This window comes from Barbus barbus (assembly GCF_936440315.1).
Source record: "Barbus barbus genome assembly, chromosome: 48".
NCBI lineage: Eukaryota > Metazoa > Chordata > Actinopteri > Cypriniformes > Cyprinidae > Barbus > Barbus barbus.
Window position 1 is genome coordinate 1649732 of NC_136726.1, and position 71968 is coordinate 1721699.

General features: G+C 42.6%; 1 protein-coding gene across 1 annotated transcript; it reads left to right on the forward strand.

Annotated features, from left to right (window-relative positions):
* The first annotated feature begins 14746 nt into the window (after positions 1-14746).
* cd44b (CD44 molecule (IN blood group) b) lies at positions 14747-40839 on the forward strand. The gene is made up of 7 exons (XM_079411532.1): positions 14747-15007; positions 26994-27162; positions 27268-27407; positions 27489-27572; positions 29171-29410; positions 30935-31013; positions 37979-40839. Exons 1-7 carry the CDS (start codon positions 14941-14943, stop codon positions 38145-38147), a joined length of 948 nt encoding a protein of 315 aa, XP_079267658.1. The 5' UTR covers positions 14747-14940; the 3' UTR covers positions 38148-40839.
* The last annotated feature ends 31129 nt before the right edge of the window (positions 40840-71968 follow it).

Here is a 71968-nt window from a genome sequence, read left to right on the forward strand (position 1 = left end):
AACGGAACTCCGAGCTACAAACGAAATGAAAAGGGGAGGAAGGAAATCCTTCACATAGTGCATATTATACCTGTATACCGAATTTGTCCTTTTTATACAGTATCACTGTAAGGTGTGTACTGAGTTTAGCTTTTTAAAATTATTTCTTAATGCATTAAGACACTTTAAATTTTCATTATAATGGTTTTCTATGGGAGTAAAATGCTTAACATATTGTTTAGCATGTTTGCATATATATTCTGGTCTCAGCTGCTTGCAACATATTATATTTTATTAACAAGCTGTATACCGAATTTAGTTTTTATTTATTTATTTGGTCTTTATCACTGTCTTCCTCCATTCATTAATTGCACCATATTAAATGTTTTTATATTGCAATTAGAGAAAATTAAATTCAACATGTTGCATTCATGTTCTGGGTTCATCTGCTTACCTGTACATACATAGTAGGCCTATATATTTTTATAAACTATACCCAATTTGGCCTTTTCATATCACAGTTTTGTTTTATTGCGATAAAAAACAAATATTACAGTATGTATAAAACAAAAAGAAAATACAGTACGTACATAACATACTAAAATCCTTTCAATAATAAGCGAGTTATGGTTTAATAGTTCTTTTTCATATCAATGTCTTCATTCAATAAGCCACTTACGTTAAACTTTTCTTTATAATGTTTTTTAATGGGAGGAAAATACATAATGTGAAAACTTTGAGCGTTGCTTTCATATTCTGGGCACATCTGCTTACTTGTATATCTAGTTTGCAACATTAATAAGGTGTATACTGAGTTTTGTCTTTTAATATTACGTTCTTAATTTATTAAGCCACATTAATTATTTTTATAACTTTTCTTTGGGAGGAAAAGACTTAACATGAAACTGTTTATTGCTTTCATGTTCTGGGCTCCTCTGCCGGCAAAGTCCTTTTAGAAAGGCAAATAATATCCACGTAGCTTTAAGGTGAATATAATATTAGTCATATCAACATTAGTATTGTTAATTTTTTTAAATTGTTGTTGGTCATTTAAATTTACGTTTTTTTACCTGACAAGTATCGGAATCGGTATCGGTATCGGCGATACTGGCCCTGTATTTACTTGGTATCGGATCGATACCAAAATTTGCAGTATCGCACACCCCTAGTCAATAGTGCCTCAGCAGAGCCACAGGCTGATCGCTTCCATGCCATTCCTCACTGATGCTGGAGTTTGTGCTAAAGGAGCCCCGACCAACTATTGAGTGCAGAAATGAACATACTTTAAAGAACTTGAACTTTTCTGTTTTGCAAATCCTTTTTTTGATTGATCTTAGGAAATATTCTAATATTTTGAGATACTGATTTTTGACTTTCATGAGCTGTAAACTCTAATCAAAGTTAAAGCAAAAAAAAGTTATTATTAGTGTTTTTGAAGAGTAACTTTAAATGTGTTGAGATGAAGATGAAGGTAATCTAAATGCAAAAATAAGGTAATGCACAATTAAATATTCAATACTGGATGTTATATACACAATAACAATGATAAATAAAATAAAACCTCTAGTATTGCCCATTTGTTTCACAAAACATTTTGATATCCAACAATAAAAGCCATTTCAGCTTGAGGACCAGCAAGGTAAACTCACCTGCCAATTTTAGCCAGTTTTCATTACATACTACTTTAAGAATTATATTAAACATGAATTACCTTGGCAAAATCCCCAGGACTTTAGAAACGCCGGGTTATTAAAGTAAGGTTAACAAGCTTATAATTGCAGGTTTATCGCTTCACCATACACTCGAACTGTGAGTTTTCTCAGCATTCCTCATCATGGACCTGTAGCACAATCTGTGCCCTGATCTTTATTAGAAACTGAGAGGGGGGATGTTTAATACAATTGATAATACAATTATCACCAAAAAAAAAAAAGTCTGGATTTAAAATTGAGAAAGAAAAGCTTCTAAAATAAACATGTCGCTAACTAGCTTAGCTGCTAGATGCCAAAATAACACATTAGATTAAACTATTTGTGCATATAACTTGATATTTTGCATTTGAATTCCTTGTTTCGCTTGCGTATTGGAGCAGGGGACCAGGCATTAACGATACGATGGACATCACTGATTCTTATTTGGCAGATCTCGGAGACATCTAATAAATACTGACATTTTGGGCGATGCGAATGAAAACCGGAAACTGATATCCTGACTTCTGGCGATAGCGGAAGTTCATCGCTACGCTTGTGCACAGAGTCTATTCAAGGCTTATTCCTTACAGCGCGTCTTCTTCCAAAAACGAAAAGTAGCCGAGATGAACTTCAATCTATCTACAAAGGTGACGTGAGCGTTGGCTCAAGCTTCGCGTGGATGATTATCTTATAGCGCGCAATGTGTGTGGGCATGATCACATTATAGGATAGAGTAAAGACTGTACCTCACGTTGGTTTCATACGGATTAATTTAACAGAGAATATGTTTTTGACATGACTTACTTCATTTAATAAGACACTTCAAGCTTTCTTTAGATATACTCTTAGTAGCTCTAACTATCACCAAGAAAACTATCCTCATGAACTGGAAATCAAGGAATAGCATACATATTTCATCTTGGAAAAACTTAATAACAGACTACATCTCCATGGAAAACCTGTCAACTTCCACTCAAAATAATACAACAGAATTGAACCCCTCTTTGTTATCTCTCATAAACTTCCATCAATCATGAATCCGTTGACCCTCTCTGTCTGAAGCCACCCTCAACAACACACCATTCATCAATATCTACATAAGATTATGGGGGAGGGGGGTTAGGAAGAGGTAGCAACAAAGGCTAATATCAAACTAAATCAAAAACTTAAAATATTTTTCTATTATTAATATTATTATTATTATTTTTTTTTTTATCTTTCTCTATCCTTTCTTACGGTTGCTTTCTGCTATCTGCACTTTTTATTTATTTTTTCTTCTCTCTCTTTTCTTCTCTCTTTCTCTTTTCACGCCTCTGGGCCTCAGTTGGCTGTGGCCCTGTGTGGTTGGGTTTAGTGGTTGGTGGGTGTGCTGTGGGGCCGGGGGCCTTGTATCTCCAACCTGTACCAGCTTTGGCCTGGTTTTCTTGCCTCTGGCAGGTTCAGCACTACATGCCTTGTTTTTTTTAATGTATCACTAGACGGTATACATACATCTATTTTAAAACAAGCAAGGGAAGAGGAGAGAGGAGGAAGGAGAGGAGGGGAGGGAAAAAAAAAAAAAAAAAAAAAGGGGAAAAAGAGAGAGGGAAAAAAAATGCATACATGTATATCAGACACACACAGGGTAAGTGGGACGTGAGCATGGGGGCCTGGGCTTTGCACTGGGCTGGCTCCACACTGCACGTCACACTTTTTTAATGCATTATACACTTAACAATACATATACAGTACATATGTGAGGTAAACATGGCATGTGAGTGGCGGCCGGGGCTGAGACTTTGGTCCTTGTGCCCTGCAGCTCCTCTGCTAGATGGCTCGTCCTGGGCCTAAACTATGCCTTGCCCACGGAGGGCCCAGACGCAGCCTTACAATATCTTACTCTTTTTAGCTTTATTATTATTATTATTATTATTTTCTCTCTATTATTAATATTATTATTATTTTGTTATTAATACTATGATTACTACTATTATTATTATTATTATTACTATTTTGTCCTCTTTCTAATCCTCCAACTTTCCCCACATTTATTTATTTATTTATTTTTTAATTAATTACTATCCTCTAATTTTTGTTATTAATGTTACTATTATTATTATTATTATTACTGTTATCATTACTGTTGTACTTTTTTTTTTTTTGATTAATTTATTTAATTTTTTGATTATTTTGTTTAGTATACTTCCAAACCCAACACCCAGTCACACACACACACACACACACACACACACACACACACACACACACACACACACACTCATACTCACACAAACCATGTTGGCTGTCATGTATGTTTTGTTGACCCTGGTTACTCTGTATCTGATTTGTCACCTGTAAATAGCATGTTTGTTTGCATAATAAAAAAAAAAAAGATATACTGTATTTCTCATGTCAGTTTGGTTCATTCTAGTGACTCGTTCCAGGAAGATGCTCACAGAGACTGGGAATGCAGAAAGTGCTGTTTGGTTGATATTGGGAGTAAATCAGGATATACAAATAATAGGCCTACTTATGTATTTTTTTTCAGTCAATATGAAATTAATGAAAGAACTATGAGTTTCTCTTTGTAGTGTATTTTTCAGGTTTGAGAACTTGAAAGTAAAGCAATTAGTAATCTGATTACTTTTTAAATGCAGTAATCACTAATGTAATCAAATTACAATTTTAAAGAAGTAATTAGTAATGGATTACTGTTTTTTTGTAATTTACCCAACACTGGTGACATATATATATATATATATATATCTCAGAAAAATACAATCCTTATAGGGATTCTTCATCCTTTACACCTTCATCCCATCGCATATATGACCTTCTTTCTTCAGATGAGAACACAAATTAAGTTTTTTTTCAAGTGTAGGGAAAGATGAAGCTTCAAAAACTACACAAAGTTAACACGTGGCAACCCATACGACCCCAGATGATGAATTAATGTCTTCTGAAGTGAACTGACGTGTTTAAGAAAAGTACGAATATTTTAAACTTTACTGTTGTTTTTACTTCGTGTGGTTTTTGAAACTGTTTCACACACTTGTCTCATGTGGACTAAAAGTCTTTCTTTGCAAAGAAAGAGAGTCACGCACATCTGGTGTGGCATTAAGGCTGAGTAAATGATGAGAGGATTTTCATTTTTGGGTGGACTATCCCTTTAAAATGAAAGATGTGATGCAGAGGCCAGAAATATATTCCATACAGAAGACAAGAACATGTATTGAATTAATGATAAGTGATAGTCTAAGACTGGCATTTTCTATTCAACGCCCCTGTCTGCGACAATAATTCATATTTTAATCGTTTATTTGGGGTCTTGTAGGTTTTTCCTCAGATAATTTTATGTAATTATTTGTGATTAATTAATTAATGAAAAATAAATGCCTGAAAAATAACCAGCCCTGTTTATATTTGTCTGTGTTCATTCATTTTGATCTTCAGGTGTGACGCGGATAAAAGGAGCAGGCAGGGAATAAGGCATTAATATGTGCTTAATTAGTGCTAATACATGGCTAATATTCTAGTAATATGCACAAAGTTAGATCAAACTATGGTAAAAAAAGTTTTGGCTCTCCTGTAAAATTGGTGAAATGTCACTTACGCCCTTCTGGTTCTCACCCCTCGATATATACTGTTATGGGGCTGGCGAAACGTGAGACGTGCGGATCCATATGCAAAGCTTTATTAAAAAACATGGTCAGAAAACAGGCAGGGTCAGAGATCAGCAAACAGGTATGGTGGAGGCAAGACAGAGCAATCCGTGGAGCAAGCGTGGGTCAACGATCAGCGAACAATATCCAAAGGGGCAAGGCAGAGAGATAATCCAGAGACGAGAGCAATAATCCAAACAGGGAGCGAACAGAGTCCAAACGGCAGAGGCAAAGGGTAAATCCAGGAAACAAGAGCAGGGTCAAACACGGCAGGAAAACAAGGCAAGACTAAGACTATAGGAATGGCTCTGTAAAGTTGCTATCTCTAGATGAGTGATATACGCTAACAATACTCGGCCCTGAGCAAGAGCAATCCCAGGCTTAAATAGAGTGATGGTGATTGTGAAATGGTGATCAGGTGTGTGTGATGAGTGAATGGTGACAGCTGATCTGTGCAATGCATAGTGGGAAATGGAGTCCAATGTGTTGTGTAGTGTGAAAAGTCCATGTGGTGAACGGGTGACCTCTGGTGGTGAATGAGTGGAAGTGCATGGCCAGGATTCGTGACATAGCCCCCCCCCAAGGAGCGGCTTCCAGACACTCCTAAACAATCCAGGAGGGCGGTGGCGCGGAGGCGGAGCAGGGGGAGGGACGGAGGGCCAGGTCCCTGAGGAAGAACCGGCAGAGCAGGAAACCAGGGCGGAGCCAGAGGCCAGGTCAGGACCGACAGCGCAGAGGCCCACCAGGGCGGGGCAGACAGGACCGGAGCCCACCAGGGCGGAGCAGACGACCACCAGACCCGAGCAGAAGACCACCACGGCGGGGCAGACGACCACCAGACCAGAGCAGAGGACCACCACGGCGGAGCAGATGACCACCAGACCCGAGCAGAAGACCACCACGGTGGGGCAGACGACCACCAGACCCGGGCAGAAGACCCCCATGGCGGAGCAGACGACCACCAGACCCGAGCTAGAGCCCACCAGGGCGGAGTAGACGGACCAGGAGCCCACCAGACCGGAGTAGAAGACCACCACGGTGGAGCAGACGACCACCAGACCCGAGCAGAAGACCACCATGGCGGGGCAGAGGACCACTAGACCTGAGCAGAAGACCCTCGCCAGGAAGCAGACTGGGCAGGAAACCATGGCAGAGTCTGAGATCTGGGGGAAACAGAGACAGACAACACAGGGAGAGCAGAGACAGACAATACAGGGAGAGCATTCATGATCTCAGGGGGCGTGGCAGGGCAGGACGAGGATTCATAGACTGCGTTTATAGCCGTGACAGGACAAGGCGTGAGCTCACAGACGGCATCTTTAGCCGTGACAGGACAGGGCGAGAGCTCACAGACGGCCTCTTTAGCCGTGACAGGACAGGGCGAGAGCTCACAGACGGCCTCTTCGGCCGTGACAGGACAGACAGTGAGTTCAGGGGAGGCCTTCATGACCGTGACAGGGCAGACAGTGAGTTCAGGAACGGCCTCCATGGCCGTGACAGGGCAGACAGTGAGTTCAGGAACGGCCTCCATGGCCGTGACGGGGCAGACAGTGAGTTCAGGAACGGTCTCCATGGCCGTGACAGGGCAGACAGTGAATTCAGGAACGGCCTCCATGGCCGTGACAGGGCAGACCGTGAGTTCAGGAACGGCCTCCATGGCCGTGACAGGGCAGACCGTGAGGTCAGGAATGGCCTCCGTGGCCGTGACAAGGCAGACAGCGAGTTCATGAGTGGGCGCCACCACCTCGGGAGGTTCTGCAGCGGAAGCTGCCACCTCTGGTGGTTCTGCAGTGGACGCCGCCTCCTCTGGAGGTTCTGGGGCAGACTCGTGGACTGAAGAGGCCTCAGGAGCACAGTGTGCAGCCCACACACTCAAAATGGCAACCGCCATAACGGGAAGCACTGAGGTCAGGGGAACAGTCTCTGTAATAGCCAAGGTTGAGGCCCTGGGAATGCCAGCTACTCGCACCGACATCAGTGGTGGGTCCATCACACTGGATATCAGAACTCGAAGGACCGACCTTGAATCCTTGGGTGTGACAGACTCTGGCTGGAGCACTGTGACGTGGTGTGACTCTGGCTTGACAGTGACGACGTGAGCAGACTCTGGCTTGGCAGGCATGACGTGAGCAGACTCTGGCTTGGCAGGCATGACGTGAGCAGACTCTGGCTTGGCAGGCATGACGTGAGCAGACTCTGGCTTGGCAGGCATGACGTGAGCAGACTCTGGCTTGGCAGGCATGACGTGAGCAGACTCTGGCTTGGCAGCGACGACGTGAAGGGGTGTTGTTGTTGCCGCCATTTTGTGAGTGAGTGCGGTGTTGCATTCCTCCGCGACACCCACAGTGAACGGAGAGCCCACACACAGCAAAGCATAGTCCATAAATTTACTGAGAGATGAACGGCGACCCTCGCGGATTAACTGAGACTTGAGCGGCTGATTAATGCCCTCACAAAAAAAATCTATAAGTGCATAGTCCGGCAGATCAGAAACATGGGCGAGGTCTAAATACTCTTGTATATACTCCTCGAGCGGTCTCGAACCCTGCTCGAGGGTTAACAACAGTAGTGCAGTGTCCATACCTGGCCAATGTCTGTTAGAAAAGCCGCTGGATCCTCTTTTGGCCGAGTATTCTGTTACGGGGCTGGCGAAACGTGAGACGTGCGGATCCATATGCAAAGCTTTATTAAAAAACATGGTCAGAAAACAGGCAGGGTCAGAGATCAGCAAACAGGTATGGTGGAGGCAAGACAGAGCAATCCGTGGAGCAAGCGTGGGTCAACGATCAGCGAACAATATCCAAAGGGGCAAGGCAGAGAGATAATCCAGAGACGAGAGCAATAATCCAAACAGGGAGCGAACAGAGTCCAAACGGCAGAGGCAAAGGGTAAATCCAGGAAACAAGAGCAGGGTCAAACACGGCAGGAAAACAAGGCAAGACTAAGACTATAGGAATGGCTCTGTAAAGTTGCTATCTCTAGATGAGTGATATACGCTAACAATACTCGGCCCTGAGCAAGAGCAATCCCAGGCTTAAATAGAGTGATGGTGATTGTGAAATGGTGATCAGGTGTGTGTGATGAGTGAATGGTGACAGCTGATCTGTGCAATGCATAGTGGGAAATGGAGTCCAATGTGTTGTGTAGTGTGAAAAGTCCATGTGGTGAACGGGTGACCTCTGCTGGTGAATGAGTGGAAGTGCATGGCCAGGATTCGTGACATATACAAGCTTAACAGGATAACGAGGGGGCTAATGAACTGTCATTAATGAGAGTGACTATGACCACTAACAAGGGCAAGACACACAGGGAGTAAACACACAGGAATGTGACAGCAGGTTAGGTGAAATAACCTAAAATCTATGGAGCTTATAATATGACAAAACTATTTGAATTTGAATTGTGTCAATTTGAATTATTGACAGGTGTCATTTAACTGAATATAATGTGGCATTTAACATAGTTCTGAATTTAAATTATTTTAAACTTGAATAATGAACATTTGAAATTAAACAACTGAATTTTTTATGGCAGTTTTTTTAATAGACGTATTTTCAAACAGCAGATTTTTGTTCTGAATTCTTTTAATGCAAATATCCAGTTTTAAAAAATACAGCTTCAAGATTTCAAGATGAAGAAGAAATTCGGAACATTAAATTCAATATTTAAAATTCAAAGCGCAGAAATTCAGATCGTAAAGAAAGTAGGTCAGAGGTCATCCACAGGGAAGAGTAGATGATCTCCGAAAAGTCGAACGAAGCGCCGACTCTACAAAAAACTTCTGGCTGACAGACGGCTCTTTCTATCTGGGCCGATCTCGGCTGAAAGCTGTTGTACGCGTGACAGGTCCACACTCGGTGTAGTTGTGTGTATCTGCCTCTGGCCCAAGTTAGTTTAGTGTATCTGCTTCTGGCCCGAATTAGTTTAGTGTCTCTATCTCTGGCCCGAGTTAGTTTAGTGTCTCTATCTCTGGCCCGAGTTAGTTTAGTGTCTCTATCTCTGGCCCGACTTAGTTTAGTGTCTCTATCTCTGGCCCGAGTTAGTTTAGTGTCTCTATCTCTGGCCCGAGTTAGTTTAGTGTTTCTATCTCTGGCCCGACTTAGTTTAGTGTCTCTATCTCTGGCCCGAGTTAGTTTAGTGTCTCTATCTCTGGCCCGAGTTAGTTTGGTTGGCCCGAGCTAGTTTAGTGTTTCTATCTCTGGCCCGAGTTAGTATAGTGTATCTGCCTCTGGCCCGAATTAGGTTAGTGTCTCTATCTCTGGCCCGAGTTAGTTTAGTGTCTCTATCTATGGCCCGAGTTAGTTTAGTGTCTCTATCTCTGGCCCGAGTTAGTTTATTGTCTCTATATCTGGTCTGAGTTAGTTTAGTGTATCTGCCTCTGGTCCGAGTTAGTTTAGTGTCTCTATCTCTGGCCCGAGTTAGTTTAGTGTCTCTATCTCTGCCCCGAGTTAGTTTAGTTGGCCCGAGTTAGTTTAGTGTCTCTATCTCTGGCCCGAGTTAGTTTAGTGTCTCTATCTCTGGGCCGAGTTAGTTTAGTGTCTCTATCTCTGGCCCGAGTTAGTTGTGTCTCTATCTCTGGCCCGAGTTAGTTTAGTGTCTCTATCTCTGGCCCAAGTTAGTTTAGTGTCTCTATCTCTGGCCCGAGTTAGTTTAGTGTCTCTATCTCTGGCCCGAGTTAGTTTAGTTGACCCGAGTTAGTTTAGTGTCTCTATCTCTGGCCCGAGTTAGTTTAGGGTCTCTATCTCTGGGCCGAGTTAGTTTAGTGTCTCTATCTCTGGCCCGAGTTAGTTGTGTCTCTATCTCTGGCCCGAGTTAGTTTAGTGTCTCTATCTCTGGCCCGAGTTAGTTTAGTGTTTCTATCTCTGGCCCGAGTTAGTTTAGTGTCTCTATCTCTGGCCCAAGTTAGTTTAGTGTCTCTATCTCTGGCCCGAGTTAGTTGTGTCTCTATCTCTGGCCCGGGTTAGTTTAGTGTCTCTATCTCTGGGCCGAGTTAGTTTAGTGTCTCTATCTCTGGCCCGAGTTAGTTTAGTGTCTCTATCTCTGGCCCGAGTTAGTTTAGTGTCTCTATCTCTGGCCCGAGTTAGTTTAGTGTCTCTATCTCTGGGCCGAGTTAGTTTAGTGTCTCTATCTCTGGCCCGAGTTAGTTGTGTCTCTATCTCTGGCCCGAGTTAGTTTAGTGTCTCTATCTCTGGCCCGAGTTAGTTTAGTGTCTCTATCTCTGGCCCAAGTTAGTTTAGTGTCTCTATCTCTGGCCCGAGTTAGTTTAGTGTCTCTATCTCTGGCCCGAGTTAGTTTAGTTGACCCGAGTTAGTTTAGTGTCTCTATCTCTGGCCCGAGTTAGTTTAGGGTCTCTATCTCTGGGCCGAGTTAGTTTAGTGTCTCTATCTCTGGCCCGAGTTAGTTGTGTCTCTATCTCTGGCCCGAGTTAGTTTAGTGTCTCTATCTCTGGCCCGAGTTAGTTTAGTGTTTCTATCTCTGGCCCGAGTTAGTTTAGTGTCTCTATCTCTGGCCCGGGTTAGTTTAGTGTTTCTATCTCTGGCCCGAGTTAGTTTAGTGTCTCTATCTCTGGCCCGGGTTAGTTTAGTGTCTCTATCTCTGGCCCGAGTTAGTTTAGTGTCTCTATCTCTGGCCCGGGTTAGTTTAGTATTTCTATCTCTGGCCCGAGTTAGTTTAGTGTCTCTATCTCTGGCCCGGGTTAGTTTAGTGTTTCTATCTCTGGCCCGAGTTAGTTTAGTGTCTCTATCTCTGGCCCGAGTTAGTTTAGTGTTTCTATCTCTGGCCCGAGTTAGTTTAGTGTCTCTATCTCTGGCCCGGGTTAGTTTAGTGTTTCTATCTCTGGCCCGAGTTAGTTTAGTGTCTCTATCTCTGGCCCGGGTTAGTTTAGTGTCTCTATCTCTGGCCCGAGTTAGTTTAGTGTCTCTATCTCTGGCCCGAGTTAGTTTAGTGTTTCTATCTCTGGCCCGGGTTAGTTTAGTGTTTCTATCTCTGGCCCGGGTTAGTTTAGTGTTTCTATCTCTGGCCCGAGTTAGTTTAGTGTCTCTATCTCTGGCCCGGGTTAGTTTAGTGTTTCTATCTCTGGCCCGAGTTAGTTTAGTGTCTCTATCTCTGGCCCGAGTTAGTTTAGTGTCTCTATCTCTGGGCCGAGTTAAATTAGTGTCTATATCTATGGCCCGGGATAGTTTAGTGTCTCTATCTCTGGCCCGAGTTAGTTGTGTCTCTATCTCTGGCCCAAGTTAGTTTAGTGTCTCTATCTCTGGCCCGAGTTAGTTTAGTTGACCCGAGTTAGTTTAGTGTCTCTATCTCTGGCCCGAGTTAGTTTAGTGTTTCTATCTCTGGCCCGAGTTAGTTTAGTGTCTCTATCTCTGGCCCGAGTTAGTTTAGTGTTTCTATCTCTGGCCCGAGTTAGTTTAGTGTCTCTATCTCTGGCCCGAGTTAGTTTAGTCTCCGGCGGGCCGCTGCTAGAATGAAGGAGATCAGCGCCTGAGAGAAAGATCTGGAGGTTAATCCTGAGGAGATTTCGACACAGTTCTCAAGAGGAATACTTCAGCTGCTAAAAGAAAGTTATTTAATATTTAGTTGCGTGTTGTTTGATGTTTTAAATGCCACGAAGAGTATTTAGATAGTTTCTATTAGGAGGTTTAAGATGATTGCATACGGATATATTGAGTGTTGATGAGTAACGTTAAGCCTAACTGTTAGGCACTTTAGAAAACAAAGTTTTTTTATATAAAATTATAATTTTAATGTTTTTAAATGGTTGTTTTTGTGTTTCACTGCTGAATTATATTTAGCAGGTTCTGGGCCACATTTGGCCTGGGGACCAAGCCGAGTCTCAGCCGGATCTGGCTTACAGTGTCTGGGCCAGACCTGGGCCACATAATATAATAGAAGTCACTCTACAGTATGCGGGACAGATCTGGGCCACGTCAATAAATAAGAGTCATTTTACAGGGTGTGGGCCACATCTGGGCCAGAGGAAATTGTTTGAGGCGGTTTTTAGTGTGTGGGCCAGTTTTGGGTCGGGGACTCAGCCAGAATTGGGTCAGAAGTGACGCAAAGTTGTGGCCCAGATGTGGGCCAGACAAATTTTGCTATCTGGGTGCCGTTTTCTCTAGTAGTGGAAGTGTTTTGTGCAGTCTCAGGGCAGACATTGCCATAGTTACATAACGTAACATAATGGAAATTTATTATAGGAGTTATTTGCTATTTCTCATTTCATGGGACTAGCTTATAGCATAGTTTTCATGTCAGACATGGTTAACGATGACATTTTACATGTAATTGTATTTTTACCTGGCAATCCAACTCGTACACGCATGCTCTAGATTTTTTTATATCTCTAAAACATTTTTGATGGATCATCCAATGTGAATTCTATTACATTTTAAATTATCTTCATGTTTTCAACACTACCTATATGAGCTCAGTGAAATGTTCTATTAGTCATTAATAATCTGCCTGGTTAAAGCCGACAAAAATAATTTTATTTTAAATAATTTTTTTAAATCTCTGGCGGCGCCGTGAAGAGCCGTGGAAGCGGCAGCTGACAGATGTCTATATCGCCCCACGACACCCCCAATATAAGTGGAAGGAAAAAGAAGAAAATACGGACAACATCACGTGTAGATATAAGGGCTACACAAATCAGCATAATATAACGTCACAAAAAAAAAAACCTTTACAGATACCTTACAACAGATTCAAGAATGTTTAATGTTTTAGAAGCCTTTGAATTCAAAGGTTTGGGCACATTCTTAAATGAAGTAAAAAGAGATTTTACATCAGATGAAAACATTCTAAAGTTAGGTTTACAATGAATAGTTCTGGCTTTATGAAGGTGAAATTTATCCAGAAGACAAAGCAATAATACAGTATGCTCAAGATTGCTGTCTTTAGAGTGAAAATCTGACAGGAATATTATAGATTCTGTCATTTCGATCATTTTGTTACAGCAGAAAGAAATTAACACTGTAACTTCTGACCACATTATACACATTAAACTCGTGGCCACAAGAAATGGATGTTGTTCCCATAGACATAGACGCCCTATAAGACCGCTCCAGGCACGTAGATGCGGCCGCCATCTTGGAACTGTATTTTTGACGTCATTAAAAAATTGAACTGTAGTTTCGCACAGAGCCGTTGAGCCGTTCTGTGTATGATTGTGGCATCTTTCAAATATTCAGTGATTACTATGGTGAATGATGTTAAGTATCCCGAATTTCTTCTTCATCTTGAAAACTTGAAGCTGTATTTTTTAAAACTGGATATTTGCATTCAAAGAATTCAGAACAAAAAATGTGTAAATAACACTACATATGCAGTGCTATGTCACTAGTTACTGACTTAGAAGTGTTTCATTAGCACGTTCTCTTGTGTTTGTGTGTTGCCATGGTGCAGGTTTCAACACTGCAACCACCATCAACCACTTCCTGTTCGACAAAACTGACATGAGCTGGAGCATGCAGAAACTGTTGACTTGACTTCCTATGATTTCATACACACTGAATTTAAATGATAGCTTTATGTGACAGACAGTATATAAGTCATTATAAAGAGTTACAGTGAAATTAGGTTTGACCAGGTCTTTACTGAATCAGGTGTTCAGGAGTTTGAGTGTACATTTGTTTGTGTGTATCACCATAGCAAACACGGAATCACAGCACTAATAAAAGCAACAGCTCTACACAGGAAGTGAGAGGAGTCTCGAAGATCTGCATGGTGTCTTGTTTACGCTGTTCATAACAACCTTAATGTTGACAACACATGACCAACAGTGAGCACAACAGCAGTGACATAAATAAAGCATTTGTCCTGTGTTCAAAAAGCAGTTTCTGTATAGGCCTAATGTCAGTGTTTGTCAGCGGTTGTTGCTTTACAAAGAAACTTTCTGTCGTGAATCTTAATCTGAAGAGTCATTTGGCTTAATTATTTCATGAAGTCACTGATGTGGCTAATGAATGCTGGTGTGGTAGATGTGAAATAAAAACAAACTGCATCATAGTTTTTTTTCACCATTATCATTTAAGAATTTGTGTAAAGCAGTCATGAGAAGTTGTGGGGAAATGTGTTGAAAATAATGTCACTAAAGAAATCTTGATCAAGCATAAATAGGCTTTATGTATTTTCTTGATTTATGCCTGGATATTTTGTGTGATTCACTTGGTGCAGGGGATCTTTGTGAGCTCGCAGTAGCTGTCACATGTAGTTCTCGGAAACTTTGATATTCAACTTGCCAAAATTATTTTATCATCTTTGCAGCTACTCACACAAAATGACCAACAAATGTTTCAAAAATGAAAAAAAAAAAAATAATAATAATTTAACTGCCAATATACATGTTAACGGTGATGAGAAGCAGTAGCAGGGTGATTTGGAGGTGGATGATTCAGGAATAATGTCAATCTCTAACCAAACAAACACACTCCCAGTGTCAGACACACGGAGACCTGAGGGACAGAGTGAAGGGAGATGTAGAAGGGTGTGGTTATACATGCACCTCCCTTTCCTCTGATCTTTAGTAGTTCTGACACTCAAATCTCACCTCCAATACTCCAAACTTACAGCAGACTCCAAGCTCTACTGTACACCATCTGGATTCTCATACAGATTCCTCACCAGCCATCGGGATGTGGATTATACTGTTGGGTCTCGCCTCTGCATTACTGGCCTCCTCGAGATCAGAAGATACCATGGGTAAGAGGAACATTATACATCTGTCTCTGTATTTTGACTATGAATTTTACAGAGTATGAATGGATCAGCGCTGAGTGTGTGTCTAAGTACAAATGAACAGCTGCTCACTTGTTTATTACAGAGGAAAGGCAGCTGTACATTTCAGCATTTCAAAAACAAAGCAGTAAAGAGCCAGATGAGTTTAAACTGTTTGAAAAGCGAGTGAAAGAAAGACTATGGTTCCAGATTTTTCCGAATATTCAGCTTGTGTTGTAGCATCTCTGTGCTTTCATAAGCAGTTACTGTGGTAACATTTAGTTCTGAAGTCTGTCACATGTAGTTCTTGGAAACTTTGAAGGTTGACTTGCCAAATCTGAGCTGGGTGGATAAATCTGATAAATCTTGCTGCTGTGGTGAATTATATTATATAATCAATCTCTTTTTCACATCTTAAATCCCGTCTGAGGTTCTTTATGTCTGAACTATTCACGAAAGCAATACCAACGAATACCTAAATGGAGAACAAAATAAAACTCGCTCAGTCCCACTGTTACCACCCACTTACACACCTCTGTTTTACTTTGACTTTACTCCTTTCACATTGTGTGGGATTTTCAGGACTTTTGTGTAGAAACTCAGCATGGAAGATGTCAGAGTGAGATGTGCTTGTGTGTTTGTTTTGAGGGAATGGTGGGAAACTCTTTATTGGCTGGAGAGACATGCTACTGGGCAGCTGTAAATTTCAGCATTTCGAAAGAAAACCAGCGAGAGTTTGAACGGTATCCAAACTTGAACGGGAGTCAAAATCAAAAATATCATATTAAACAAAACATTTATTTAGTCTAGGGGTTCCAAATAAAGATGATAAATTAATAACAACATATAAAAAAATAATGAACAAAAATGAAATTAAAATAAAGGTAATGGTAAAGGTCTAGTTCTCCAGTAGAGCACAACTTTAGGATAATCTAACAAAGGAACCGGGCTCCTCCCCAAACCAGGACAGATCAAAACCACAGCAAAACAAATCTAAAACAACCAGACCCGTAACATGAGTGAAACAGGCAAAGAAAGAAAGAAAGAAAGAAAGAAAGAAAGAAAGAAAGAAAGCATGCAAGTGCTATGACAAGTCTCGGTTAGCCTAATGCAGTGCATGTAGCTATTTATATATATATATATATATATATATATATATATATATATATATAATAAATACAAATAAAACTTAGACATAGAGAAAGCTAGTGTTAGAGGCCCTTTTTTTAAAAAGAAAACAATGAAGAGAATGCAAGAGATCAAGGTCAAGAGGTCAAGTGATTTTTTTAATTTTTAAATAAATAAGAAAACAAATAGATAAAATAGAATTAGAATAGAGAGTGCTAGAGTTAGAGGGTCAAATAAAGATGGAAGAGATATGCCTTTATTTAAGTCAGGGTTGAGCTGTTCTCCCCCAGTGTTCAGGGGATTTTAAATAGGGCGTACTGTAAATTCCCTTCAGCCTCCTTGGAATATGGTGGATGAGAGTTACTGGCAAATGGCAGCCTGCCTTTCTCTTGTTTGCCTCCCTGTCTAGGAGGTTTGGGCTCTGGTTTCACAGGGATTTAATAGGTTTTTGTTTTAGAATTAGAACTAAACCTTGTCACACCTTGTCACTTGCTCCCTCTAGGTGAACAGAGAAAGGTAGGGCAGTATATGTTCCCTTCACTTTGATTACCCCTGCTCCCCAACTACTGGTGGGTCCTGAAGTAGGGATATCGCTCCATTTTGGATGGTTAGAGCAACTTTACTTATGGTACAGTATGAGCTGCTCTCCCTCAGATACTTTGCAGTTTTGAAGTAGGGCCTATGATCCCCTTGGAGGAGTGGCAACAATTAAGGGTGTAGTTTGGAGTGCTAATTACTGAGGTTTCTACCACTTTTCATGCTCCCTTTGGTAGTCTGCTCGAGTACTACATTAGGGTAGAGCAGGGTGAATGGAATTATGATGGGAAATGCACGAGAGTCCCTCTGTTTCATTTACCTCCTTCTTTAACTGTTGTTGGCTCTTGTAGTAGGGATGTATGCTCCGCTTTGATAATACACTCCCTTTGGTAAGCTATGTCAAGGTGAAACCTTTTCCTTTAGGGTTCTGCTCTTGGGGGCTTATATAGACTTACACCAGCCCTGAAATGAAGGAAGGTTGTAAAGGCCAGGACTTTCCTTGCTATAGAGTGTAGAAGCTTGGGTATCTTTCCTTTACTATTGGAACATACTGGCTTATAGGGAGTGGTTCTGCTAAACAGTCTATGACGCATATTGGGGGGTTGACGCATCTTGACTATTCTTTACCCACTATGGTATCTACAGTTTAGTGAGGAAGGCCCTCCCTCAGCGTGGTGAGTGGGCATTGCTTCCCCATAGTGTCATAGACGCCGCGTCAAAGTTCCGCTTTGAAAAGGAACCTCTAAGTTATGACTGCAACCATGGATCCCTAAAAAAAAGGGAACGAGAAGCGGCGTCCCATTGCCATGCATTGGGCTTGCCTGCACGTCTCCTTCAGACACATTTTGCAGATGTGTTTTGCAGACACTTAAAGGGGGCTTTTGGGGCTGTAACCTATACAGCTGTAACCAGGGGCACCAGAGCATATCAGGCGCGGTTAAAAATTGAATAGAAATAATTATTTCACAAATAGTAATTTCAATCAACACATTATACCAGAAATAATACTTTAAAGGGATAGTTCACCAAAAAAAAAAATTCTGTCCTTAATTACTCGCTCATCCTCATGTTGTTCCAAACTCCTAAGACCTTTTGTTAATCTTCGGAACACAAATTAAGATATTATTGATGGAATTCAAGAGCTTTATGACCCTCAATGTTGAATGTTCCTTTCGTCTTAGGACTTTGGTATTACCGTATTGACCCGAATATAAGACAATGATTTTTTTTCTTGGAAATACATCTGAAAAAACGCGGTCGTCTTATATTCAGGGTAGGGCTGGGCGATATGGCTGAAAACTGTATCACGATATTAGTGTTTCATATCGGTCGATATCGATAATTATTGATATTTTTCGATACCAGTTTTAATAACATTACATTATCTGAAAAAACTATTTTTTTTAGCTTGTTGATATTTATACAGACTCAAAGCCTCATCTCCTGAGCCACTGCACAAAGGAACAAAATATATCCAACACAATAAATAAATAAATAATTTTAATAAAGTTCAAATAGTTTTCAGTTTACACATCTGTTAGGCTACTTTAAATTAGTGCTTGTTCATTTTAAAACACATAGCTCAGACAGAATCATCATTTCTAGGTTGTTAAAGACTTCAAGAAATTTAAAATCTTCATCCACTTTCATAAGTGGGTGTTTTATTTTCTTTCACCATATGTTTTATTTTTATTAAATTCTGGTGTAGTATGTCTAATTATTTGAATGCATAAAAACAACTTAGTTTATTTTTCCTCAGAAATTCTGTGTTCTGTATCTGGTTTTCAAATGAAGACATAAAACATTAATTTAATTTATCTTTAAATTATTGAAAATCAAAGTTTATTTATTTTGGCAAACAAAGGGGGGTTACTATTAAAATTAAAACATGGAATAACTGTTGTGTGATCATTACTAAAAAAAAAAAAAAGTTTTAATAATTTTAATAGTAGCCTAGTAGTAGCAGTATGTACTGTCTGCTGAACAATATTAATACCGTTAATATTAAAACCGAACTTTTATTTTGACGGGTTGCCTGGAATACCTTTACAGTTCTGTGTGTATATGATATGAGTTCGTTTTACTCGAATCAAACGGTAAAATGCTCATGAAGTGACTTTCAGAGCAGGTCTGGAGATGTTGTTCATGTGTTTATGTCCTCATTTAGTGAGGCGGCAGACGCTGAAATGACCGCGCGCGTCACGCGAGCTTCAGTCTGTGTGTAGTAAACTATGGCGTTCCGATCGGCTCTTTAATATGACTTTGCTACATGCACTCGTCTCAATGAACGTGACGTCTGCGTCTGCCGAACGTCTCGTCTGCGTCTGCCGAACGTCTCGTCTGCGTCTGCCACATCACTCGTTCGTGTGCCGAACGTGACGTCTGCGTCTGCCGAACGTGACGTCTGCCATAGTCTGCTGCAAGGGCGGTTTCCAGCACATTCCACTCACTCATTCTTTATTATTTTTTCCCACTGATCTTCAGTTGTATTTAATTAAGTGATTTTACCTGTATAGCTTTTATTCCAAATAGTAATGAATTTACACAAATGTTCATGTTAAAATATTTGTTTGCCATTGTTTCTTGTCAACATATGCACAGATAGCCTACTTATCAAGAAATCATGTAGCCTAGGCTACTATTCACCACTAGGAGTCTCTTGACCAACACAAAAGAGTAGTTGTAAACATTTGGGCTGATTTAACTAACATAAATAATATTTGTAATAGCCTATGTAATGTTTAATTTTAGAGTTTAGAAATATTTCGTTTTCGAGTTTCGCCGAAGTTTGATTGGCAGGCGATCTGACAGTTAACAGAATTACACTTAAAAACAGTTAGGCCTACACCTCAAAAGAGAAAGGTGAGCACAGTTTATTAGTATTAAGCTATTATTATTATTTAGCCTAAATGTCTTTGCTTGTGCATAAAAACATTTAGATTTGTATCAGGTACAGAAATATTTTGGCATAATAGTCATAAAAGCCGGAAGAGAATTAACATAGACCCAGAGTTTCTCTTTCAAGTCTCCCATGGTTTTTAACATCACACTTAAACAACATATCCTGATTTTATTTACATATCCACATTTATTATCATTAGCCTATAAACCACCTATAAATCAGCTCTCTGTATGGTTCCAGAGATGGCTCTTCTCATTCAGCACTGCGGGAAAATAATTTGGCCTTAGAAATCCAGTAAAATCAACAAAAAAAAAATCCATATTAATTTGTGAATATTTTAAATGTTTAATAAAGGGGCAGAACGTCATAAACAAAAGTCAAATAATAGTTTACAAACTATTTAAAAAAAAGTTTACAGTCGTTTTTTTTTTTCACCACAGGTGACTTATATATAAAAAAAATAGTAGCCTATTTTTCAATTCTATTCTTCTATTTAAAGGATCTACAGAAAACGCGATCAAGTTGTCTGTTTTCTAGTCTACCAAAGTCCTGTAGCCTAGGCCTTTTAAAACTATATAAAAAAACACAATAACAACCCCAACAATAAGCTATAAAAATGCAATAGCCTATATCAAGTTTGTTTCTTCATATTTCTATCTTTGTGGGGGCATTTGGCCCTCAAAATGTGGGTTAAACAACACACACACAATATCCTATATATAAATCACAGACGCAGACATCACGTTATAAGACAGACGCAAGTGTCATGTTCATTGAGACGAGTGCATGTTGCAAAGTCATATTAAAGAACCGATCGCAACCGCTGGCACACTGCACTGAGCCATGTTGAGTAGAGTGTTAAATACGTGTTAGAGAAAAAAATAATTAATAACTTCACTGCCACACGTGAATGACGCGTGACGTCTGACTCGACACTTCACTGCCACGCGTGATTTACGTGACGTCTGCGTCTTAAAATGAATGGAATAAATAGCAGAAAGAAAAAAAAAAAATAAGACGTTGAGTGAGACGTTCATTGAGACGAGTGCATGTAGCAAAGTCATATTAAAGAGCCGATCGGAACGCCATAGTAAACAAACCGCGCGATTTAAAGAGCGGACTGCTCCGTGCGCTTTAGAAACGCTCTCGCGGAGGTCAAATGATCAATCTGCACGTCGCCGTTTCTAGTCAAACACACCTAGTTTCTGCAGGATTATTGGCTCACTGACGGTGATGAGATTAACCCCTTAGGTATCGAAATTTGGTACCGAACGACAAGACGTTTTTCGATACTCGGTGGTATCGGGGCAATTCGGTCGGTGCCTAAAAAGTATCGAACTCGATACCCAGCCCTACTGGCAAGCTGACTTTCTCTTTTATTTACAATTTCCTCGCTCGCTGCGGCACTCATTTTCTGCTTATGAAGAGGAATCCAGCAGACCAGCCAGGTCTGGCTGCAGACGTGCACTCTCAGCCGCGCGTGCGCACTTAGACACGAGACAACGATATGGCGCAACCAAACATGATACTGTTACATGATTGGCTGTTAGCGTGTCACTCCCTACGTTGCTAGGTTACCAGAGAGCGAGTGCCTTTGTTAATGCAACCAAACTAGCTTCGCAACCTTTGTTTTCTTCCGATGAAGAATAAAAAATATCGAACGTTTTATCAAACATATTTTTTATTGATATCGTTCACGTGTCTATCGCGATACATATCGTTATCGTTTTATCGCCCAGCCCTAATTCAGGGTCTAGACTTTGACATGTCAATAATGCACCCACAACAATAGGTGGCGCCAAATACGCATAAAACGAGTGTGTCATGAAATATGTAATGTAATGTGTGTTGTAAAGATCGCGAGTGGAAACAAAAGAAAAAGAAAAGCTTACAGTGACATTACAGAGTCGTGACTGTCATGTTAGCCTGATGGGAACAAACTTCCTCTGTAAGTGATTCCTCTGGGTACTGTCTTATGTGAAACAGTTGAAGACTACAATAAGATTTCACTACTCGTGTTAATAAGATTTTGGTAGGCTACTATGAGATGGATAGCCTACATGTTATATAATTCAGATGGGCTACCTGTTATTTTTATGGTATATCAAAAAGTGTATATTTTTAAATGTCATTGTTGGTACACAAATTAAAATTAAAATAGGAAAAATATGCAACATGAAAATAATTTAAGAAAAAATGTAGTCAAAAATGCCAAAGACTACAAGTCTTTCTGTTTGTTTGAGTTTCTGTTCTCTTGCTCTCTGTGTTCCTGGTTATTTGTTTGTTTTGTTACTTTCATTAAAACTCCTGCAGTTCAGTCTTCGCCTCTGCCTGCCTTCTCTCCCCATAGTACCATATATTTGCCTGTCAAGCTACTACCCTTAAGAGGCCAATAATATAAAGCCAATAAATATAGTAAACTTTGAAAATTAAGCAAAATTAAACAATGACTTTAGTTGTTTTGTATATAGAAACAGTCACTAATGAAGCGTCTATGTGATACAATATATATGCGTTCCCCCTCAGTTTCAGTTGTCATTTGTTAATTCATGTTTTAACATTTGTTAAGAAGTTCTGTGTTTGCACTCTGATGGTTGGAATCAGAATCAGAATGAGCTTTTTTGGCCAAAATATGTTTACACATACAAGGAATTTGTTGTAGTGATAGAAGCTCCACAGTGCAACAGAAAGACAGCAACAGGACAGGACACAGGTAATGAAAGAATAATTTACAATTGAAATATCCAAATAGGCAATGTACAAAGCAGCAAAAACACAATATATAATATAGACAACTATGTATGTACAGGTCAAGTATGTGCAAATTAGAAATGAGAAAATAATAATAAGTGAGTGTGGTGAATGGGTAATTTATTATAGTTGTGTGTTCCACGTTTATTGTGTGGAGTGTTCATGAGATATATTGACTGAGGGAAGAAACTGTTCCTGTGTCTGGTCGTTCTGGTGCTCAGAGCTCTGTTGCGTTGACCAGACGGTAACAGTTCAAAGAGGGAGTGTGCTGGATGTGAGGGGTCCAGAGTGATTTTACCAGCCCTTTTGCTCACTCTGGATAAGTACAGTTCTTGGAGACTGAGGAGGCTTGTACCAATGATTCGCTCAGCAGTCCGGACTACCCTCCGTAGTCTTCTGAGGTCAGATTTGGTAGCTGAGCTGAACCAGACAGTTACTGAGGTGCAGAGGATGGATTCAATGATGGCGGAGTAGAACTGTTTCAGCAGCTCCTGTGGCAGGTTGAACTTCCTCAGCTGACGAGGGAGAGTACAACCTCTGCTGGGCCTTCCTGACAATGGAGTCAATGTGAATATCCCACTTCAGGTCCTGAGAGATGGTGGTGCCCAGGAATCTGAATGACTCCACTGCAGTCAAAGTGCTGTTCATGATGGTGAGTGGGGGGAGAGCAGGGGGGTTTCTCCTGAAGTCCATGATCATCTCCATAGTTCTGAGCGTGTTCAGCTCCAGGTTGTTAAGATTGCACCAGACAGCCAGCTCCTTAACCTCCTGTCTGTAAGCAGACTCGTCAACGTCCTGGATGAGGCCGATCAGTGTGGTGTCATCTGCAAACTTCAGGAGCTTGACAGAGGGGTCTTTAGAGGTGCAGTCGTTGGTGTAGAGGGAGAAGAGCAGTGGGGAGCGTACGCAGCCCTGAGGAGCTCCAGTGCTGATGGTTCGAGTGCTGGATGTGAATTTACCAAGCTTTACTAACTGCTGTCTGTCTGTCAGGAAGCTGTTGATCCACTGGCAGACGGAGGTGGGGACGGAGAGCTGGGTTTGTTTATTCTGAAGGGTTTCCGTGATGATGGTGTTAAAAGCGGAGCTGAAGTCCACAAACAGGATCCTCACATAAGTCCCTGGTCTGTCCAGATGCTGCAGGATGAAGTGCAGTCCCATGTTGACTGCATCATCCACAGACCTGTTTGCTCTGTAGGCAAACTGCAGGGGGTCCAGTAAGGGACCAGTGATGTCCTTCAGATAAGCCAAAACCAGTCTTTCAAATGATTTCATGGCTACAGACGTTAGAGCCACAGGTCTGTAGTCATTAAGTCCAGTAATTTTGGGTTTTTTTGGGACGAGGATGATGGTGGAGCGTTTGAAGCATGAGGGGACTTCACACAATTCCAGAGATCTGTTGGAGATCTGTGTGAAGATGGGGGCCTGCTGGTCAGCACAGGACTTCAGGCAGGCTGATGTCACACCGCCTGGGCCTGGTGCCTTCCTTCTCTTGTTCTTTCTGAAGACCTGGTACACGTCGTCTTCACTGAATTGAATTGTAGGTGTGGGGGAGAGGAGGGTTGCTGGAGGTGTGAATGGTTGTGTGGAGAGGTGTTCAGGGCGGGTGTGGGGTGATTTTTCAAAACGACAATAAAACTTGTTCAAGTCATCTGCCAGGTGTTGATTCTCCAGAGTGCTGGGGGATGGTGTCTTGTAACTGGTGATATCCTTCATTCCTTTCCACACTGAAGCAGGATCACTGGAAGATAATTTGTTCCTGAGCTTGTCAGAATAATTCCTCTTTGCCACTCTGATCTCCTTTTCCAGTGTGTATTTGGTCTGTTTGTACAAGACTTTATCCCCCTTTCTGTGAGCATCTTCTTTGGCCTGACGGAGCTGTCTGAGTTTTGCAGTGAACCATGGTTTGTCATTGTTGTAGATTAGATGAGTCCTGTTAGGAATGCACATATCCTCACAGAAACTGATATATGATGTTACAGTCTCTGTGAGCTCGTCCAGATCGATGGCAGTGGCTTCAAAAACAGACCAATCAGTGAGAGCGAAACAGGCTTGTAGATCCCGCTCTGTTTCATTAGTCCATCTTTTAACACATCTTAATACAGGCTTTGCAGATTTAAGTTTCTGCCTGTAGGTTGGAATAAGATGAACCAAACAGTGATCAGAGAGTCCTAAAGCTGCTCGTGGAACAGAGTGATATGCGTCCTTTATTGTTGTGTAACAGTGATCCAATATATTACTGTCTCTGGTGGGACATGTGATGTGCTGTCTGTATTTTGGCAGTTCACGTGAGAGATTTGCTTTATTAAAGTCCCCGAGAATGATTAAAACAGAGTCCGGGTGTTGTTGCTCACTCTCTGTGATCAGATCAGCGAGTTTCTGTAAAGCTGTGCTCACGTGCGCTTGCGGTGGAATGTAGACACTCACGAGAATGAACGAGCAGAACTCCCGCGGCAAATAGAATGGCTTGCAGTTAATGAAGAGCGTTTCTAGAGCTGAACAGCACATCTTTCAGCAGCAAGTTTTATTTTAGTTCCCAGAATATTCTGATAAAAGGTAGAATAACATTCTCTAAATACTTTCTAAAATGTTTAGACTTTGGGGCAGCCAAATGGCCTAATGGATAGAGAGTTGGACTTGTAACCTGAAGGTCATGGGTTCGAGTCTCAGGTCCGGCAGGGATTGTAGGTGGGGGAGTGAATAACCAACACTCTCTTCACCTTAAATACCACAACTGAGGTGAGACCCTTGAGCAAGGCACCAAACCCCCAACTGCTCCCCAGGCGCCGCAGCATTGGCTGCCCACTGCTCCGGGTGTGTGTTCACTACTGAGTGTACACTTGGATGGGTTAAATGCAGAGCACTAATTCTGAGTATGGGTCACCATACTTGGCCACACACCACTTCCCTTTCCTAAAATGTTATTGATAACATTGTTAGAACATTATCGTCAAACATTCCATCACATTAGATGTGGAATTATATTGTTCAGAAGTCAAATTGACTTCTGGTTGAAAGTGAAAACACACCCTTTGTTTGATGTCAAGCTCCAGCGTCATTAAATAAATCCAAAAACAGCATTACCCGCTTCGGTAACACTTTATAATAACTGCACACTATGAATCATTAGTTAAACATTAGTAAGTAGTCAATCCATCCTTTATAAAGCATTGTTCCAACATTAAAAGGCATTAGTAAGCAGTTTATAAATACAGCTATAAATGTTTTGTTCTTGAGCATATCTATAATGTTTAATAATTGTATTTTCATGCTTTATTAATGATCAATTTATCATTTCTAAATTATTATGTTATTAACTAACCAGTTATTTAGGAGTTGTCAGTGATTCATAAGATTATATAGAAAGTGTAAGTAAATGATTAATAAACTATTTAAATGTACATTTATAAATCTTATTATTTAGACACATGATAATAGTTGCTCAGTGTGTTAATAAATGCTTTATTAACACATATTCCTGCTGTAATTCATGATTAAGTCAGGTAGTTATAAAACATTTAGTAGTTGCCAGTCATCTATTTTTGACTATTTATACATTCTAAAGCATTTACAAAGGAGATTTAAAGGCTCATTTATTTCCCAAACAGAAAAATTAAAAACAACACAGAGGGATACAGAACACAGAAATATTTTTTCAAGATGCAAAAACTGAAACTGTACAACTGTACACTTGATAAAAAAATTAAAAATAAACTTCTGCAATTTCAATGAAAAAAAAAATCAAGTGTACAGTACAGTTTCATTTTTTGCATCTTGAAATAAATATTTCTGAGTTCTGTATCCCTTTGTGTTGTGTGACAAATGTATGACAGAAATAAAGTCAAGCTGGTTTATAATAAATGAAGCTGGATATACTGTTTTTGGAGTTATTTAATGAAGTTGTATTTTCATCAAAGAAAGGTTGGGTTTTTACTTTCAACCAAAATTTGACATCTGAGTAACATTTGAGTCCACATTCAGTGTCCAATGGGAAGCTTCCCGCTTAAATCTTTATTAGAAAGTTAGGGGATAATGTTCTAAGAATGTTATCAATAAACATTTGTAGAAAGTTTTTAGAGAATTTTATTCTAACCTTTAGGAGAATATTCTGGGAACTAAAATAAAACTTGCTACTGAAAACATAACCAGAACATATAACAATAACATTCCTAGCTGGAATGCCTCCCCTACTCCATCCTCCAAACAGCGTAACATCTAAATTTGCCAGACAGATGTGTTATTAATTGCTCTTGATCTTTATGTGTTATCAGCTTCTTTCTGTCTTTATGATTAAAGCTCAAATCTGCACTAAACCTGTAGTCCCTATTACTGTTTCCTCTCTCACACTTCTTCTGCTATGTTTTTAGAAAATCTTGCTTCTAGAGTGGCACTGCACTGTAAAAAAGAAAAGAAAAGAAAAGTTGAGCCAACTTAAAATTTTAAGGCAACCAGCTTCAGCCGATTTTTTAGTTTTCTACAACAAAGTTTATACAACAAAAAGTTGAGAATCTCCTACAAAAATAAGTTGAGAAAACTCAAAAATCTGCTGAAGCTGGTTGTCTTAAAATTTTTTGGCTCAACTTTTTTTTTTTTTTTTACAGTGTGTATGAATAATATTGACTCATTACTGTCATCAATGCCCTGTTTCTCCTGTAGTACTGCGCTCACGGAGCTGCAGCTATGCTGGAGTGTTTCACGTGGAAGGAAAACAACGCTATAGTCTGAAGTTTGATGCGGCCGAGACGTTGTGTGAGAACTTAACTTCTTCGTTAGCCAGTCTGCAGCAGGTGGAAAAAGCCTACGATAAAGGACTACAGACATGCAGGTTCTGACATTCATCTGAACATAAACAAATGACAATTAGTCTAAACATACAGGATCATTATTACCGTGAACTCCACCTAAATATAAACATACATTTTGTCTGCAGGTATGGATGGATAAACAGCTCAGAGGTGGTGATACTCCGTCAGAGGCCAAATAAAATCTGTGCTGGCAACCAAACCGGCATCATCAGGAAAACTGAGGAAAAGAAAAAAAAATTTGACGCCTTCTGTTATGATGCTAAAGGTTTGATTTGTACAATATGCTGCAAGTTTTAGTCAACACACTATCAGTCATCTTTTTAACTAAACATTGCATTTTAATCAGATACGTCAGATAAGAACTGCATCGCTTTGATTGACCCTGACAGGTTCAACAAAACAGATGGCGACTCTGTCTCAGCATTTACAGGTATGACAGTTACCAAGGAATAACATTATGAATGTATGTATTTGGAAGGCATGTTTAAATTTAATGTACACTTTTATATTTAATATTTGTTTGTTTTTTTAGGACACATTATTTTTACACTGCTCGACAGCCAAAATGCTTCTGAAATAAATGTAGTCAAACTTTACAAATTCATCAACTTTACTAATAACTTTACTAATGATGCTTAAAATGGTTGATTAGCTCTTTTTGTAGATAAGCTACAGTGTCTTTTGCATTGGCACTGCAAATTTATTTTACACCCCCCCGCCCCCCTCACTGAACCGCGTAGCAGTGAGCGATGAGCACAACGAATGATTTCACATTGAAACAATGGAGAAATGCCATCAGTGCCTGCAGACTATTGCGGAACAGTGATGAATGCAATATGTGCAGAGCAAACACTGAATAGCACTAAACTATATACATAACAGGTTTTTGTCTTTTATTATACTGTCGCCTTTGGCTTGCGTAGTTGGGGACACTTCATTTCCAGCGATATCGTCGACCTGATTGCAAAGACACTATTTAAACTGAACTGAGCTGGACGATGACATCACTGAATTCAATAATGAAATGGCTTTAACTGAAAATGTGTTTAATCTTGTCATTTTACATTATTGACACACTATTTTCCTATTTTGATATTGTGCAGTTGCTTTGGCACAATCTGCATTGTTAAAAGCACTATATAAATAAAGGTGACTTGACTTTTATTATAAATATTATACATTTTATTAATATATAACCCTTTTTGCTGATTTTTAAAGCGTTAAGGCTGGAATACACTACATGACTTTTAAAATCTGAGCAGATTTTAAAACACTGGGCTTCATACATTTACTGACTTTGTAAATTGTTACAGAAGAAAAACTGGCCATCACACACTAAACGACTGAGGATCACACACTACTCATGCAGAAACGTGCGCCTTGTTGCTAGGAGAAAACAGTATATCGGCTCAAAATATCAAACATGTTTGATCTTTCTCTGACTGGATGGAATCAGAGTCCGTGTCCATCATACACTAGAGGATTTTCATTGAAATCTGTCAACTAAAATCTGCAGACTGGCTCTGACATTCAGCATCTAGCGTCAACTTCTCCAGACTGTAAATCAGCAGACAATCATGGCACAAACTGTGTAGTGTATTCCAGACTTTACATAAACAGGAGAGGTGACAGGTTCAGTAGATGTAAAGTCTAAAAACTGAAATATCTTGGAAACAGCAGCCAATCAATTGTTGTAACTGTCATACTTGAATTCAGTACATCAAAATACATAATAAATATCACATTTTATCTCTGAAGCAGATGAGTTCTGTAGACCAGTGTTATTTTTTAGTTAATGTGTACATGCATCAGTTTTACTTAATTGTCTTATTCTAAATTGTCAGGAAAAAACCTGTCAAACTTCCCATCCCTGCACAGACTGAATTATTATTATTATTTTTTTAATGCCACATAAATGCTGAGCTGTTTTGATTGGTTAGTTTTGCCAGTAATGCTGGTTGTCTAATAAATTTATGTAAATATCTATAAGACAGCAAGTTGAACTTCTGCATAACTGTCATTTGACAGAAATCACAACACTCCAAACAAATGCTGGAGGGGAAGAGTCTGAAAACTCAACGTCTCAAGACACATTTGTGTCTGAGTCCTCTACTCCAGTTCACTCTACGCAGACCAGACCCACACAGAGCCCTGTGGAACACAACCACACCGATCAAACAGACGATCTGACAAACCCTGATACACGTGATACGGAGTTCACAACTTCCTCAGGGCTGAGTGAGAGAGTGTCTACCAGTGAAACACCAGGTGACATTTTCTGTTTAAAGTCATCATGGGAATTTTAGCCATATCTATTTTATCATCAGTTCATTCTTTACTAATTATAATAAACTGTTCTGTATATTAATTGCATGTAATCGTTACTGGAAATGACTTCTGCACTCTTCTTTAATCTGCTCTGTTACAGTCCTCTTTGTTACTTCAGAACATGGCATCCCAAACAACAGGTCTATAGTTATGGCCAGTTTAATATAAATCCTTTATTAAAAGTCATGCCCAAATCAGTTGTATTTATTCTGAGACTGCAATTTGCTTTAACAAGCCTAGATTTACAACATGTCACCAGGGTGTGAATTATAAGGCAGTCTTCCCTGTTGAAAAAAAAAAAAAACAGCATATGCTCGTTAGGTACGTTTTGAAGCATGACTGCTGGTCATGTGCTGGTCCTAAGCTGGTCCTGAGCAAGACCTAGTTGCTTAGGACCAGCTCAAGCCAACATCTATGCTTCAAAACATACCTAACGAGCATATGCTGTTTTTTTTTCAACAGGCTTAGGTCAGGGATCTTCAACAACTCCAGTCCTGGAGGGCGAGTGTCGTGCAGACTTCACTACCAATCCCAGTTTAACCCATCTGTCTAATTCGCAAGCAGTTCTAAACACCTTGCTTCGGGTAGGTTTCCAGTCCTGCTCCTGCAGAGTTCAGCTCCAACCCCACTTAAACACACCTGAACCAAAGCAGTCAACTCATACTAGGCACGAAACGTCCAGGCAGGTATGTTGAGGCAAGTTGAAGCTCAGAGTTCTGCAGGACAGCGGCCCTCCAGGACCGAGGGTAAGTGTGAAACTCAGCAGGACACGGACCCTTCAGGACTGGAGTTAAAAAGCCTTGTTTTTTGGGGTCTCTGGCAAAATGAAGGGTTGTGGCATTTTCAAAGTACATGTACAGTTGTAATGCTGCTCATTAAGTACAGCTTTGTCTGAATTAAACTTGTAATTGAATTTCACCACCCCAAAACACAATCTGTTATCGACATGAGCATGTTTAGCAACTGCATGCAAAACCAAAGGCACTGACAGAAAACAGAACAATGGGTAGAGTCTCATAATTGTGGAAGTATAATTTTTAATCCAATGAATACATTTGCGGTACAAATATAAATGCAAAACAAAGAAGTACCCTTAGTGTTGTTGAACTGAATATATGAAATAAATCTGTTAAAATAGCCTTTGTTTAAAGCAGCATATTTTTAAGTTAAACCACAAGTTTATCAGACGCTTGTGCCTAACAGCTTTTAGGATGTCTAAAAATTGCAAATATCTATTTGATTAAATGCTGACAGCAGACATCCCAGCAGATGTCCTGACATACTGGGAGAACATGAAAAGGGAAAAGCATGAAAATATATATTTTGTTTATCAAGAACACACACCACAAAACCTCTGCCATTGTGATTCTTTTTGTAATTTGCCGTCTAACTTGCACAACTGCATTGTTTTTACTTTATTTCTTTGTTTGAAATAACTTGTAATTTGTTCTAATCCTCTTATAGACTGGCTGATCATTTTACTCACCATTTTGGCAGTTCTTCTCATTCTGCTTGTCTGTGTTATTGTAGCAAACAGAAAAAGGTATGTTGTAAGTACAAAAATACCACTGCCTGTCATAATACCCACACTTGTCAATTTGTACTTGTCTACTTGTGTTATGTACTGCTGGAAATTCTGGCCACTGTGTGATCTTGAATGTGTGTAAAAGAACATTGACACAGCTATCATAAAAGCTAATTTGCTAAGACAGTTGCAATTAAGTCTTGCCAACTGGTTTTAGAAACCATGATATCATAGCTGTCGTGTAGGTGAACATATGTCAAGTCAAGTTGAGCTTTATTGTCATTCCGCTACATGTGGGGACATATAGTGGAACGAAGTGTCGTGCCTCGCAGGACCACGGTGCTACATAAATACAGACATACAACAATGAAGTAAAAAAAAACACTATAAACCTATACACTACTAACCTACTGACAGATTTAACTATAAGTATACTATATATAAGTATTTACCCTATACAAACTAAAAGAATAAAGGATAAAATATACAAACTATACGAATGCTTCACATAAATATTTACCCTATACAAACTAAAAAAATAGAAGATAAAAAATACAAACTATACGAATGCTTCACAAATACTGTACATGTGCAAAGAGAGACATTTTGAGTCAGTAGCTGGTTGGGGAACAGTGCAGGATGATTTGTAGAGCATGAGCATGTAAACATACATATATTGCTGAGTCTTTTGTGGGATTGTGTTCACGCAGCAGTGTGTGTAAAGTGTCTAGTGCACATAGAGGAGAGTGTGTTACTACAGGTGGATTGTACAGGCCCACTCACCTGTGTGTAGCACACTTCGAATTGCACAAAAAAAGTTCCATACAGTTTTTTTCTTTGGTGTGGTAAGGTTGGGGGTGTTTGGGGTGGGGGGGGGGGGGGGGGGTGGTCCATGTTTCAGGAGGTAGGGGTTTGCATGGGGTTTCAGAGGGGGGCGGGGTGATTTGAGTTCAGGGCTCTCACAGCCTGGGGGAAAAAGCTGCTGAGCAGTCTGGCGGAGCGGGCTCTGATGCTCCGGTACCGTCTTCCTGATGGTAGGAGCTGGAAGAGACTGTGGGAAGAGACTACATTTCACTGCTGGTTATACTCTGTGTAATTGTGTATGTGACAAATAAAAATAGTGAATCTTGAATCTTGAATCTTGAGGGATGGGTGGAGTCCTTCACGATGCTGTTGGTTTTGCTGGAGCATCGTGTAAGGAAAATGTCCAGGATGGATGGGAGAGCGGCACCGATGAACTTTGCAGCTGTGTTCACTGTCCGCTGGAGGGTCTTGCGGTCAGCAGCACTGCAGTTCCCGTACCAGACAGTGATGCAGCTGGTCAGCACATTCTCAATGGTGCCTCTGTAGAATGTGGTGAGGATGGGTGGAGGGAGACTTGCTCTTTTCAGCCGGTGGAGAAAGGGTAGGCTCTGTTGAGCCTTTTTGGAGACTGACATGGTGTTGGTGGTCCAGGTGAGATCCTCTGTGATGTGCACCCCCAGGAATTTAGTGCTGCTGACTCTCTCCACAGTCGAGCTGTCGATGGTCAGTGGGGGGTGGTCAACGGAGTTTCTTCTGAAGTCCATCACAACCTCCTTTGTCTTCTCCACAATGAGGGACAGATTGTTAGTGCCACACCATTCAGCCAGCTTTGCCACTTCCTCTCTGTAGTGCGTTTCATCGTTGTTGCTGATGAGACCTACCACTGTTGTGTCATCAGCAAACTTGATGATGTGGTTGGAGCTGAACTTGGCAGTGCAGTCATGGGTCAGCAGTGTGAAGAGCAGCGGGCTGAGCACACAGCCTTGTGGGGCACCTGTGCTCAGTGTGGTAGTACTCGAGGTGTTGTGGCCGATACGGACTGACTGAGGTCTTCCGGTTAGAAAGTCCAGGATCCAATTACACAGGGAATTGTTAAGGCCCAGCAGGTTTAGTTTATTTATGAGCTGTTGTGGGATTATTGTGTTGAATACCGAGCTGAAGTCAATGAACAGCATTCTAACATAGGAGTCTTTATTTTCTAGGTGGGTAAGAGCCAGGTGGAGGGTGGAGGAAATTGCATCGTCCGTAGAGCGGTTTGGACGGTATGCAAACTGGAACGGGTCGAGTGTGTTGGGGAGGCTGGTTTTGATGTTGTGCATGACTAGCCTCTCAAAGCACTTCATCATGATTGGAGTCAGTGCTATGGGATGATAGTCATTTAGACAGGACACAGGTGATTTCTTTGGTACCGGTATGATTGTTGTGGATTTGAGACATGTGGGGACGACTGCCTGGCTCAGCGAGGTGTTGAAGATATCTGTAAGCACATCTGTCAGCTGTGCAGCACAGTCTCTCAGAACACGGCCAGGTATGTTGTCAGGACCCGCAGCCTTGTGTGGGTTAATCCTAGATAGTGAAGTGAAGTACATACTGCCAAGTATGGTGACCCATACTCGGAATTCGTGCTCTGCATTTAACCCATCCATAGTGCACACACACAGCAGTGAACACACACACACACCGTGAACACACACCCGGAGCAGTGGGCAGCCATTTTTATGCTGCGGCGCCCAGGGAGCAGTTGGGGGTTCGGTGCCTTGCTCAAGGGCACCTCAGTCGTGGTATTGAGGGTGGAGAGAGCGCTGGACATTCACTCCCCCCACCTACAATTCCTGCTGGCCAGAGACTCGAACCCGCAACCTTTGGATTACGAGTCCGACTCTCTAACCATTAGGCCACGACTTCCCCACATGACCCCCACAGGGTCTTCCTTACGTCGGCTGGAGACAGACAGAGCGCCCGGTCGTTGGGAGGTGTGGGCAGTTTTTGTGCAGGTGTGTCATTCTGCATTTCAAACCGTGAATAAAAGTGGTTGAGTGCATCGGGGAGGGATGTGTCCTCATCACAGGCCTGTGGCGGGGGCTTGTAGTCAGTGATGGTTTGAATGGCTTGCCACAGGCTCCGTGTGTCTCTGCTGTCTGTGAAGTGGTTGTTGATTTTTTGAGCATATGATCGTTTTGCATTTTTGATGCCACAGGACAGACTGGCTCTTGCTGTTTTGAGGGCTGCTTTATCTCCTGATCTGAATGCTTCATCTCTGGTCTTTAGCAGCCCACGAACCTCTGCTGTCATCCATGGCTTCTGGTTGGCACGTGTGGTGATGGTCTTGGTGACTGTCACATCATCAGTACACTTTTTGATGTAAGCAGTCACAGTTTCAGTGTACACATGCAGGTCTGTGTGGTTGTTGTAGGTGGCTGCCTCTTTAAACATGTTACAGTCTGTGTCCTGTGTCCTTATATAATGTTATATAACATTAACAATGGCCGTGAACTCCCGCGCCAGATAGAACGGTCGACACTTCACAAACATAAACTCCACCAGCGATGAACAGTGTTTTGATAATACCGCAGCATTGTTACACGAGTCTTTGTTGATATACACACACAAGCCACCTCTGCGGGTCTTAGCAGATAGTGATGAATCTCTATCCGCTTGGAAGCTGGTTAGCCCGTGCTGCTGAATGGCCGAGTCCGGGATGTTGCCGTTTAGCCATGTTTCGGTGAAAACAAACACACAACAATCCCTTGCCTCATGCTGTGTAGACCGACTGAATTGCATTAAGTCCAGTTTGTTTTCCAGAGAGCGAACGTTTGAGAGCATGAGTGTTGGAAGAGCCGGTCTTGTGGGGTTAGCTCTTAGCCTAGCTCGTATACCTCCGCGCTTACCGCGCTTCCGTCCTCTCTCACACCGCTTGCGAAGCTGCCTTGTGCGGGTAGCATCAGTAGGCGAGGCTGCGGTCTCGATGTCCAGCTCCAGCAGTAAACAAAGGCCTCGTAGCTTCTCAGTAGCCGCCGGCGAGAGTTGTTGTTTGTATGCGTTGCCGATATCCAAAAGACTTTGGCGATAATAGATGAGTTTTGGGGTGATTTCCTTATGAGTTAGCGGTAAACTGACACTATTTGGAGACGAACAGACGACATTAAAAGACATTAAAGCACCGTCTTTGGGACACGGAGTAGCCGCTGCGTCTGATCGCGCCGCCATCTTGGATCAATAAAAAAAGCATATGCTTTTTTTCTCAAGAAGGAAGGCTTGTGGTTTCCTAAATGCAGAGCTTCAAAGGTGCTAGGTGTCACAAATCCGGTCTATGAACTTCCGTTCACTCACCACCAGAGGTCACTCGCTCACCACATTGACTCTTGCTCTACACTAACTGTTGCACGTCACCCGGACTACAATTCCCATCATCCATTGCACTGACGACACACACACACACACAGCTGATTGCACTAATCACACAGCTGATTCCCATCACACGCCTTAGTAAACCATGGACTCCCTCAGTTAGATGGCCGAGTGTTGTATAGCGTATATCACTCTCCTAGCAATAGCGACTCTACGGAGCCCACTTAAATGTCATAGTCTTGCATTGTCTGTTTTCTAGTGTTTTGATTCTTGCCCGTGTTTCCTGAATTAACCCTTTGCCTTGCCGTTCAGACTCTGTTTACACCTCGCTTGGACTATTGCTCATGTACCTGGAATATCTCTCGGTCTTGCCCTGTTGGATATTGTTCGCCGATCGTAGACCCACGCTTGCCCTAGGATTACTCTTTGGCTTGCCTGTGTTGTACCTGTTTGCCATTGCATGAACTTTGTTTTGTGACCACGTCCCTGAAAAAAAAGCCTTGCAAATGGATCTGGTCACCTCTCGTCTCGTCAGCTCTGTAACACGAGGGTTAGGATGTGTTAGTGTTACTGTTTTTTAGATCTGGCATCATCTTGCTTATACATCCTCTCTATGCATGCACCCTTAAGTGTGGGCATTGAACAGGCCCTAAATGTCTTTAAATCAAGTGCACTTAAACATCTGTGCTCCATAGGAATAAACAGACAGTAGTGTCAACAGCTAGATTAACTAAATAAATAATACATAAAAATAGGTAAAACTTTCTAATATGATAACAATTAATTATGCATGCAAGTAACCATAAACCAAACCCTAATCCTAAACCTAACCGTATAGTTGGACGAGGAACACGAAGACGAGGATAAACTCAAATTAATTTAGATTTAATGACATCCGACAAGGCAGGACAAAAACACCGGGAGTAACGAGTAGACCAGACAAAAACTAACTGAACAGACAGGACTTAAATACACAACATAATAATAGATAATAAGACAAACACAGCTGGACAAGAATTAACTAATAATGACACTAAACAAGGACAGGAAACAAACCAAATAAGGACACAAGAGGAGGGAACACAAGACACACACACAGAGGACTGACAATAGTAAGCACATGTAGTTAATTAATATGACTCAGGGCTGGGGAGTAATGAAATACATGTAATGGCATTACGTATTTAAAATACAAAATATGAGTAACTGTATTTTGTTATAATTACATTTTAAGTAGGTGGTAATCAAATTATAGTTACATCCGAAAAGTATTTTAGATTACCAAAGTGATTACGTTGAATTTTAATGTAATTTCTTAATTTAATATTTAAGTAAACAGTTTGGGTATTTTAACCAATAAGGCAACTGATTCTCTGTTGAAAAAAAAAACAAAAACAAAAAAACTGCGTGCAGCCACCTGTTCATTTAGTAACTCATAGTGAGAGTACGCTCATCATCATGACACAAAAATGGACAACAAAACAGAAAGCCGTTAGTGTAATGCATTTCTCTCGTGGAAATAAAAAAAATAGTTTATAAATCTGACATCAGTGCAATGCCTACCTGCAACAAAATTTCTATCAGCATCGAAGGATACAATATCTAATCTGAAAAAAAGCATCTTGAGGGAAGTTGTTCTTGATCTTTGAAAAATTTTATCCAGTAACTAATTTTTCTATTTTCTCATATTTTGAGTGTTGAATGGTTATCATTACAAATAATATTTCTAAGAACTTGAATGAAACCAAATTTTCCTAGAATTCACACTTTGCATTCAGTTAACAGATCCATACGATGCATGAAATAACAGTTTATAAAGTCAAACGATAGCTTTGTGTGCTTTTCGTATGAATAAAGACTTCAAGTCCATCTGTAATTTTCAAGAACAGATAATCTTTGGCACGGTAATGCGAGTTCATGATTCGATTCGTAAACAGATGATTCTTTTGAGTCAATCTTTTAAATGAATCATTTCTTTTGTTTAACGAAACCAGTGTGAATGGTTCACATTAAACTGGATAGATCTGGGGTATGTTTCCCAAAAGCATCATTAGCGAACTGTGGTTGTTAAATTACATTGAACTACAACGACATTACTTGCGACGTGGTTGCTTTGGGAAACGAGCCCTGTCAATTTTGACTCAGCGATTCTTTTGTGCATAGAGAGGATTATGAAGTAATCACTTAACGTTTGTTCCATTCATTAAACAAATCTATAGTATAACTTAGAGAACTGTGCCAGTTGTTTTGGCTACTTTTATGATATGTTTGGTGTGTTTGGATTCGTTTTGAAGCTTGGAATGCAGCATGAAACAACACGGAATCTCATGCGTTGTATTCAAATGGAATTTATATTGATTGGTAGATTTAAATGACATTTTTTTTGTTGTTCATAGAAATGCGGTGGAAATGACTGGTAGATGTCACTTATATTTAGAGTTGGAAAACATAAAAATAAGACATCAAGTATATGTTCCGTTGTGTTACATAGCTTAAGTATTTCAAAGTATTCTAAAGCATTTAGATTACGTTACTAAACATGAGTAATCTAACGAAATACATTACTGATTACTTTTTAAAGTATGTATTTTGTAATCTGTAGTGAAATACATTTTAAAAATAACCTTCCCAGCCCTGTGACTCAGTACTTAAATGTATAATTATACTGTAACAAGGACACCTTAAAATTAAGTGTAACCTAACAATAAGGTTTGGTTTAAACTTTCTAACTTTAAAACTATTGGATTTATAAAATAGCTTCCAGTAATTTATTGTTTAAGTTAACAGCATTTTTGGGTTTTAGTGAATGTGCACGTTTTATTTTTCCACAGATGGTGTGGCAAGAAACAGACTCTGATTATTACAAAAGAGAGCAGCAGTGAAGAAAATGGTGCAGCAGCTTCATTCGCTAAGGAGCAGGAGATGGTGAAACTCGTGAACACTGAACAGATCTCAGGGAACAACAACTCAGAGCTTATCGACATCAGCCCAGATAAGTGAACGGAGAAAACCCAGAAGAATGAGAACACCAGCAGTTTTACGCTAATGCCTTACAATGCATTAATGCATTCATATGCCTTCATTCATGTTGAACTAATGCACAGATAGTCTTAAAATAATGTATGATTTATAAAGAACTAGGCCACTCATTAACAATTACATCAGCATCTAATAAAATGTTTGATTAATAGATTAAGGCCCGGTTTCACAGACAGGCCTTAGACTAAACCAGGATTAAGCCATAGTTCAATTAGGACATTAATAAAGTCATTTTTATTAACATGCCTTAGAAAAAAACATTACTGGTGTGCATCCCGAGACAAAGAAAAGGCACTGATATGTTTTAAGATCAGTCAGTGCAAGTTTCTTTCAGTTGAAACAGCTGAAAGAACAACAACCAGGGATACACATATATGAATTGATAAGAATTAAATGTGTCATCATGCATTAATTCTCTATCAACGTCTAGCTTTAACTAATAGTGTAAATAAATGTGTCCACCACTTCCTGCTGTCCGGTTTAAAAAATCATTAACTAAGAATTTGCAAAGATAACATTGTTATGACTTGTAGAGGCACCTGACTATTAACACATTATATTAAGTAATATGCTCCCATGATTATGATTTTGATCCATTTACCTACCCTTCAAACACATTTTTTGCCATTTCATTCACAGCACAATTGCGGATCTCAGTGTGTGTGTGTGTGTGTGTTTTCCTGTGTAACTTTGTATTGTAAATATTTTTATTTACAGGGGAAGTCGTGGCCTAATGGTTAGAGAGTCGGACTCGTAATCGAAAGGTTGCGGGTTCGAGTCCCCGGCCGGCAGGAATTGTAGGTGGGGGGAGTGAATGTCCAGCGCTCTCTCCACCCTCAATACCACGACTGAGGTGCCCTTGAGCAAGACACCGAACCCCCAACTGCTCCCCGGGCGCTGCAGCATAAATGCTGCCCACTGCTCCGGGTGTGTGTGCGTGTGCGTGTGCGTGTGCGTGTGCGTGTGCGTGTGCGTGTGCGTGTGCGTGTGCGTGTGCGTGTGCGTGTGCGTGTGCGTGTGCGTGTGCGTGTGCGTGTGTGTGTGTGCATTTGTTCACTACTCACTGTGTGTGTGCACTTGGATGGGTTAAACGCAGAGCACCAATTTCGAGTATGGGTCACCATACTTGACAATACGTCACGACTTTACTTAATTAGATGAGACATGTAATTAGAAAATAAATTAAAAAAATCAAAATGCTTGAAAAAAAAAAGTTTAATAAGTTCAAACATTATTAAACACAAGTGAACAGTAGGTAATTAAGAACAAATAAATTACAAGCAATAGCACAAATAAACACAATAGAGAAAATAAATTACAAGCAATAGCACAAATAAACACAATAGAGAAAATACTAACAAAATAAGAAATTGAATAAAATAATCAAATGTAAAATAAAACTGCATATTCTTAACTGAATAAATTAAATATAGATTAAGTCTTGTGAAAGCTACAAAAGTTAAGGGCAATGAGTAATTTTGTCTTATTGTTTGATTAACGTTAACGACAGACAGCAGTAAGTGTATTAGGATGTCTGTCCCGTCACCCAATCACAACGCTCACCATCACCAGCACCTGTCATCAATCATCTCATCATCACACAGATAAAACACACATCTCAGAGACCCGCTCTGTCTGGTCTCGTTTGAGAAAGAGCTCCTTACCTGTTCCATCACATGTAACACGGTAACAAACTATACTATCATCCAAACGTTCATTCCAACTTGCTGCGTTTCTGTTTACGTCCCTGTTTTTCATATTCCACACTGCAATAAACCTGTGTTATTTCCACTGTCCATATGCCGTCAAGTCTGGTAATTTCGTAACACTGTCGCTTTAAGACCTAGTGCACAGATTCAATATAATGAAAACATCTGATTTCTCTCACCCTTTATGTTCACATGCTCAATAAGCAAAATCATAACAATATTATCTTTGCCAATTATGACAATGATTCATTAATTCAGACAGCTGGAAGCTGAAATACATGGCTTTGAAACATTTTGGTCATTCATTTACACTGTTAGTAGCCTACTAGATGCTGATAGGGAATTAATCCATGATGACACATTTAGTTAACAACAAATCATATATGAATTAATTTATTAATCAGATAAACTCTTTATTTCGTTGCTGATTGGGTAATAGTTGATGAACGGCTTAGTTAGTTGTGCATTAGTTAATCGTGAATTAATGCATGTAAGCGCACAGACTGTAAAGTGTTGCCAGTTTTACATTATAAAACATGACCAGAGAGAGTGATCTAATTACAAAAACTGAAGAAATTAGAACCGTAGAGATGGAGATGGACATAGATCTGAAACAAAATGAAAGGAGGTAATGGTTGTAAAGGTCTATTTTGAATTCTTAATAGCAATCTACTGTGTGTGTGTGTGTGTGTGTGGCATAAAGAGAGCAAACACACATCTATGTTGTACTGTACGCTGTTTAATCTCTTTCTATGTTTGATTATTTCTTAATATTAATGTTATATTAAAATATTAAATGACTAGCTTTTAATTTTATACTAGTGTAAAAGCAGTGCCTTTGCTTGGTATAACACCAGTTAAATCAGTGCTGGTCAGATAAGTCAACTGATCACTGAACAAGAAGCAAATTAGATTATTCAATAAAGTTGTTTCTATTACTTGGTCTCCTGCTGTCTGCTCCTCCTTTCATTTATCTTCTATTCTGCAAGAGTAAAGTTAAGATGATAATGTTCTCACTGCTTTGAATGCCAGATCAGAACTGAACATTTGTTCTCGGGTAAAAGTAGTTGCATTGCTGAAATGATACTCAATTACAAGTAAAAGTACTGGCGTTAAAAAGTACTTAGGTAAAAGTACAAATTACTCTTCACAAAAAAATCAGAGTACTAGTTACATTTCAGCTGTTGATATTCAATGAATTATATTTATATATGTATATATTCAATGAAGTAAGATCCAGACAACAAAACGCATTTAAAGAATACTGAAAATAATTTGTAAACTTTGTAAACACTATGAACCTGAAAACAAACCTTACTTGGACATACTAACACATCTCGAACAGTTCACCCTCTGAACCTTTTGTTCAGTTTCAGCAGAAGTTGGTTTTCAAAGTTCACAGAGTCTATCCGGCTTCGTTTGCTTGTGAATAATAGACCAGGGGCCTCATTTATAAAATGTGCAGAAACCATCCTAAATTTGATCTTACGATCATCTCTCGAATATGCATACGTGTGATTCATAGAATGAACGTACGAACAGAAAACGCACATACACGTTTTTTTATTTTAACTGTAATTGGAACACAATTACTTTATATATCTAGAAACAGTGGGACTGACTGCTGTTTTTAATTCTGTACATTTGGACATCGTGAATGATGTTGCTACACTTAGACTTAAAAGGTCTAAACCTCAGTTTCAGCCATGGTTTAACGATGAAATAAATGCTCTTAGATGGGCTTGTATGAAAGCTGAACACAAATGGAGGAAAGATAGATTACAGATTTCTTATGAATGCTAAAAGATACACTTAACCCCTACCAGCATGCAGTCAAAGTGGCAAGAACAAAATATGTTTCAGATTTAATTAATAGAACTGCTCACTGTCCGAAAGCTTTGTTTGGTACAATTAACTCTGTGCTAAACCCAGCTATCCTTCAGATTCCACTTCCCTTACTTGTGAGGGTTTCTTGAACTTCTTTTTAAGCTCTTGTACATTTGACAGTTTTGATCATGTCTCCCTACCGGTTCGAACGGACTTAGAAACGCACATGAAATCATCTTCCACTCCATTCCAGTCATTTCCCTATCCAAGGGTTGTGTTTAAGGCTGTAGTCAAGTCCACCTTTGTCGAGTCCAAGACCAGGACTATCGAGTCCGAGTCAAGACCGATTCCAAAGAGGTTCGAGTCCAAGTCAAGTCCAAGAGGTGCGAGTCCAAGTCAAGTCCAAGTCCAAATTATAGAGTCAAAACAGAGAAAGAAAAAGAAATATCTTCAAAACCACATACTTAACTATTGATCATTTATGTGATCATTTTGCATTATTATTTGTAATGATCTAAAAGCATGTGCAGCAACACTGTAGGATCAAATTAGGCTATTTAATTTAATTTAGGTTTAGCAATTTCACTAAAGTCACATTAGCTGAAGTGCAACTTCACATTTTCAGCATTTTTATTATAGTGTAACAATCACATTCTGGGCTGCCAATGGAAAATATGACAAAGAACAAGCAACATAAGTATAAAAAATAAATCAACATGTTCCCATTTTTGAACTTGTTACTTGTTCTAAAGAAGGGTGGCCAATCTCAGTCCTAGAAGGCCGGTCTCCTGCAGAGTTTAGCTCCAACTTGCCTCGACACACCTGCCTGAAAGTTTCTAGTATGCTTAGATTAGCTTTTTCAGGTGTGTTTTACAGGTCCTTTTCAAAAAATTAGCATATTGTGATAAAGTTCATTATTTTCTGTAATGTACTGATAAACATTAGACTTTCATATATTTTAGATTCATTACAACACAACTGAAGTAGTTCAAGCCTTTTATTGTTTTAATATTGATGATTTTGGCATACAGCTCATGAAAACCCCAAATTCCTATCTCAAAAAATTAGCATATTTCATCCGACCAATAAAAGAAAAGTGTTTTTAATACAAAAAAAGTCAACCTTCAAATAATTATGTTCAGTTATGCACTCAATACTTGGTCGGGAATCCTTTTGCAGAAATGACTGCTTCAATGCGGCGTGGCATGGAGGCAATCAGCCTGTGGCACTGCTGAGGTGTTATGGAGGCCCAGGATGCTTCGATAGCGGCCTTAAGCTCATCCAGAGTGTTGGGTCTTGCGTCTCTCAACTTTCTCTTCACAATATCCCACAGATTCTCTATGGGGTTCAGGTCAGGAGAGTTGGCAGGCCAATTGAGCACAGTAATACCATGGTCAGTAAACCATTTACCAGTGGTTTTGGCACTGTGAGCAGGTGCCAGGTCGTGCTGAAAAATGAAATCTTCATCTCCATAAAGCTTTTCAGCAGATGGAAGCATGAAGTGCTCCAAAATCTCCTGATAGCTAGCTGCATTGACCCTGCCCTTGATAAAACACAGTGGACCAACACCAGCATCACTGACTGTGGGTACTTGACACTGGACTTCAGGCATTTTGGCATTTCCCTCTCCCCAGTCTTCCTCCAGACTCTGGCACCTTGATTTCCGAATGACATGCAAAATTTGCTTTCATCCGAAAAAAGTACTTTGGACCACTGAGCAACAGTCCAGTGCTGCTTCTCTGTAGCCCAGGTCAGGCGCTTCTGCCGCTGTTTCTGGTTCAAAAGTGGCTTGACCTGGGGAATGCGGCACCTGTAGCCCATTTCCTGCACACGCCTGTACACGGTGGCTCTAGATGTTTCTACTCCAGACTCAGTCCACTGCTTCTGCAGGTCCCCCAAGGTCTGGAATCGGTCCTTCTCCACAATCTTCCTCAGGGTCCGGTCACCTCTCCTCGTTGTGCTGCGTTTTCTGCCACACTTTTTCCTTCCCACAGACTTCCCACTGAGGTGCCTTGATACAGCACTCTGGGAACAGCCTATTCGTTCAGAAATTTCTTTCTGTGTCTTACCCTCTTGCTTGAGGGTGTCAATGATGGCCTTCTGGACAGCAGTCAGGTCGGCAGTCTTACCCATGATTGCGGTTTTGAGTAATGAACCAGGCTGGGAGTTTTTAAAAGCCTCAGGAATCTTTTGCAGGTGTTTAGAGTTAATTAGTTGATTCAGATGATTAGGTTAATAGCTCGTTTAGAGAACCTTTTCATGATATGCTAATTTTTTGAGATAGGAATTTTGGGTTTTCATGAGCTGTATGCCAAAATCATCAATATTAAAACAATAAAAGGCTTGAACTACTTCAGTTGTGTTGTAATGAATCTAAAATATATGAAAGTCTAATGTTTATCAGTACATTACAGAAAATAATGAACTTTATCACAATATGCTAATTTTTTGAAAAGGACCTGTATAAGGGTTGGAGCTGAACTCTGCAGGACACCAGCCCTCCAGGGCCTAGTTTCGAGACCCCTGTCCTAAAGAAACCATAGTACAATGTAACCTTCCCAAGCAAGGCTGTGTAACATAACAACTGAAATGAAAGTGAAAGTAAAATGTGCATGGGCATTTATAAGCTATTTAAAAGCGAAGGAAAGTGAGAGGGAAAACTCCAACGAACTTTGTAAAATCAAACTGTATTGTGCAACTCGCCGACATTGTATCTGTGGCCAAAATAAAAATTATTTATGCCTCCCTCCACTTGGAGCCAGGCATATGATGCAGTTGTGCATTTACCAAGCGACCAATGGCAGTGCCCGTTCTAGATGGAGTTAAACCAATTACATTACCCATTTTCCGAACAAGCGAGCCAGATTAATGGTTTTGTTTTGAAAGAGAAACAAAAGCATATATGGCTGGACTCGGTCAAGACCAACTAGAACATTTGGCGAGACCAAGATGTCCGAGTCCGAGTCAAAGACAAGTCCGAGAAAAACGTCTCGAGTCCGGACTCAAGTCCGAAACCTGACTCGAGTACTACAGCCCTAGTTGTGTCCCATCTTGTTGTAAACATGCAGTGGTTTCTGCTTTAATTAAAACAAAACAACAAAAACAGCCTTGAGGTTACAGAGTTGAACATTTTCCACCTCATTTCTAATCTACCATGAATGATCTCCTGGTCAAATTCCAATCTGGTTTCAGAGTTGGTCATAGTACAGAGACCATTCTGGTAAAGGTTTTAAATGAATTATTATTAGGGGCTGATTGTGGGATGGCTGCTGTTTTAAATATGTTAGATCTCAGTGCTGCATTTGACACTGTGGATCATTCAAATCTTATAAATGGCTGGAGTGTGAGGTTGGTTCCTGTTCCAGTATCTGAGCCTGCTCTTGTTCCCAAATCCATTCCCAGAGTCTGCTCCAGAGCTCATTCCAGCCCTTGAATCTGCTCCAGAGATGGTGGCATCTGCTGTAGAACCTCCAGAGGTGGTGGCTGTGCTCGTCTCAGCTTCTCTCAAGGTGTGGACACCCACTTAATATGAAATCTTCATTTGTCCTGACGTAGCCATGGAGACCGTCTGTGAATCCCCTGTCATACCCGTCTCGGCCATAGAAGCCGTTCATGAACTCTCAGCCCTGCCAATCAGTTAAATAAAATAAAAGAAATAAAGTTATAGAAAACAAATAAAATGCATTAAGACTGTCAAAAAAACGAAAGTGGCCTATACTTGTCGCACTGTTTTTTTTTTCTTTTGTTAATCTGTTAATTAAGAGAAATATATTTACTGTAGCCATATTTATTTTATTCATTTTATAATTTCTGTTTTTCTCCATTCACAGAAGCACTGCAGGTGTGTGATTCCTCACGGTCTGTTGTTTATGCTGCTATTTGCGCATAAAGCTAAAGCCCTGAAAGGAAAAAAAAAAACTTTGTTTGTCGATTTGGGAAAATAATCTAAATGAACAAAATACTGTCATTATATAATTCTCCGAAATCCCCTATGCTTCACGCAAGTTCAGGCTAACTCAAAACCTTGCGTACACGAGCTCAGACCTGACGTGAGATTTGATCGTAGCCACCACTCGTGTCCATATTGATAAATTACAAGTTTTGCGTAGAAACGACCGTAAGCACAATTTTCGGTCGTACGTTCGTTTCATAAATGAGGCCCAGTGTCACTAACTGAATGTAACTTGTGTGCACGCAGAAGAAAACTGACTGCTGTGGCTTAAACTCAGGATGTCTGATAGTCTTTCAGTGATCTTAAAGCCTTTATTACATGGGTTCTCAACTCCTTTGGACACAGAAAGGCAATGATAGACTGTTTTGAGATTTCCACAGAGAAACCGTTCAGTGTGAAAGTACATAAGATTTCACTTACCACTTAAACGGAGTAAGGAGAGATGACTGAGGATGATGGCGAATGGTTTACAGATCCTGAGCACCACTGACAAGCATCTGATCTTGTAAAATCTTGTATGCCGCTGTAGTTTACACAGAGCACATGCGATCGCAAATCTCTTCCAAAATAAGGTAATAACGGACCATTTCATTCTAGGCACAAATCCTAGGGTTGTAAATGGACATGTAAAACCGTTTCTGGAGAATTTTTGCCCTTACCTAAGCCACATACCTTCTATGTAGATTTCAAAGAACAATTTAAAATATTGTATCAATGCATTCTATGGCACCTTTAATTTTGAAATGTGCTATTTGTCTCTGATACAGACACCTCTGTCAGATCCCGAGTTTGTGAGCGGAGTGGAGCGTCAACAATTTCCCCTTCTCATTCCAGGCATTCAATTATCACTCTGCCCCAGCTCCGGTCCGGGTTCACTATTTCCCATTCCCTGCTCAACTGATCAGAAACGTTGCTCCGCCTTCGCTCCATAGTGAAATTTGCAGCTAAAGTATTTCAGTATGTTTTGAAATATCACAAAGTTCTGTTCAGAACTTATATTAAATGAAAAATTAATACACAATACCAAAATAATTTTTTTAATGTGGTTTATTGGATCACTATAATTAGTCCATGTCTATATTAAATGACTGTTTAACTCACTTGTCTGAGGGTTGTAGTTACTTCAGAAACAGAAAGAATAAGCTGTAACTACCTTTTTAAGCTGATAAATCACAGGACAGCATTGACAACATTTTTTTGCACTCCTGAATGTTTCTATGTGCTCACAATCTGTATGGTATGTGCAAACTTGTGTGTTGTGTGTGCTCATGCAGTAATGTAGCAGCACATTAGTTTAGATCAGAGATTAACTATCCGTTAAAAGAACTTTTAAAAAATCTACTCCTCACTCTAGTCAAAAATCACGCCGTTCCACTCTCACTCCACGCTGCTCACATACTCTGTTCAGAACTCACCATTCTGTGGCTAAGAGCAATGTCTGCCCACCACACATCTGATTTGTTGGGAGTCACGAGTCTGTCCAATCAACACGGAAGGCTGAAGGCACTGAATATTTTGCACTCTCACACCGAAAGCTCTTGCTAACTGGAGCTGCTTCAGTGACAAAGGTCATGCCATTTTTGTCGTTTTATGATTTCGAGAGAGTGATGCATGCATTTGTGTCTTCACGTCTGGACTATTGCAATTCTCTGTATGTGAGAACTAGTCAGTCCACTTTGTCTCACTGCTTGCATGACATGCAGTTAGGACTGTAACTTAAAGGCTCACAAATTTATATTCTGATGAAGCATAAATAGGCATACTTCTGAATGGTATTCTAACAGAAACTCTTAAATTAAAATGTAGAAGTTAGTTAAGCATGGTGATGGAGTTGAGCTCATTTTCTTTGGGCCTAGTTTAAATAAGTCCATTCTTGCTAACACGTTTTTGTGTTATGGTATGCTAATTCACTGTTCTGTAAATTAAATCTAATTGTTCTAAATTCTAGTATCACATAGGCCAAGATTATGATGAGAAAAATTTAAACATTTCAATAGGCTACTGAACTAAGTGTGTCTATAATAGGCTATTAGGGTTATAGTTTAATTAAAATAGTAGCTCTGCTCCAGCATTTCCTGCAGGAAGGAAAGCAACAGACCAGCCGAGCATCTCTGAGGGTCCTCAAAGCATAGGCCTGCCTCGTAGATGGGGCTCTAGCTTGAGTGATAGTATCTATCACAGCCTGAGAAAGGCCAGAGAGGTCTACCACGTCCAGTCCAGAATCCAGACATGCAGGTTCCATAGATCGGGTCGCGGGTGCCAGATTGTGCCCATCCCCTGAAAAAGAAGGTCCTTCCTCAGGGGAATCCTCCAGGGAGCGGCTGTCGCGTGAAGCATGAGGTTGGCAAACCAGGTCTGGGTGGGCCAGAACGGCGCAACCAATAGGACCTGCTCCTCGTCCTCCCTGATCTTGCACAGGGTCCCCGAATCGACTCCAAATGAGCTGAACCACCTGAGGATGGAGTCTCCATTCTCCGGGGAGGGTAAACTGTCGTGAGAGCACATCAGCTGCACGATTGAGCTCTCCTGGAACATGAATGGCATGCAGCGATTTGAGCCGCATCTGACCCCAGAGGAGGAGATGGCGGCCGAGTTGCGACATGTGATGGGAGCGTACACCACCCTGGTGGTTTATATATATGCCACTGTCGCTGTGTTATCCATCCGGACAAGTACATGCTTGCCCTGCAGCAACAGTCGAAACCAGCGAAGAGCAAGCAGCACTGCTAGCAACTCGAGGCAACTGATGTACCACTGCAGTCGAGGTCCTGTCCAGGAGCATACGGTGCCCCAGCCTGTCTTGGAGGCATCTGTGGTGACAACAACATGCCTCGACACCTGTTCTAAGGGCACTCATGCCCGTAGAAACACAGGGTCTGACCAAGGACTGAAGATGCGGCAATAACCCAGGGTAATGCTGACCCGGATAGTGCCACGATGCCATACCCATCTCGGGATCCGGCTGTGCTGAAGTGGTCTCATATGTAACAGGCCAAGTGGCGTAACTGTGGCTGCCACATGCCCCAGGAGCCTCTGAAATAGTTTTAGAGGGACCGCTGTCTTGCCCCTGAACAAATTCAGGCAGTTCAGCACTGACTGCGTACGCTTGTTCGTGAGACATGCTGTCATGTTGACCGAAACCAGCTCCATACCGAGAAAAGAGATCTTCTGCACAGGGGAGAACTTGCTCTTCTCCCAGTTGACCCGAAGCCTGTGCTGAAGCACCAGATCCCTGTGCTCGCACAACAGAGCTCGTGATTGAGCTAATATAAGCCAGTCGTTGAGATAGTTGAGGATCGTCTCTGTTACGTATGTAACCCTCGTTCCCTGAAGGAGGGAATGGAGACGTCACGTCAGATGACCGACGAAATTGGGATCTCGCCAGAGACCTGTCCACTTCGAGTGTAACTAAACGAGCCAATGGACATTGGCATGCGGTAATTCGCATCCAGCTGCCGCTGATCACAGCGTGAGTATAAGAGGCAGCAGGTGCACCGCATTAATTCATGCTTTCGCTGAGGAGCCAAGCCGGTGACCTGCCAGCTCAGCGGTGGTACAGCGACTGTAGTGACAGGACGTGACGTCTCCATTCCGTCCTTCAGGGAACGAGGTTTATATACGTAACTGAGACGTACCCATTCAGTCGGTCACTCCGAGTCATGTTGGATGACCGATGAAATTGGGATCCCTACCAAAGCGCCACAGGAGCTGCCCCTTCCAGTGCCCTGTGTAGGACTCCTGATCCTTCCTATAAGGCAGACGATAGGACCGGGCTCTATAGAGAAGGTGTGCGGAGTCACCTCCTCCCAGAGGGGGTTAAGTGATATTTAGACATGTGAAGTAACTCCATAGGGCCCTATTGCACATGGAAGTCTCTGAGATGGCTTAGGCTTCATCATTAGAGATGGCAGAACATGGTCTGCCAGGGGAAACACAGATCTAATAAACATACTGTGGAATTCACATATGGGATCCCGGCAGGGTCTAGTAGTGGGTACTAGTCTAACACCAGATTTCAAGAATTCATTGGCTGAAAGGCTTGGCACCGGACACTCCGCCACGTTTGGACGCCGGAGTGCTGGAGGACTCGACAGGGTTTGCCTGGTTAAGGAACTCTCTGGAGAATTAGGTTTAAGTACGCCACAAGCCGACTCTGAGCCGGGCCTCTCAGTGCCACTACCCGTTTGAGGTGAGAACACAGGAGGAAACTGATTCGACACGTAGGCTATAAAACCTAGCGAACATGTTGGGCCCAACCCGCAGCTCCACAGATGTTTGCTAGCGAGACACCATGAGCCAGCGTCCAGGATGATGTGACACCCCTAGTGGAGTGAGCACGCAACCTGAGCCGGCAGGGCACACCTTGTGCTTCATAGGCCAAGGTGATGGCATCCCCTATGCAGACAAAGAGCTGTTCTGAGGTCCTGAAGCTCTGAGTTCTATCCATGAGTTCCGGGAACCAGGTCCTGTTGGGCCAATATGGAGCCACTACCAAGACCTGCTCCTCGTCCTCCCTGATCTTGCACAGTGTCTGTGCTAGTAGGCCAACTGCAGGGAACACATATTTGCACAGGCTCCGGGGCCAGCTGTGTGCCAGTGCATCCGTGTCGAGCGTTGCCTCAGTTAGGGAGTAGAACCACTGGCAATGGGTGGTTTCTGGAGATGCAAACAGGTCCACCTGAGCAACTCCGAACCATCCCCAAGTCAGCTGAACCGCCTGGGGATGGAGTCTCCACTCCCCAGGAAGTGCTGCTCGAGACAGCTCGTTGGCTGCCCGATTGAACACTCCTGGGATGTGGATGGCACGAAGGGACCTCAGATGCTTCTGACTCCAGAGGAGGAGGTGGCGGGCGAGTTGCGACATGCGACGGGAGCGTAAACCGCCTTGATGGTTGATATACGCAGCGGTCGCAGTGTTGTCCATACGGGCCAGAACGTCCTTGCCCTGAAGGCGCCCTCTGAGGCGGCTCAATGCAAGGCGTACTGCCAGCAGCTCGAGGCAATTGATATGCCAACGCAGTTGGGGACCCGTCCATACCCCTGACACTGCTTGCCCGTTGTACATGGCTCCCCAGCCGGTGGCCGAGGCATCCGTGAATACCACAGCATGCCTGGATACCTGCTCCAGGGGCACTCCTGCCTAAAAGAACGAGGGATCTGACCATGCGCTGACCGGTGTAATCTGAACCCGGTGAGTACCGTGTTTCAACCCCCATCTCGATTCCCAAACACTATGAAGTGTGATCTCTGTGTGAGATATGTGACTGTTGTTATATTTCTATAAAAATAAAAAATGCATGTTTGTATTAAAATAAAAATGGATGATAAATACACCTTTCGTATGGAATTAAATAGCAAGTGTCTTGTTCATCATATTTATTTTCATATAAAGCAACAGAACTGAAATTATATCAGCAGCACCGCACATGAGTGAGAATAACACAATATCTGCCTTTGATCTTGTAGTATCTGTTCCACTTCGAGAGGTCAGAACTGTCCGTCTTGACTGCGCTTATTTCACTCCTCCCCTCACTGCAGCCGCCTACTCTCGCATACATTTCAAGCAAGGCAATGTGCATCTCAAACAAGCCTATAGTCTTACTATAGGGAGAAGAGAGGGTCTGTATTACTTACTATTGGAGAAGTGTAACGGCTAACTTGGATCACGTGTGCCGTAATAACCACATTACAGCCTTGATGTTATTGACTTTCAGTCAGAGTTGTACGACACTCTATTGATGTTTACGGGAACCATAGGAATGAATGGGATATGCCGCAAGCTGTATCCCATCTGTCGCAAAAAGTCAGTGACTTCTCTTATAAAATGGTGTAAACTCTAAAAATAGTTCAAATCCAAAAGTACTGTTTACTGTAAAACATGTTGAAGATTAGCAGATAGGCTGCCGAGTCATCAGATGATAAGCTGTTTCCTCTAAAAAGCTTTTTATTCAGGTTAGTGAAGCCTCTCCTCCATTGACATCCATTGTCGTTCAAAGCCGTTGCGCTTTTTTGGCTAAAGGTCGCAGGCTTGCCTAGTGGCTTTACTATTGGTTCCGATGTTCAATGTGTCTTGTTCTGATTGGTTGCTTTTGTAATGTGCTTTGTTTGCTCATTGGTTGGATTGTGTCATGTGACTTGTATTGTTTAGTATTTATTGCCTTCATGTTTCGCTTGTTTGGTGTTGAGTATTGTTTGTGTAATCTGCTGTGTTTGTGCGTTTATTCATGTCTGGATTCTTGTTTAGTTTAGTCAAGTCAAGCTACGCTATGCCATGTGTTTGTCTTTTGTACCTGCTCACTTTTGGGACTAAATAAATGCTGCACTTGGGTTATTCAACTCGCCTTTTCAGTGGACTCATTACAGTCCATTGTCACTTCTGGGGCTTGGTCGTGCCTTTTTTACATTGTAAAATAGCATTCAAATATCAAAGATAGCATCTATCTAAAGACCAAAAGAAGCAAACAAGTGGCCGTGTCATGCTGGGTCATGTTAACTTTAGCATCTAGCTAGTTTTCACCCCATTAAACATTAGTTTATCCTGTGTAAGTTATTTTGTTACTCAATGAACAGGAGCACATCCTCTCCTCTCACAGTCTCAGCATGCACCGCCTCCGCCCTGTTTCTGATTGGCTCACCAGAGTCTGTCAATCACCCAAGAAGAACAAGTCAAGTCACCTTTATTTATATAGCGCTTTTAACAGTGCAAATTGTGTCAAAGCAACTGCACAATATCAAAATAGGAAAATAATGTCAATAATGTAAAATGACAAGATTAAACACTCAATTTTCGGTTAAAGGCATTTCATTATTGAATTCAGTGATGTCATCATCCAGCTCAGTTCAGTTTAAATAGTGTCTTTGCAATCAGGTCGACGATATCGCTGGAAGCCAGAGGCGACAGCGGGAAGGAACCAAAACTCCATCAGTGTCAGAATGGAGAAAAAAAAACCTTGGGAGAAACCAGGCTCAGTCGGGGGGCCAGTTCTCCTCTGGCCAAACGAACCAGCAGTTCAATTCCAACTGCAGAAAAGTCAGATTGTAAGGGCTCAACTGGTTCCAGTGGTCTTTTCCCGATGGCTGCCTAGTGGCGGGGTCCTCACTGGGAATCTATCTCTGGGGCTCATCTAGGTGTCCTGGTCTCTGCTGACGTTCAGGGCTGTAGGGGTTCATCTCTGGATGCTGATCCACCATCTGATCTGGAACAGGCTTTCCTGTAGCTCAAATAGTAGAACATGGCTCTAGCAACGCCAAGCTCATGGGTTCGATTCCCAGAGAAAGCAAGAGCTGATAAAATGTGAAAACTGTAACTTGAATGCAATGTAAGTCGCTTTGGATAAAAGCGTCTGCTAAATGCATAAATGTAAATGTACGATGTGGATCTGGTGACTGCAGTGACCATCTGGGTAGGATACGGACTGGATCGGTTGGCTATGGTGACCTTGGATTAAGAGAGAAACAGACTAATATTAGCGTAGATGTCAATCTTCTTACGATGTAACAAGTACATTGTGTGTTATGGGAAGTGTTCCCGGTTCCGGTTGACCTAGTTAATGCAGCCTAACAATCCTTTAACGGATTTGAATATTAGAAGTATATTAGTGTGTTATGTGTACACCAGGTTAAAGAGATGGGTCTTTAATTTAAACTGACAGAGTGTGTCTGCCTCCCGAACAGTGTTAGATAGATTGTTCCAGAGTTTGGGCGCTAAATAGAAAAAGGATCTGCCCCCCGCAGTTGATTTTGATATTCTAGGTATTATCAAATGGCCAAAGCCATTAAGAACATTCAAATTACATTTACATTATACCACATCACAAGCATTTTGCCCTTATTCAACATTTTAACATACACTTTTATTCATTATGTCACATTTCATTAACTACAAATTTGAAATAAACCAAATAACCATTATGCAAATAAAGAGATGAAATATTAAGAGACTACACTGCCTCTCTGTTTTTGGTTTTTCTGGCACCATGTCTCTCGGTTGCTTACTTTATGACTAACAACACTACATATCAATTTGACGGTCCAAATCCCTTCTAGCAGGGGTTTTCAAGCTGAGCCCAAGTTATGTAACATTAAAGATAACAAAGCGGAGCTGCACAAGCCTATGGCAACAAAGCCCGCCAGAATGGGTGGGGCCATCTCAGGTAAGGATCTCAGGTAAATTCGACTGAAGCGATGACACTGAGTCGTGCAGCGTCATGGCATGCAAGAAACACAGTACTTGTTCCCATATCTCAGGGAACCAAGGTTACGTAAGTAAATGAGTTCGTTCCCTATCGATAATTCACTCGTACTGCATCGCTAGAAGCATATGGGGAACCGATACAATCAAGCTGTGCCATGAAATAGGAACGACTGGTATGAAATGGCCTTGAGCAATTAAGGCTCAGAGGGACCAAGTATAAGCAGGAGGCAAGAGGGTTGAACTCCCTGAGGTCAACCCAGCCTTGGATAATCGTTCCAACTAGTTTGTACAGCCTCAGCACTTCTGAAAGGGCCAAGAGCGCACATGAAGTCAGGCAAACACCTGAAGTATTAGACCTTCTTTAGGAAGGCATGTGCCCCTTTAAGCAGATCGGATCTGAGGCTGTAAGGCCGGAACGTCCAAGTTATAGAACCTGCTGAAGGTGGATGGCGAAGCCCAGCCGGCCCTCACACAAATGTCTGCTATGGACACACCACTAGACCACGCCCAAGACGAGGCCATGCCCCGAGCGGAATGGGCTGCAACTTCTATGGGGCATTGTAAGCCCAGAGAAGAGTATGCTAGCACAATAGCGTCAACTAACCATCGAGAAATTCTCTGCTTTCTGACCAGAGACCCTTTGGTACGACCACCAAAGCACACAAAAAGTTGTTCCGACTGCCTAAATGGGGCTGAACGCTCAATGTAAATTCTCAGTGCCCTGACAGGGCAGAGAAGGTTAAGCTTCTGGTCCTCCGCCGAAGGAGGAAACGCAGAGAGAGTAATAACCTGTGCTCTAAATGGGGTGTGGAGCACTTTAGGGATGTATTCATGCCTTGTCTTTAGGACAACCTTGGAGTCGTTAGGCCCAAACTCAAGACAGAGACTTATCAAAAGCGCCTGCAGGTCACCCACTCATTTAACCAATGCTAAAGCCAGTAGCAGAGCAGTTTTCAACGACAGGGTTCTTAAGTCGGCAGACTGTAGTGGCTCAAAGGGGGAACCCTTGAAGGCTCTCAGGACCGTGGGCAGATCCCACGCAGGGACCGCAGGGGAGCCGAGGCAGATTGAGCCTCCTGGATCCCCTCAGACAATGAACAACTAAGTTGTTCTGGCTCCTCCTTGAACTGCCACCTTAACGTGGTGGAGGGGTTTGAGTACCCGAATGAACCTAGGAGCTATGTTGTCCGGGGCTATATGCCCCTGGTAGGGTCTCCCAAGGCAAACAGGTCCTAGGCGACGGGTCAGACTAAGAGCGGTTCAAAAACCCCTTATGATGAACAAAAATCAGAGGACCGTGACGTCGCCCGGTATGGCGCAGCCGGGGCCCCACCCTGGAGCCAGGCCCGGGGTTGGGGCTCGTATGCGAGCGCCTGGTGGCAGGGCCTCCCCCCATGGGGTCCGGCCGGGCTCAGCCCGAAGGAGCGACGTGGGGCCACCTTCCCGTGGGCTCACCACCTACAGGAGGGACCGTAAGGGGCCGGTGCAAAGAGGATTGGGCAGCAGTCGAAGGCGGGGGCCTCGACGACCCGATCCCTGGACACAGAAGCTAGCTCTAGGGACGTGGAATGTCACCTCGCTGGCGGGGAAGGAGCCTGAGATTGTGCGTGAGGTTGAGAGGTTCCGACTAGAGATAGTCGGGATCACCTCTACGCACGGCTTGGGCTCTGGAACCACACTCCTCGAGAGAGGATGGACTCTTCACCACTCTGGAGTTGCCCATGGTGAGAGGCGGCGGGCTGGTGTGGGTTTGCTTATAGCCCCCCAGCTCAGCCGCCATGTGTTGGAGTTCACCCCGATGAACGAGAGGGTCGTTTCCCTGCACCTACGGGTAGGGGATAGGTCTCTCACTGTCGTGTGTGCCTACGGGCCGAACGGCAGTGCAGAGTACCCGGCCTTCTTGGGGTCTCTGGGAGGGGTGCTGGAAAGTGCTCCAACCAGGGACTCCGTCGTTCTACTGGGGGACTTCAATGCCCACGTGGGTAGCGACAGTGACACCTGGAGGGGCGTGATTGGGAGGAACGGCCCCCTTGATCTGAACCCGAGTGGTGTTCAGTTATTGGACTTCTGTGCTAGTTACAGTTTGTCCATAACGAACACCATGTTCAAGCATAAGGGTGTCCATCAGTGCACGTGGCACCAGGACACCCTAGGCCGTAGGTCGATGATCGACTTTGTGGTCGTTTCATCTGACCTGCGGCCGTATGTCTTGGACACTCGGGTAAAGAGAGGGGCGGAGCTGTCAACTGATCACCACCTGGTGGTGAGTTGGATCCGATGGCGGGGGAGGAAGCTGGACAGACTCGGCAGACCCAAGCGTACAGTGAGGGTCTGCTGGGAACGTTTGGCCGAGTCTCCTGTCAGAGAGATCTTCAACTCCCACCTCCGGCGGAGCTTCGACCGGATCCCGAGGGAGGCTGGAGATATTGAGTCCGAGTGGACCATGTTCTCCACCTCCATTGTCGAAGCGGCCGCTCGGAGCTGTGGCCGTAAGGTCTCCGGTGCCTGTCGAGGCGGCAATCCCCGAACCAGGTGGTGGACACCGGAAGTAAGGGATGCCGTCAAGCTGAAGAAGGAGTCCTATCGGGCCTGGCTGGCTTGTGGGACTCCTGAGGCAGCTGACGGGTACCGACAGGCCAAGCGAACTGCAGCCCGGGTGGTTGTGGAGGCAAAAACTCGGGCCTGGGAGGAGTTCGGTGAGGCCATGGAGAAGGACTATCGGCTGGCCTCGAAGAGATTCTGGCAAACCGTCCGGCGCCTCAGGAGAGGGAAGCAGTGCCCTACCAACGCTGTTTACAGTAGAGGTGGGGAGCTGCTGACCTCGACTGGGGATATCGTTGGGCGGTGGAAGGAATACTTCGAGGATCTCCTCAATCCCGCCGTCACGTCTTCCATTGAGGAAGCAGAGGCTGGGGGCTCAGAGGTGGACTCGTCCATCACCCAAGCTGAAGTCACCGAGGTAGTCAAGAAACTCCTCGGTGGCAGGGCACCGGGGGTGGATGAGATCCGCCCTGAGTACCTCAAGTCTCTGGATGTTGTGGGGCTGTCTTGGCTGACACGCCTCTGCAGCATCGCGTGGCAGTCGGGGACAGTGCCTCTGGGGTGGCAGACCGGGGTGGTGGTCCCTCTTTTTAAGAAGGGGGACCGGAGGGTGTGTTCCAACTACAGGGGGATCACACTTCTCAGCCTCCCTGGGAAAGTCTATGCCAGGGTACTGGAGAGGAGAATACGGCCGATAGTAGAACCTCGGATTCAGGAGGAACAGTGTGGTTTTCGTCCGGGCCGTGGAACACTGGACCAGCTCTATACCCTCTACAGGGTGCTGGAGGGTTCATGGGAGTTTGCCCAACCAGTCCACATGTGTTTTGTGGATTTGGAGAAGGCATTCGACTGTGTCCCTCGCGGCGGCCTGTGGAGGGTGCTCCGGGAGTATGGGGTCCGGGGTCCTTTACTAAGGGCTGTCCGGTCCCTGTATGACCGAAGCAGGAGCTTGGTTCGCATTGCCGGCAGTAAGTCAGACTTGTTCCCGGTGCATGTTGGACTCCGGCAGGGCTGCCCTTTGTCGCCGGTTCTGTTCATAAGTTTTATGGACAGAATTTCTAGGCGCAGCCAGGGGCCGGAGGGTGTCAGGTTTGGTGACCACACGATCTCATCTCTGCTTTTTGCAGATGACGTTGTCGTGTTGGCTTCATCAAGCCAGGACCTTCAGCAGGCATTGGGACGGTTTGCAGCCGAGTGTGAAGTGGCTGGGATGAGTATCAGCACCTCCAAATCCGAGGCCATGGTCCTCAGTCGGAAAAGGGTGGTTTGCCCACTTCAGGTTGGTGGAGAGTTCCTGCCTCAAGTGGAGGAGTTTAAGTATCTTGGGGTTTTGTTCACGAGTGAGGGAAGGATGGAACGGGAGATTGACAGACGGATCGGTGCATCTTCTGCAGTAATGCGGTCGATGTACCGGTCTGTCGTGGTGAAGAAAGAGCTGAGCCGCAAGGCGAAGCTCTCGATTTACCGGTCAATCTACGTTCCGACTCTCACCTATGGTCATGAGCTTTGGGTCATGACCGAAAGGACAAGATCCCGGATACAGGCGGCTGAAATGAGCTTTCTCCGCAGGGTGGCTGGGCGATCCCTTAGAGATAGGGTGAGAAGCTCGGTCACTCGGGAGGAGCTCAGAGTAGAGCCGCTGCTCCTTCACATTGAGAGGGGTCAGCTGAGGTGGCTCGGGCATCTGTTCCGGATGCCTCCTGGACGCCTTCCTGGGAAGGTGTTCCGGGTGCGTCCCACTGGGAGGAGACCCCGGGGAAGACCTAGGACACGCTGGAGAGACTATGTCTCCCGGCTGGCCTGGGAACGCCTCGGTGTCCCCCCGGAAGAGCTGGAGGAAGTGTCTAGGGAGAGGGAAGTCTGGGCATCTCTGCTTAGACTGCTGCCCCCGCGACCCGGCCCCGGATAAGCGGAAGAAGATGGATGGATGGATGGAAGTTGTTCTGGCCCACAGACTCTCCGGCTATAGGAGCATGGAAAGCTGCTATCGCAGTCACATAAACCTTGAGTGTGGAATGGGAACAGCCCTTATCCAACAGCTCTTGTAGGAAGGACAATATCACCGATATGTCACGGAAAGTTGAGTCTTCGGTGTGGGTCATGCACCAGGCAGAGAATCCTGTTCACCTGAGAGAGAAGGTCCTGCCTCAGGGGAATGGGCCATGGGGGTGCTCTCAGCAGCTGAGACAGCTCCGAGAACCAAGCTAGTTTCTACAGAGCGGGGCCACTAGGAGGACCCTGTGTCTGTGTTCCCTTATTTGCCTGATTAGCTGAGGGATCAGAGCAATCAGGAGAAAAGCATACAGGAGGAGGTTGGGCCAATCATGGGCCAATGCCAGTGTTGGGTGTAATTAGTTACTAAGTAATTAGTTACTGTAATTTAATTACTTTTCCCTTGAAAAAGTAAAGTAAGAGGAAAGTACTCTTATTTTTTCTGTAATTTAATTTCAGTTACTTCTTATGTAATTGAACTTAATACTGTATAGACTATAGAACATTTATATACACAATACAATACTGGATTTAACATTACAATTTAAAATCTAACCTTAAAATGCATGCTTTCTATGTACCCTTGTCAATTTAAATATTTTGGTGAGTTAATAAGAACATTATATTGGCAACACTTTAGTGTTCAATTCTCACTATTAACTATTTGCTTATAAGCATGAATATTACTAGGATATCGGTTGTTTATTATTATTGGAAAAACCGCACATATTAATATCTTATTCTGCAAGAACTTATTCTAAATCATTAATCCTACCCAATTCTTAAACTTTACAACTACTTTACTAAGTATTAATAAGCAGTAATTCAAGTTCAAGTTCCGTTTATTTCTAAAGGACATTTACTAACGGCCGCCGGCTGACCAAAGTGCTGTACAATAATTACAATATACATACACAAGAAATAAACACAATCAATAATCACTTAGAGACAATAAAAACAGGATAAATTACATGTTAAAAGCCGAGACAAACAAATGAGTTTTCAGAGCAGATTTAAACTCAGATAAAGTGAAGTGAAGTGACATTCAGCCAAGTATGGTGACCCATACTCGGAATTCGTGCTCTGCATTTAATGTCATGAGGCCGGGCTGCAGGTTTTCCCTTCTCCACCAGAGGTCGCCATCTCCCTTCCTCCCGGACTCCACTCAGCTGATTACACACACTCGTCTCATTGCGCACACCTGTCACACTCATTGCACCCACAGCTGTTCCCTATCTTCATGGACTATATAGTTTTCCCTCTCCCACCACTCGGCCTGGTCGCATTTTGCATTCTGCTCTAGTCTGTTCATGTTCTGACTTTGTGTTTCCGTGTACTGCTAGTGTTCATGTTTTGTATCTGTTTAGTGTGCTGTGTTGGCGGTTTTTGTTGTTTTCTTATATTAAAGCACCTCACCTACATTTGGACCCTGACCTCATCTTTTCGCGGCGCTCCTCTCAGCGATCCGTGACAGAATGCGACCAGCTATTATGGGTCCAGCAGGGAGGTTGCTCAGCATTCGCCAGGGAGTCCGGAGCATGGAGGAATACGCCAGGGAGTTTATTGAATTGGCTCGGCGATCGGAGACAGAGAAGACCTGTCTCATGGTCTTTTTCAGGGGTGGTCTAGCCGATCCCTTCAAGTCCCTGGCGCCATTCTGGGATCCTGAGGAGTTGCTGGAGGCGTATATCAACCTGGTTCTGTGGATGAGCGGCTCAACCTTCAGGGTGGAGTTAGCTGCGGTGCCCGCGCACAAGGCTTCCGAGGCGGCGGTGCACGCTCACAAGGCTCCCGAGGCGGCGGTGCCCACTCACGACGCTCCCGAGGCGGCGGTGCCCGCTCACGACCCCCTTGAGGCGGCGGTGCCCGCTCACGACCCCCTTGAGGCGGCGGTGCCCGCTCACGACCCTCCCGAGGCGGCGGTGCCCACTCACAAGGCTTCCGAGGCGGCGGTGCCCGTTCACAAGGCTTCCGAGACGGCGATGCCTGCTCACAAGGATTCTGAGGCGGCGGTGCCCGCTCACGACCCTCCCGAGGCGGCGGTGCCCGCTCACGATTCCCCCGAGGCGGCGGTGCCCGCTCACAGTTCCTCCGAGGCGGCGGTGCTCGCTCACGACCCTCCCGAGGCGGCGGTGCCCGCTCACAAGGCTTCCGAGGCGGCGATGCCCGCTCACGATCCTCCCGAGGCGGCGGTGCCCGCTCACGACCCCCTTGAGGCGGCGGTGCCCGCTCACGACCCTCCCGAGGCGGCGGTGCCCGCTCACAAGGCTTCCGAGGCGGCGGTGCCCGCTCACGACCCTCCCGAGGCGGCGGTGCCCGCTCACGACCCTCCCAAGCTCTGTTCCCTGCCGGATCCACCCTGGCATCCTGCTCGGCCTCTGTCTCCAGGCCCTCTGCCTCTACACGGGCCTGGCCCGCCATCCCTCCCCCTATTTCACCGTTCCACCTCCCTCCGGACTGCTGGGGTTAGTGGAACGTCTGGAAGCCGTTCCTTAGAGGTGGGGTACTGTCATGAGGCCGGGCTGCAGGTTTTCCCTTCTCCACCAGAGGTCGCCATGTCCCTTCCTCCCGGACTCCACTCAGCTGATTACACACACTCGTCTCATTGCGCACACCTGTCACACTCATTGCACCCACAGCTGTTCCCTATCTTCACGGACTATATAGTTTTCCCTCTCCCACCACTCGGCCTGGTCGCATTTTGCATTCTGCTCTAGTCTGTTCATGTTCTGACTTTGTGTTTCCGTGTACTGCTAGTGTTCATGTTTTGTATCTGTTTAGTGTGCTGTGTTGGCGGTTTTTGTTGTTTTCTTATATTAAAGCACCTCACCTGCATTTGGACCCTGACCTCATCTTTTCGCGGCGCTCCTCTCAGCGATCCGTGACATTTAACCCATCCAACGTGCACACACACAGCACTGAACACACACACACCGTGAACATACACCCGGAGCAGTGGGCAGCCATTTTATGCTGCAGCGCCCGGGGAGCAGTTGGGGGTTCGGTGCCTTGCTCAAGGGCACCTCAGTCGTGGTATTGAGGGTGGAGAGAGTGCTGGACATTCACTCCCCCACCTACAATTCCTGCCGGCCGGAGAATCGAACCCGCAACCTTTGGATTACAAGTCCGACTCTCTAACCATTAGGCCACGACTTCCCCGTGGAAGCCATTTTAATTTGGGTCAGGAGATTATTCCACAGAGTGGGGCCAGCCACTTCAAAGGCTCTATTTACCCTTTTTTCAAGCGGGTTCTGGGAATCTGAAGGAGGAATTTGTTTCCCGATCTAAGTCCTCGCTTAGGAGTGTACGGGTGGAGTAAGCCCGTCAGATAAGAAATTATTTAAAGATTTATAGAAAAGTAATAAGATTTTATATTCAATTCTATACTGAGCAGGTAGCCAATGATCAGATTTGTTACATCCCTTCAGGAATCTAGCTGCTGCATTTTGAACAACTTGTAAACAGGAAATTTGAGTCTTTGAAACACCATAATATAGAGAGTTGCAGTAATCCAGCCGCGATGTAATAAAGGCGTGGATAGCAACCTCGTTAGAAAGAAAGATTTTCATTTTAGAGAGAGAGCGAAGATAAAAAAAACCCGCTACAGAGCTGATTTGTCTGTCAAATGTCAAGCCGCTGTCGATTTCCATATGAAATAGCAAAATTTAAGAACTCAAGATTAGGTATGTTTTGTGTTCTAGTTTCAGAGGGGCCAAAAAAATTACTTCCGATTTATCTGAATTCAGGAAAAGGAAATTTTTTGAGAGCCATGATTTTACATCATCCAGACATGCTGATAAACTATTAAGAACATGCTTTTTTTCTGTGGTCAAAGGCAAATATATTTGCTTATCATCAGCGTAACAATGGAAAGAAACGCTGTGTTTCCTAAAGATGGACCCCAAGGGAAGTAGATAGAGTGAAAAGAGAGTAGGTGCAAGAACAGACCCCTGAGGTACACCACAGGTTAGCTTGCGTAAAGAGGAAGTGACATTTCCTATTTTAACTGAGAAAGTTCTATTTTTTAGGAAAGATTTGAACCAATATAAAACCATCCCTCCCAGACCCACATAAGACTCCAAGCGAGAGATGAGAATTGCATGATCAACAGTGTCGAAGGCCGAAGACAGGTCCAGCATAACTAAAATGACAGAATCACCAGAATCAGTAGCCATTAGAATATCATTAAGAACTCTTACAAGGGCAGTTTCAGTACTATGCAGTGATTTAAAGCCTGATTGAAGAGTCTCATAGATGTGATTATTAGTTAAAAATGACTGGAGTTGTAAAGAGACAATTTTTTCATCACCTTAGAGATGAAAGGTATAACAGAAACAGGCTGAAAATTTGCTAAAATAGAAGCACCCAGTGAAGGTTTCTTTAGCACAGGGGTGACTGTGGCCATTTTTAAACTGTCAGGGATGAACCCTGATTGCAGACATTTATTGAGTAGAGATACAAGCCCTGATCCTACAATGTCAATTATTTGCTTCACATAGCGAGGGTGTATAATATCATGGGGGCTTGGGGAGGGTTTTAGTTTTGTAATTACTTCCTTTAACCCTTATGCATTGTTTCAATTTACAACCTTTCGTTATGTTTGTGGCTGAAAACAGCCACTACTTTAAACTGCTGTAAAAATGTATCAGATAAATGTTTTTTTCAAATTGTTTTGCATAAATCTATTAATCAACCTCAGTCCTGCTCAAAAATACTAAATGTTTAAAAAAAATTCAGGATTTTAACTCTTTAATTGCCAAATTCGTAAATGATGTCACTGATTTGGGAAAAAACCCCCACAAAATTACTAATTTTCAATATAAAATGTGATTGTGGAATGGATTTTTTTTAAACTTTTATCACAGTCTTGGACATGTCAAAGATTAGAAACAACATTGGTTTTGATGCATTGTTAGTTTTTGTGCAGCATCAGATTTTAACTTTTTCTCCCTCATTTACTGTTCGTGGCTGTTTTTGCCCCATTGACTTCCATTATAACCACATTTTTTGATTGCAAAGCCATGACACCATATAAGCATGCATTTTTGATTGTTGGTGGTTTTCCCTGTTGGGAAGAGGTAAAATTTTTAATTTTTACTGTTGATAACCAGGTGGCACCATTAACCCTTTAGATAGGCCTGTGCAAAAAAAAGCTTAGTTTCTGGCTTTTACATGGAGTTACATGGAGTATAATAGCATATTAAAGTGTGTGTGTGTGTGTGTGTGTGTGTGTGTGTGTGTGTGAGTGTGTGAGAGATAGAGTATGAGAACTCACCTTGATGCGTCTGAGAAAATCAAAACATGCACCTCAGCTCTCAGAACTACATGGAGTAAACAAAAACAAAGTAAGTGTATTTATGCATCTGCTGCCTTTTGATGGTGAGAAATGCAGACTAAACAAAAACAAAGCAAGTGGATTTATGCATCTGCTGCCTTTTGATGGGGAGAAATGCAGACTAAACAAAAACAAAGCAAGTGGATTTAAACACTTGCATGCAAGCATGCTGGTCATTTGATGGTGAGAAGAGCAGCAAGCAACATGAGAAAGGGCTTGACTTGTAGTGAAGTTTTAGAGATGATTATGCAGCCTGACCCCTCCAGCGAGCTGCAGGATGTATCGTCTTCTCCCTCTGACACCACAGACTCAGGAGAGTCAGATCCTGATTTGGATGTGGCACCCTCATCATCCTCTCTAGCTTCCACTGAAGGAGAGGAGAGGAGGATCCTGGATCTGGGTGGATTGGGAGAAACGGTGAAGTGTGGTTTTCCACCAACGTGGAGACAACTCCCTTTCTTCAGCCTGCCAGAGGCGTGACTCCAGGGCCAACGCGCTATGCCATCGCAAGGGTCCAGAACATGGATTCTGTGTTCAATCTGTTTTTTATGGAGGAGATGATTGACCTCATTGTCAGCATGACTAACCTCCATGGGCGCCGCACAATGAGAAACTGGACCGGGGTGGACTCCACAGATATCCGTGCCTACATGGGGCTACTGATTTTGGCCGGCGTCTACAGGTCCAGAGGGGAGTCCACACGTTGCCTGTGGGATGATTGCAGTGGTCGTGCGATTTTTAGTCCCTCTCAAGATTCCATGAAATCAGCAGAGCTCTGCGCTTTGACGACAAGCTGCAAAGACCAGCTCGCCGTAGAGAGGACAAGCTTGCCCCGATCAGATCCCTGTGGGAAATGTGGACGCATCGCCTTCCCCTCCTATTCAACCCTGGCAAAGATGTCACAGTGGATGAGCAGCTTGTGCCATTCAAAGGGAGATGCAGCTTTCGGCAGTACATGCCAAAAAAACCAGCAAAATATGGGCAAAAAATTTGGGTGACTGCTGATGTTGCCACATCCTATGCCTGGAGGTGTGACATTTACCTGGGGAAGACAGGTAATGCTGCAGAGGTGGGTCAGGGAAAGCGTGTTGTCATGGAGATGACAGAAGGACTCCAGGGCGTCACTGTCGCTTGTGACAACTTTTTTACCTCCTACTCACTTGCTCAGGAGCTTCTGCGGAAAAAAATAGCCTTGGTCGGGACGATCAGGAAAAATAAACCAGAGCTGCCACCCAACATGGTGCAGGCTAAAGGACGACCTGCCCTCTCCACCGTCTTCGCCTTCACAAAGAACACCACGGCTGTGAGTTACGTTCCGAAACGGGGGAGGAATGTGATCCTCATCAGTACAAGGCACCGCGAAGCAGTGGTGACAGAGGGACCAAAAAAGAAGCCAGAGATAATCGCAGATTACAACCGCTGCAAGGGAGGTGTCGACAATCTAGACAAGGTATGTGCCATTACACATTTGTTACTACATGCATCCTATTCTTGTTAATTTTTACTTGAATTCATGTGCTTGTTAGAGATAAATTTAGGAGATACTGTTTGTGTTTTGACAATGTTTGCATGATTATTCTCATTGTCATGTGCAGCTTCAAAAATACTTATTATGAAATCTGTACTTATTCTTTTCTTGTTCTTTTATTTTTGTAGGTTGTCGGCACCTACAGCTGCAGAAGGAGGACCAATCGGTGGCCACAGACGTTATTTTTTAATATGGTGGACGTCTCGGCATATAATGCATATGTCATCTTCACAGCTGTGGATCCCTCCTGGAACCAGGCAAAGCTGTTTCGGAGAAGGCTTTTCCTAGAAGAGCTGGGAAATTCTCTGGTCTCTGCAGCAATATTGAGGAGAGAGCGCCTCCCTCGCGCACCAGTTGCTGCTGCACTGGTGAGAGAGATTCAGTCTTCTGCAGCTGTCCCTCCAGACACAAATCCACAGACACCAGCAGGCACCAGCAGCTCAGAAGGGAAGAGGGGAACATGCAAGTGGTGCACAGGACAAAAAAAAAAGAACAGTGAGCACTTGCATACGTTGTGGTGGACACACTTGCAAAGAACACCAAGTGATATGCTGCAAGTCCTGCTGGAAATACTGAAAACACACACACACACACACACACACACACAGTTTGTGGTTCGTTTAAATGTTTAGTTCTTCATCCATCCTCAACTCTTGAACCATTGTTCAGTTTATTTGAAGTTGTTGTTGCATTTTGGTTCATAATAAATTGTTCATAAATCTGATGCAGATGCTGAGTAGATTTTTTTTTTTTACAGAAAAACTAAGCTTTTTTTGCACAGGCCTATCTAAAGGGTTAAAGGTGCCACCTGGTTATCAACAGTAAAAATTACTAATTTTACCTCTTCCCAACAGGAAAAACCACCAACAATCAAAAATGCATGCTTATATGGTGTCATGGCTTTACAATCAAAAAATGTGGTTATAATGGAAGTCAATGGGGCAAAAACAGCCACGAACAGTAAATGAGGGAGAAAAAGTTCAAATCTGATGCTGCACAAAAACTAACAATGCATCAAAACCAATGTTGTTTCTAATCTTTGACATGTCCAAGACTGTGATAAAAGGTTAAAAAAAATCCAGTCCACATTCACATTTTATATTGAAAATTAGTCATTTTGTGTGTTTTTTTCCCCAAATCATTTATTAATTTGGCAATTAAAGAGTTAAAATCCTGATTTGTTTTTAAACATTTAGTATTTTTGAGCAGGACTGAGGTTGATTAATAGATTTATGCAAAAAATAAATTAAAAAATATTTATCTGATACATTTTTACAGCAGTTTAAAGTAGTGGCTGTTTTCAGGCACGAAACATAACGAAAGGGTAGTAAATTTGCCCACAGTGTACTGTTGAGTTTTTGAAAAATTTCAAAGCATTTTCCCAAAATATGTATCAAAATAAGATTAGTCACCAAAAATCATTCCATTTGCTGAAACATGGAGAAAGTTATGGCCAAATTAAGACTCAAAAACACCCCCTAGTGGATGAAAACATCCCCAACAGCACATAAGGGTTAAAGATTGCAGGGAGATATAATTAAAAGTGGTCCAAGAGGGCGATGGACTCATTAACGTCATCATTTCATCATTGGTCACTTGTATTTGAACTCTCAGATTAGTAATTTTGTCCCCAAAATGATTCAAGAAAAAACATAATGCACTGGTAATAAAAAAATAAACCCCAGACTATGCTCTTTTGGGAGTACAGTGTGAGAACAGGAAAAACACCCCAGCAACAAAAGCACATAATCAAAACAACATAGACACACAACTTTGCAACAGGTGAGGTAATCCAGCTCCGGCAAGCAGCCATCTGGTCCCGCAGCCATTCTCGGCGCTGGTCACAGACCCGCTTGTCAGACTGGCGGTACAAAGCGGCGAAGGTGAGGGATCGGGGGTGGGGAGGTGAATGCATATCTGTATATATGTGCGTATGTGTGTGTGTATGTATGTAGAGTTCGTGTATTTGTAGACCTGGAGAGCCGCCACGCTGGCATTCAAATCAAGTTGTCTCAGTCCGCAGAATGTGATAGCGACACAGCAAGTTGCCATGGAGACAGCCTTGATCAGATTCAACAATCAGCAGGTGTCTGTGGAAGGGGGGAGGAACGCAAGAGCGTCTCACTGCAGTGCTCTTCCCGGGGTTGTTTTTCCCAACAGCGACCTTGACCGAGGCCAGTGCTGGTGTAGGGGAGCCGAAATAAGATAAGATTGTGATTGTTTGGTCTTGGGGCGAGTAGCCGCATTCCAATTTTCACGGCTACTCTCTTTGTCCATTCTGGTCTCCAAATCCATCAATTTTCCTTTGCAACGCCGTGAGCTTCTCCGTGATGGTATCCATATTGCGGTTAATAGTCTCATTCTCAGTGCTGACCGCTCTGCCCACTGCTTCAATCATGACGGGCAGCCTTGTGAGGCTTTTGACAGCTGTTCCCGTTTCCTGAATTCTTCGATAACCCAGGGCAAAGCCTAATCCAATCAGCAGAAGACCTGTTATCATGGTTCCGAATAGGTAGATCTAGATCAGATACTGTCACGGCAATCAAAAGATCAGGAAGCAGTAGCGAGGGAAACGAGTGCTTTATTAAAAGCCAGACAGAAGTACAGGTGGAAACACAGGATGATGGTGAGTGACGCAGAAACCTTGATGGACACACAGATGATCGAAGTGAAGAGGGAATCCGTGAGAGCTGAGTGATCCGGAACATAGAACGCCAACAGGAACGGGAACAGGTGACCACACGGGAGGACATCAACAACATCAACAACGATCTGGCAACGGATAGAAGAACTGGTTAGTATATGTAGCTGAGATAATGAGCTGCAGCAGGTGCTGCAAACGAGACACAGCCGTGACAAATCAGCGGTGATGGGCAGGTCACGCCCACACGCACCTACACACAAACATGACAACACTGACACGAGACGAGGAGAAGGCAATGGATTAGTGAACCGTGACAGATACTAAAAACTCAAGGGATACAGAAGAACTGTTTTCATTGTAGCGTTTAGTAAAGGCCTTGCAGAAACGTGGTGAATAAACTCGTCTTGTCTTATATCAGAGGCAGGTTTATGAGGGATTGCAGGGAGAGACATTTTGAACATGATAGGAAAATGATCAGAAATAGGAGATTCGATCACTTCAGTATCAATTATAGACAAACCAAAAGACAATATTAAGTCCAAAGTGTGACCTTGATTATGTGTAGGTTTTTTAACCCATTGCAGCAGATTAAAAGAGTCAATGACATTCAAAAACTCTGCCGCTAGTTGTTTCGAAGGACAACATATATGGACATTAAAATTTCCTAAAAGAAGAATCTGATCATGTGTAGTGCTAAGATCCCCTACAAACTCAGAAAATTCTTCAATAAAACCTTTCGTCAGATGTGGTGGTCGATATACTAGAGTTAAGACAATAGGTTGAGTCCAGTGGAGTAGTAGTAGCTGAACTTCAAAGCTTGTGAGGTTGATGGCGTGTAGCAGTTGACAGCGTGATCTAAAACTTTCTTTAGCAATGACAGCTAACCCTCCGCCACTACCAATAGGACGGGGAGAATTATAAAACCAATAGTCTGTTGGGACAAGTTCTGAATAAGAGCTCAGATCTCCTACCTTCATCCAGGTTTCAGTGATAAAAATGAAGTCCAAACTGTCGAGATAAAATCATTGAGAATAAATGTCTTATTAACCAGGGAGTGTGCGTTGATCAGCGCCATTTTTGGAGAGCGAAGAGTGCTGCGTAGGAGTATTAGGAGTATATTGAGGCAAAAGTCATAGTTAATAGTGTGTTAATAGTAAGAATTGGACTCTAATCTAAAAAGTGACCAGAACAATTTATGTAGTTATCTATTATTTATTTGAAAGAATCAAAAGAACCATTTCATATCTATCTTTTTATCATTAACTTGTCGAGGTTAATATAGGATTTAGAAAGTAATTAGTAATAAGTAATTAAACACTTTTTGGAGAGAGTCATTTGTACAGTAATCTAATTACACTGTTGAAGATGTAGTTACTGTTGAATTAGTAACTAGTAATTCATTACTGTTTAGAGTAACTTACCCAACACTGGCCAATGCATCCTCGCCCTTCGAAAAATAAATTGGGCAATGTGAGATGTCTTCTGAGGCGAAGAGGTCGACCTCTACCCTGCCGAAGATCTCCCAGATTCTTTGAACTGTTTGTGGGTGGAGCTTCCACAGTTCTGAGGGGATATTGCTCCAAGATAGCCTGTCTGCTCCTTGGTTCAACCTTCCCGGCACATGCGCTGCTTTCAGCGAACGCAAGCTGAGCTGAGCCCAATCCAAGAGGCGCTCTACCAGAATGAAGAGGTACTTCGAGGAGAGACCACCCTGGCGATTTATATTACTACCGTCATGCTGTGTGAGCGGACTAAGACATGGCGTCCCCTTAGGTCTGGCAGAAAGGTGTGAAGGCCCAAACATACCGCCAGAATTTCCAGGTAGTTGATGTGAAGCCGACCCTCCTCTTTCGACCAGTGTTGGAAAGCCAGTTTGCCATCTCACAGCACTCCTGAACCTCTGTTGGAAGTGTCTGTCAAGACCACCTTCCTTCTGTAGGGGAACAACCCATTCCATCCACTGAGAATCTTTCCAAGGGGCCAGAGCTGCTATGCGGGCCTGGTCCACCTTATTGCGGAGGCGTCCGAGGCGCCAAGTGTGGGACGGAACTCGTGGTTTCAGCCAGTACTGAAGGGACCGCATACGAAGCAGGCCCAACTGAAGTACTGGAGACACGGAGGCCATGAGGACACCTTGAGAGGGCGAGAGGCTCCAACTTTTAATGAGGCTGCGAGCTGCTGAATGGCCAGTGCATGTTCTGGCGCGACTACCCCATTTGGGTTGAGTCGAGAACTGTTCCCAGGAACGATATCCATTGGCTGGGGAACAGCGCACTTTTGGCAAAATTGAACCTGAGTCCCAGGCATTCTAAGTGGCTGAGGAGAAAGAATCTGTGAGATAGTAGCTCATCCTCTGACTGGGCCAGTATGAGCCAGTCGTCAAGGTAGTTCAGAATGCGGATTCCCATCTGTCTCAGGGGGGAAAGAGCCGCATCCATGCACTTTGTAAAAGTGCGAGGAGCTAGGGACAGTCTGAAGGGAAGGACTGTGTATTGATATGCCATTCCCTCGAAGGCGAATCTCAAGAATTGTCCTTGGTGGGGGGGGGCTATCTGTATGTGAAAGTAGGCTGAAAGTAAGTTTTTCAGATCCAGCGGCCTCGTTTTATAATCCCCAAAAACTCAATCTGACACTCCGGGGGATGGCCTGCCAGGCCTCAGCCGTGTGACAAGGGGCTGGATTGGCTTGAGTGAAATTCACTAGAAATTTGCTATTTTAGAATTCACCAGATGGCGTTTTCTCATTTCTGCTTATTTAATTTCAAATTGAAAAACAAACTATCAGAATGCACACAGATCAACAATATTCTGAGAACCATACAGTGGAGGACATAACATTTAGAGGTATGAAGCAACAACAGATACAAACCTGTTCTGAGTCTCCATCTTGTAAGGATAGTTGGGACATTTAATAGCTTCCATGTGGGCAACTTGGCCCAAATCATTATCAAAAATCATTATATCATAATAGCATTATAGATATTCATTCATATCATAAAACCATTAATGGGGAAGGAAATGCTTTCCACATGTTTGTTAGGCCTCAAGAATGACTGTAAATATAGGTTGTCTGTTCACAATGTTCACCTTTTAATTTAGGGTCCCATGAAATCTATTGTACCCCCCTAAAAAAAAAAAAAAAAAAAATGATGTCTAACTGCATGAGGTAATCAAACTTTAACAATTTAATCAATCATATTTATAATCAAAATTAAAACGTAATACATAATTTACATCAAAACATTGCATTTTTTTGCATTCTGGTGGTTTGTAGTAAAGATCTTTGAGTTTCAGTGTGTATTTAATGGTAGTTTTTCTCAAATGAAACGGTGTTAAGTTCATGTGGACTATTCTTATTTATCAACATGGTGAGAATTAATGTGAGATTGTGTAACAGATGAAACCACGTCATTGATTCACACAGAGACATGTAGAACATGCAGACTTGTTCATGACATGCACTGACTGGCTCCTCACTGTAAAAAATTAATCTGTAAAATAACAGTACTGGCAGCTGATTGCATATGGCATTATCCATTAATTTTGCAGACATTTCTGTTAACTAAAACAAAATGCAATGTTGTGTAAGTGTAAAATTCAAAATACTGGTAAAACACCTGTAAAAAATAAATATGGAAAAATTCATTCAAATTATACAGTGTATTGTGCCCTTTTTTTATTTATTTTATTTAATTTTTTTACAGTGCTGTCACGTTTGATACAGCAGGTCCTAAAACTGCTTGATTGTTCTGTACTGTTAAGGTGAAGGGGCAATAGAGCCTTTGAAGTGGCTGGCCCCACATTGTGGAATAATCTCCCAGCTCAAGTTAAAATGGCTTCCACTTTACCAATTTTCAAGATAGCGGCAGGCAGGTGTGGAGTGTTAATATCGCTGTTCAGTTTCTCATTATTGCATACTCTTTTTAATCGTTCGAAAGAAGTGGATGGATTTTCTTTTAATATTGGGAGAGAAGAAAATCAAACCAAATGGAGTTATAAACATTTCGGTTTTGGGAAGAGTGTTGTTTTTTCGCTGATTTATCGTCCGTGGATTAACTGTT

What these genes read in the sequence shown, in the direction of transcription:
- cd44b (XM_079411532.1), top strand. Translation starts at nt 14,941, where the DNA reads ATGTGGATTATACTGTTGGGTCTCGCCTCTGCATTACTGGCCTCCTCG. An exon ending in CTTCTGTTATGATGCTAAAG is followed by an intron (nt 27,408 to 27,488) that starts GTTTGATTTGTA and finishes CATTTTAATCAG; the next exon opens with ATACGTCAGATAAGAACTGC. An exon ending in ATTGTAGCAAACAGAAAAAG is followed by an intron (nt 31,014 to 37,978) that starts GTATGTTGTAAG and finishes ATTTTTCCACAG; the next exon opens with ATGGTGTGGCAAGAAACAGA.